General features: G+C 40.3%; 1 protein-coding gene, 1 long non-coding RNA gene and 2 other non-coding genes across 10 annotated transcripts in view; all 4 read right to left on the bottom strand.

Annotated features, from left to right (window-relative positions):
- Positions 1-14118, bottom strand: part of SYNCRIP (synaptotagmin binding cytoplasmic RNA interacting protein) — a 28068-nt gene extending 13950 nt beyond the window's left edge. For 4 of the 6 annotated variants that reach the window (XM_022552206.2, XM_022552201.3, XM_089921808.1 and 1 more), the window contains exons 1-7: positions 14012-14118; positions 12476-12635; positions 11669-11787; positions 11435-11542; positions 8524-8637; positions 8248-8424; positions 234-369 (exon numbers count right to left, since the gene is read on the bottom strand). In XM_022552206.2, the coding sequence (XP_022407914.1) occupies positions 234-369; positions 8248-8424; positions 8524-8637; positions 11435-11542; positions 11669-11787; positions 12476-12623 (802 nt within the window). In that variant the 5' untranslated portion in view covers positions 12624-12635; positions 14012-14118. The remainder of the gene's footprint in view (positions 1-233; positions 370-8247; positions 8425-8523; positions 8638-11434; positions 11543-11668; positions 11788-12475; positions 12636-14011) is intronic. The other 2 variants (XM_022552214.2, XM_089921809.1) reach the window with 2 other exon arrangements.
- A 25720-nt stretch (positions 14119-39838) lies between these two features.
- On the bottom strand, positions 39839-44062 carry LOC115802038 (uncharacterized). 2 transcript variants are annotated; one of them, XR_016395146.1, is made up of 6 exons: positions 43972-43987; positions 43378-43435; positions 43201-43275; positions 43039-43113; positions 42655-42724; positions 39839-42432 (listed from the first exon to the last, which is right to left on the bottom strand). It is a non-coding gene; the product is annotated as an uncharacterized LOC115802038 (long non-coding RNA). The 2 variants fall into 2 exon arrangements; XR_004022411.2 differs by lacking the exon at positions 43378-43435 and having other exon boundaries at positions 42109-42432; positions 43972-44062.
- On the bottom strand, positions 42531-42603 carry LOC115802081 (small nucleolar RNA SNORD50). Its single transcript, XR_004022459.1, has one exon. It is a non-coding gene; the product is annotated as a small nucleolar RNA SNORD50 (small nucleolar RNA).
- LOC115802082 (small nucleolar RNA SNORD50) lies at positions 42857-42926 on the bottom strand. The gene has a single exon (XR_004022460.1). It is a non-coding gene; the product is annotated as a small nucleolar RNA SNORD50 (small nucleolar RNA).
- Positions 44063-72089: the final 28027 nt, after the last annotated feature.

Here is a 72089-nt window from a genome sequence, read left to right on the forward strand (position 1 = left end):
GCAGACTGAGTTCAAATCCCAGCCGTATTCCTTGTTAACTACATAACATTCAGCAAGTTATTTCCCAAAACCTTCTATTTCTTTACCTGAAAAATGGAGTTACTCATCTTATATGGCTATAGTGAGAATACGAGTCAATAAATGCAGTGCTTAAAGCAGTGCTTGGCACACAAAAGCATGCAATTACCTTAAGTATTAGAAGTTGAACCTCCTTCCAAGTAAACCCAACTTACCTGTTACTTTGCTAAATTCTTCAAGAATCTGTTCCTTGGTTTTACTCTTAGGAATAGAGCCCACAAAAAGCCTGTTGTTGGCAACGGAGATGCAGACACCAATGTGTTTTCCAGAACGAATTTCATGATTATTATACTGAAAGGCAGAAAAGTGCATGTTTTAAAAATACTTAAAATATCCTACTATAGGTGCTCATTATAGAAAGATATGCAAATCCCATACACAAAAGCAAAATCTTTTAACAAATTAAAGCTTCAACACTTAGGTTTATCAAGTATTTTTATCCCTTAAAAAATTATAATCTGAGACAGGAAGATTGTACTGACAAAACACACTAACCAAGTTTATGAATTAAAGCAAAAAATTGTCAAGTCCTTGAAATTTAGCAAATTTGGTAAGAATCTAGTCTGTAAGCAGCTTAAATTCCAAATTACTGATTCCACAATACCTTATTTTCTACTTAAATTCATCCTTCCAACTAGTTATTCTCATGCAAGGGAAACAGATTCCAGTGCCAGCAAGCTTTCTGCCTATTAATCAGCTCTTAAATCTTATTTTTCCATCTCCCCTAATCACTTGTAAAAAGTTACAATAAGGGATTTTTGGCTTCAAATACTTAAATCTAAAAGGAGAACCTTGTTATTCTGAATCAGATCCAACTTTCTCCCCCATTTTATTTTCACCAAGCCTACAATGAAGTTGGAGAAAGACAAGTAGATTATGGTAAACTACTGTAAAACTACAGTAAAAAGTAAACAATCTTCAAGTAACCATATTCCATAAAACGGAATACCGCAGAGGCAAAACCCAAAAAGTTCCTATCCCTGTTATTCCCATTCTTGCGTAACAGGTATATCAGGTATAAGTGAAGAAAATACAGACAAGTCAGAAAACTGATTCCTCCCTCTCCCTTTTTCTCCATCTCCTGATATTCAAAATTAAACATGAAAAAAAAAATTAAACATGAAGTTCAAACATCCTTCCTTCAGTTCAGAACAGTTTTGTAATTTTTAACCCCACTGACTCCGTTCACACTTATCCGAGTCTCTGGTCATCATGACCTCAGGATTCTCTCTATGCTTTACACTTATGCTGGTGACATTTTTTTTTAAATCACAACTTTGCCTATTGAAAAAGAATCCCACAATGGACTCCGCATCAGCAAAACAAAGTTCGAACCCTTGGATGTCATTAAGTCTGTCCTAAAATCCCTACCACTTCTCCCTTTTCTCCACAATACTATAATCTCGGCTATTTACATCAGTTCTCAAACAGTTTTCATACTGCTCAACCTCTGACTATAACGCTTTCCCTGAAACTTCACCATCTAAACTCCTCTGCATACCTGTAGATTTGAGCTCAACCAAATATTCTGCAATCCCTAAATCCTATAAAGGCCAACAAAAACACCCTTCTATGTTAACACAGATCAGCAGTTCTCAACAGGAGTGATTTGCTGCCCTCCGACACACACACATTTTGGTCAACTAGAGGTGGGGTTTGCTGTTGGTATTTAGTGGGTAGGTAGAGGCCAGAGATGTTATTAAACATCCTACAATTCACAAAATAGTCCAGCATAATAAAAAGTTATGTAGTCTAAAACATTAATAGTGCTGAGGTTAAAAAAACCTGCCCTGGACTTCATTTTCTCATACCATTTATATTCTATTTAGACCAAACACCTCTTAAAAATAAAAATATGCGGTTACGGGCAGATATTAGACCTATGGCTGAATCCACCATTGCATGGGATTATGGACAAGTAGACTACAATACCCTATTACACAAACAAGTTAACTTTAGAACACAATAAACTGCTTTACAACATGTACATTCCCTAGATTTTTATATCTAAGGATCAAGTAGCCAGCCTTAGTGACAAATCAATGGCTTTCAATCTGGTCATTTAGTCTGTAACTCCAGAAATTGACAAAAACAATTAAAATCAGAAAAAGAATGGAAGGAAATACCAAGTTTTAAAAAGGGAGAAAGAGGAGTTATTTTGAAGATGACAATTTGGTATCATTTTCCCTTTATTGTATTTCTTTCCAAATATTCTAAGAGCAGAGACTATTTACTTAACAATGCTGCCTCAAAATAGTAATGACTGTTTCTATTATTACCTACAAAAGAAAAGTTTCTTCCTTTCTATAACCTATCCTCACTATGGTTAATCAAGGCGGGGTACGTAGAAGGTATTTAAATGACTGTAGTCTCTGAATAATATTAAGACATGAATATTTAGTAGGATTTATAAAGAAAACTAACTTTTCATCCACATTTTTTTAATTAAAAAAATTGGAACAATTATAGCTGACCCATAGAGAGTAAATTGGCTCTCCAATGAAAAGAAGTCATTAAAGGAGCAAAGGTGACCCTCTGCACATAGCATACTGTCCAAATAAAGCAAACGTGCCTAGAAATAAACATTCCTTTAAGAAATGCCCCATCTACAAATTAAGCATGCACTTTTATAAGTATATTTGAGTTGTTTAACTTTTCTCACTCTAGCATTTTTAAGACCAATCTATCACCTTAAATTCGAAAATAAACTTTGCATCCTAGCAGGTGTTAGCAGGTGAGTTAACAGTGACTTGGATGGTAGAAAAACATTACCAAAACAACTGTTCTGATCCTTAATAGAGATTCTAATTTAATGCTGATAAACCCTTACTCTCAAGGGTTAGTAATCAGGACGATATGATAGTATCAAAATAAAAAAGAAAACGTAATCTTTTCCAAACTCTAGAAAAGTAGGCACTGAAGTTAACAAATTTTAGAAATCTAGCTTTCAGATCCAGTAGCAGTGAGGTAACCAAATAAAATGAAGATGAACTTTGAACATTAACCAATGCAGTTTCAGTATTTTGGAACACCGAAATGAGTTGTACAGTCTGGAACATTCCCCTCATCTACGTTCAAAATATCAATCCTCCCTTATAGCCAATCAGTTACCAAATCCCCAGAAATTCAGCAATCTCGGACTTAGAAAACTGATCCAGAAGTGGCTGCTCAGTCCTAACCCTTACAGCAGCAAAGCCGCTACCTCCCAAGCCCGTCCATTTAAGTCTTCTTTACCTTGAGCCAAACCTACTTCCCTAAAAATTCTACAATAAATCTATTTCCTCCTCCAAATGACAGCACTTCATATACCTGCACACAATGCTTAGGACTCAATCCCCCTCTATGCTTGGCTAATCATTACTTCTCTGAAATTGGGAACTGCCTCCCAGAGTGTCATCAAACAGTGACATCCATAACACAATCCTATAGAGGCAGACTGAGGAGTCTAGAGTAAGCTGGAGACTATTCTTACACTTCTGAACACCAGGCCTCTGCAACATGTAGTCCATGATTATCTTGGCTTATTTGGCAATCACACCACACCACTAACACACTACAGCTTACTTGTGGATTAGTCATGTATAGGACTTGACTCTCAGTCCCACTCAATTCCATCCTGCTGGTGTAAACTACTGTCCCAGGCTATCAGAATCTTTTCAGATCCTTATTTTGCCATCCATGGCATTAACCACTACATATAGATTCCAGTCACCAAACGTTCCAAGCAGTCCAACTATGCCCTCATTCATATCACTGATTAAAAATAAAAATAGAACCTATACCGTTATTTACATCATGCAACCCATACAAAGGCTCAAAACTTTAATAGCACCATGCAACTCAGCCCAGCAGTCATGCCTACTGCCTTCTAGCACTGACTTTACACAAGTTTTATCTCCCTTCCCACAAAACAGTGCTTCAACTATTCATCTATTTCCTTCACTGCCCTGCTCACACCTTTTTATCACAAAGCGTTCTCTAACAACCTCAGCGGAAAGCAATCGATCCCTTCATCCCTCCTTTACCCTGTGAACCACCTGCTTCCACTTTAATTGTAGTTAGCCTCTCAAGTCCTAGAAACACCAAAGTCAAGAACTGGATCAAACTACCTTGTATGGCCATAGTAAAAGTTTTCATGTTAAACACACTAAACACTTGCTAATTGCTACTAAAATATTCTGTCGACCTGTCTTGCCAGCTGCATTCATCAAAATGGTTGTACACTGGTGTATACAACCACTGTGGTGATAAACTATCAGTGGCTATTAAAGTCATAACCCTTAATGTGCAAATAGAGGTCAGTATTCCAGTCTTTGTAACAAAGGTATTTTCAGTAGGACACTTCCACTGTATAGAAACCATAATGGGCACTGCAGAGCCAGTGGCCCTGGGCTCCAATTCCAGCAGCACACCACACAAATACATATACACACTTGCCTGGTCAGCCAGTGAGGTTATTTACCTAGTACCTACTCTATAATGGCACTGTTCTAAATGCTGGGGATACAGGAAAAAAGAGCAAATTTTCTGATGGGAAGATAGAAGCAAATAATCTTTCAAAGTTAAATAATTTTAAGTACATCTAAGCATTCCTTTTTTTATCATGTTCAGTATACTGTCATGGGGCAACTGGGTGGTAAGCCTTTCTTAGAAAGGCCTTCTAAGAAAACCTGATTGATAAGACAGCAGCTGTGCTAACTGGGAGAAGTGGGAGAAAGAACAGAAGGCAGCCTTGAGATGGAAATGCTCATAGCTTTTGTGGAGGACAAAAAAGGCAAAGTGTGGATGGAAGGGTAATAAAGAAGAATGGGAAGAGAGAGGTAAGCAAAAACCTGATCAGATAGAACCTTGTTTGGAAGCCATTATTAGAGTTTTCAGCATGGGACTGTTGCGATCTAATCTACACAGCTAAAAGGTAAGACTGTAAAGGAGCAATGGAAAGCAGTGAGACTAGCTAGAAGGATTCTTCAAATGGTACCTTAGGCTAGGATGGTAGCAGGAAGATGGTACAAATTGGTTAGATGCCAAAAATAAATTTGGCAGTAGAGACGACTTACACTCTGAATTCCTTCTAACACTCTGAATTCCTTCTAACACTACCTAAACCACTACATAATTTGAAGAATCAGGCTACCTGGCAACATAACTTATACTGCTGGCTTAAATTGTTACGTCTAATTAACGATAAGCACATGCTAAACAAACCTGGTATCAAACTAAACCAGTACGGCTCTGGGCAAGCCACCCAGACTATTTATTCTACTGCAAAAGGAAGATATTTCACTTACCTTGGAGAATGGGTTGAAGTGATCTTTAAAGGTAATAATGTAGCACCTAGCACAGCTCCTGTGCCTCAACAAGCACAAGTGGTAGCTATTATTCACCTTTTCACAAATTTAAATCTTGCTTCCTTAGCTACATTGTCATCATTTAGGGATGAATTTTCTTATTCCCCCAAATACAAGGCAGATGTTAGCTGAAAACAGGGTCATTAAGAAGTTTGCAGTTGCTTCTAACTTCATGCCTCTTCTTCAGCTGTTAACATCAACCCATTTGACAAGTAATTCAGATGCAAACTTAAAATCTAGTCTTTATTGGGGGGGGTCGTTGTTGCATAACATCAAAAAATAAGGCTGAATATATAAACTATCTCAACTCAATCGAAGGTATTTCTCAAGGCACAAAGTACAGGAAAGCAAAAAGATCGTGCTTCAATCTTGCCTCGTCTATAAATAATGTAAAAAAGGCATTTTCTCAACATCTGATTATGTGCAACTAGAACAGTTCAACTACCTTATATAAAAATTCACCTTGGATAAAGCTGTAATTCAAGTAGACTCGTGACATGATACGAGTAGAAATAGTTTTCAAAATATGCTTCCTTAAAAAATACATTTAGGAGGGGTACTCACTTCCAGGAATCAAAACAAGGTAGCAAAAAACATCCTAATCAACTTCAGTTTTTTATTTCTCTAGAATGTTTCATTTCCTCAAAAGCCTAGTCCTTTCTTCTACTGTTGCATTAAGGCAAATCTCCCAATTCTATTATCACCATAGTCCTAGCTATGGTAAAGCATCCTTTTTAAAAAAGCAATGACAATACGTCCAATTCATCCCAGTGCTAAGAATACCCTTAAAAAGACAATAAAGCACAGAGCCTCCTATTCATCAGACAGTAAAAAATAATTATGCCCCCAGATAAGGACTCAAATCACAAACCCAGAAAAAAATGTTAAAAGATTTAGGACAAGAGCTAGCTCACAGACCAATCAAAATGGCTGTTTGGCTACCTGGAAATTTCTGTGTTACAGTTGAAAAACTTAACTACATTACTAAGACTACTCTAAGCCTACAGCAATGCACCTTTGGACTACATGATCTGTTAAGCCAAGGCAATTGCCCAAACTGAGACATATTTCATGTGTACTTACTGGCACTCAAAATAGTGATGTTAGGACTGGATTATATAACATCTTCTTCTAATGATGTTTCTTTACTATAAGGATTCTGAACATCATCTAGAAATAAGTTCTAGTGACGACCTACCATAATTAGTGTATTTTGGCAACAAAAATTAAGTAGTCTACAAATGTTTGTTTAATGATTCCTTTAAAAAATATTAATACACAAATCATTACTTGTAACACTAAATAATCACATCTATTAAGCAAAGCTAAAGGTTTATGTAATACCTCGTAAATAAACTGGATCTGACATCATTAAATTCTGTACTAGCTTTTTGCAGTAAGATAGTCTCATTGCCTTCTCAATCATTATGTATTTCCACACTAAAACTTACTGCTACTTTATTACTACCTAGCAAAATGTTCTATTCTTTTATAGATTCAACTGGATGACTCCTAAAGTATCTTTCCAGAACTCCAAAGGGTCCTCAGTTTTACCTGAACTGTTTAAACTAAAAACGTGACAGTTCAAAGGTTACCATTGAATGGACCCCTAGAGCTATACATACTCTCCCTTCTGAAATAGAAAGCACTCTTTGAAAGAAAAGAAAATCAGCCATGATTTAAAAAGAAATATCTAAACTCCTGAATTCTTTATTCTTCCCAAGTAGCATACTTTTCTAATTTTAACCTTTACAATGTTCAATTACACACACCAATGGAGAGATCCAAGCAATACAAAAAGCAAAACCAAGTAAGTATATTTGTTTTCTTTTTCTCCTTAAGGTTTGCCTTAAAATGTGATATATATGGGCTTCCCTGGTGGTGCAGTGGTTGAGAGTCCGCCTGCCGATGCAGGGGACACAGGTTCGTGCCCCGGTCCGGGAAAATCCCACATGCCGCGGAGCGGCTGGGCCCGTGAGCCATGGACACTGAGCCTGCGTGTCCGGAGCCTGTGCTCCGCAAATGGAGAGGCCACAACAGTGAGGCGCGCGTACCGCAGAAAAAAAAAAGTGATATATATGATGGTGAGGGAAGGAAAATTCAGGATGAAATGACTCTAAGGAGTTCAAGTTTGCTTAGAAGTACCCATAAAACGTGTAAGTCAGATAACGCAAAACTAACAAACATCATCTGCTATAGTGAACCATTTACAAAAGTTCCTCCCCAGCTGTACTTTTTGATGTATTTCTTGGATTGAAATTAACTTCCATCTTCAACTACAAAACACAGAAACTACTTGTCACAGAATTTAATAAAACTAATTTGAAGGAGAATTATATAAGCCATAGTTTGAAACATTAAAATTCTTTAAATTGGGAAAATAACTAGGTCCTCACCCAACATCTAGTACTTTTAAATCAGACACTGCCATTCAACATAAAATCCTTTATTTCATTAACTAGAAAGTTATCATCACAATGTCTTTGTGAAACATTTTCGAAAAAGGGACAACCAGATATGGTCCTTTAAGAGCCCTATCTACTACAGTTACTTTCTTAAACCTTTTAACACTCCTTAAAAAAAAAAAAAAAAATCGCTAAGCCAAATTCAAAGCACCAGTAACTTCAACTCCACCACACTACCTTATACATCCTGAGTCAGTTCAACTATACATGCAAAAAATACTGCTACAATGTGTACATAGAAAATGGGACAGTGCCTAATCAGCACTTCAAAAACCTTTGGTTAACACTATTAAGAAAATTCCTGGCTTTAAATGAAAACAGAGAATGTGAAAACTGAAAAGAAAAAAAAAACTCACCAGTTTAACAGCCTCCTGAGCTGCTTCTTTTGTACAAAAAGTGACAAACGCATAACCTCTATTGAGACCAGTTAGTGGATCCATCATTAGACGAAGATCCCATATAGGTCCAGCTTTTTCAAACAATGGAACAAGTTCATCCTCAAACAGATCTCTTGGGATCTTCCCTACAAATATCTGTAAATTAAATATGAAGTAAAAACCATGGAGAGTTTCTTTAGGGAACCAGACACCTGTACATTTACTACAAAGGGTACAAGTTTTTAGTCTCTTTACCTCAGTGCCAACAGAAGGCTGCTGACCTGAATAAACGGAATCTGGAGGCGGTCCCCCATACTTCCTCTGTCCAGTGGTCACATCGAGTGTGTATCCTGTTCTTTCCAAGAGCGCCTTAAAAAGTTCAAATGTCATCAATACATTTCATTCATGAGACCACACCCATACATTGAGCAGTTTAAAATCAATCTTGTTCAAATCTTTCCATGTATCTTTGCAACATTCCCTACTTACAGATTTCTGTTGTTTCAGAATTCCCCTTTTAATGTATGCTTGTAATTTATAATATGCCCTAATTTATAATGAAAATTTCAGGATCCTGGTCAAATTATTTTCTGGTCTCCAATTAATTACTGAGTAGTGCTTAGTGAACAACACTAAATATTGATCCGTCAACAACTTTCAAGGCAACGTGTACCTATTCGGCCCTTCTAAGAAAGGACTGCACCTAATTAGGCTGAAAATAATTCTCTCCTGAAGAAGGAGATGGATAACTTCTCTCTCCCAAATCTAGCTTTCTTACCCAATAAATTTCCCTGTAACCCACACTTCTAGGTACCTACCGCCATTCTGGGAGTTTCACCAACCTTTATAGAAATTACACTTCTCCAATTAAGTCCAGAAACTTAGGAGTTGCAGGAAAAATGACCTCTTATTCATCTGACATTCAAGTACCATGCTTCATAGGACAGCATGGATCACTCAGAAAAAATGAGAGCCAAAATGATTTTGAAAACTTTATGAAGCTGCAACAATGTGACATAACCTCTATATATTACCTCCCTAAAAGTGAACTGTTAAAATTTATACAACTCATATTTACTCAGAGCATTAAAAATTTCTCTTCATCTTTTATTATAAGCAAAAAGACTAGAAAGAAGTTAGCCTAAGGAAAAAACAAGAATTATTCCTTTTCCACCATCTCACCCACAAAGCACAAAACTGGTTTTCTGAATAATAAAAGCAACCCAATAATTAGATGATAAATTCTGAAATAAAAAGAACCACTAGGCACAGGACAAAACTTATCAAAATGCTGTTAAGTGAGTTGGGGGTCACTTTAGTCTTTGAAAATGAAAACGCCTAGATAGATTTTAAATATTTTCTACCCAAACAACATAAAATATATTATGAAAACATACTGTAACTGATAACAACTCCTTTATTCCTAAATTGTCTTAACAAAAAAGCCCAGAAAGTGCTACATGTTTTAAGTAGTCTTTTTCTGTTATCTCCAAATATATGTGCTTAACAGTGCAACATTGGGTTAGTAACAAAAATAAACTCAAATCTATTACTATCACATAAACTAAACCATTAAATGGCTCTTCTTCCCTTTTTCCCATATGTAATCCCTGCGCTTCTTTCACTGTAATCTTTAAGTGACCCAAATAATACCTCTTATGTCACTCGCTAAAAACAAAAAGGAAAAACTTATTCCCTCTGAAAAATATCCTATAAAAAAGTCTGTCTTCAACGTAGAGAAAATGGACTTGAGGACGCGGGGAGGGGAAAGGGTAAGCTGGGACAAAGTGAGAGAGTGGCATGGACATATATACACTACCAAATGTAAAACAGAGAGCTAGTGGGAAGCAGCCACATAGCACAGGGAGATCAGCTGGGTGCTTTGCGACCACCTAGAGGGGTGGGATTAGGAGGGTGGGAGGGAGATGCAAGAGGAAGGGGATATACGTTTGCATATAGCTGATTCATTTTGTTATACAGCAGAAACTACAATAAAGATGTTAAAAGAAAAAAAGTCTGCCTTCTTGCCACAATTTAAGTCACACTAAAGCTTTAAGCCACTCCCTTCCAAAGATAGAACTGAATCTCACAAACGAAATTTTCAATTTTTCATAAAATTTTAATAACTGTCTCAGTATAGACTTAATTGCAACTGATTAATTACAATGAGTAACAACTATATTCCATTTCTTTGGAAAAACTAAACTTATAGCTCAAACACAATTCACCCACAGCTACAACTGCAAAAGGCTCAAACTTATAGATAGCCTTAACGTCTAACTCCATATTCCAAGCTTCTCTCTTCCCACAGCATTAAAACACACCTGACACCTCTATTGTTCCTAGTAACTTATTTTCTTAAACCATAACCCTTGGTTCAAGAGCAGTGGCACACTGTATTAAGAGTACCAGATTAAAACTAGTATGATCACCGTCATATTTTCTATGAACTAAAAACTCAACACAACTAAAAAACACCAAGATCAAAACCTAGTTGACTTTGAGGCCATTTACTCTTCTGACTTTGGGGGTGGCGTGAGCGCAAAGGAAACCTACCCTCAGCCTCAGTTTCCTCATTTACATTTCCACAGTAATTCATTTTATCCTTAAAACTGCTTCTAGAAATGAACAAATTGGCCTTAAAAACCTATACTAATGGAAGGAAAAGAAGGCAGTGTTAAAATACTAAACCCATTTAATTTGGGGGCTTGAGAATCCTAAGAAAAGCAGTCAGCTGCTAAATGCACACACTCCACCAGTATGGGGTGAGCAGATCCCCTCCCATTTTGGTTCCACTGTCAGTTAATCTGGACTTGCAGGTTTCTAAAAAAATACGGTGGCTGTATTTCTTTAAATCTTTTATTTAGAATACCAATAACACAGATTTAAGAAACAGTAGCTGGCTAAGAAGAAAAACTTCAGAACTGCTTTAGAAACAAATTGTTAAAGGCAGGAAAAACAATAATTACAAAAGATTAACAAATTATCTCATGGTCATTAACTCGCAACATCAAAAAACCCCACAAAAAACAGACAAAAAAACACGAAAAACAAAACACACACACCCATTTCACACCCAAGGAATATTTACCAAAGCTAGAAAATAGAAAAAAAAAAACAACTTTAAAACTGAAAGGAGTAAAAAAGAAAGTTTTTAAAGACATACCTTAATTTTTGCCTCATCTGGTCCTTTGCTAGAATCTGCTACTTTGGTCCCCTGTTTTTCTCTCTGCCTATAAGTCTTCATGACTCCACATAAAAAGGCACTTTTGTTCTGCAAACGAATTTTCCAATCATATTTAACAATAGTTATCTTAAACGTACCTAAATAAATAAAACTTGAACTATCAAACTACTCAGGTTTTTTATTGTTTTTACACTGACACTAGATTAATGTTACCTGAACATGAGAGAGATCACTGTCTTTAAACTGCTGAAGAACTGCCAATGCGCCGTCTTCATTGAATTCTTTTAAAGCTTCGATAGCTCTTTCATCTAAATCGCTATGTGCAACCAGCCCTGGAGAAGAAAAAACTTAATTAATTGTCAACTTTTAATATTTTTAGAAGGTTTTTTTTTTAAAAAAAGACCATGTTTGCCAATATAGGTGCCAACTAAGAATTCTTCCATGCCCCCTTATCATCTATATGATGAAAAACACACATACCTTAGCCATTCTGAAGGGCATTATGAACTAAATAAGGCCTCTCAACCACTTTTTTTTATCTTGCTCTGTGTCTAAATCAGACAATTCTGAACCCTATTTCTACAGCAAATATATAGGCTCACAAATTCTAAAACCAACCAACGAAGTACCGAGCATGACAAATGAACCTCTACTCAATTTCAAATACCACTAGAAAAAGCAAGAGCCACACGGAGACAAACTACAAGTCTACAGTTACCAAGTTATTTAACAAGAATCCTACTATAAAAATACCCCCAAAAAGTCACATGGCCTGCTTCCAATATTTAGCAGCTGTTGCTACCATCGTATACTTATCCATCTGGCCAGCCAGCCTTTACCTCCTAACCCTTTCTCTTCCCTCCCTCTATACACCTTAACCTCTAGTTCACAACTAGCACAACAAGGCAAAACTCCAGGTCCCACACTTATTGGAAACCACAAAAAGTTGCTATTTTAGCTCAAAGCCAGATATCCAATAGAAAAATTTCATGATATAATTTTGCAAGTGTTAGTTCTTACCTGCAACGTAAATTTCATCTAGTTTTTCAGCAACTTTCTGTGGTAAACCAGCATCAAGCAATGTCTGAAAATTTTCTGAATGGATAACTGCAGAAGTAGTATCCATGGGCTCTTCAGTACCATTTCCATTAACATGTTCTGTAGCCATGTTTCCAGAGATCTGTTCAAACGCAATAAGCAAAATTAAACTAGGATCTTCAGAAAGGGTAGAGGACAATATGAGAGCCCCAATCTTTACATTCTCTACCAATTTCTACACCAGCCAGCCTGCACCTCCCTTTAAAGAGGCCTTACTTTAAAGTCACTGTCGCCTGACAAGCCACATTCGGAGCGCGGGGCACAGAAGGACGGATCCACTACGTTTTTCCTTAGCACCACCCCTGACTCACCTGCTAACACTCCCTAGGAAAAACCACATTACAAATGGAGCCCAACCAGCACGAGGACGAGCCAGCGTGCCACATGCAGCTGTGCCCGTACGGCGAACGAGGCGTGTGTGGAGCAAGCAAAGCTGGGCTTTTCCCTCTCAAAGGTAAACCCCCGAAGTGCGCGCTTTTCCCGCCTGCCGCTTAAAGATCGGTAACAACAGCCTGCGAAGAACAAAGCGCTTACACAAGCTACCTTCCCACCACCCAATTTCTCCACCCTTCACCCGCACACCCCAAAGCCCGCCCCCGACTCCGCATCCAGAGCGGCAGCCTCACCGCTGCGGCCCCCGGGAGCCCAGCAGAAACACGTGCTCTGCGCCTTCCAATGTCCTACAACTTCCTTCCACGAAAACCCACCGAGTCCCAGGCCAAGACCACCGTCACCGGCTCCCAACAGCAACCCCAAGCCGCGGCCGGAACCCCCAGCAAGCAGCAGCAGCAGCAGCACAACCTCGCCCCTCGACACCGAGGCCGCGGCGGCGCCAGGCCACAAGCTCTCCCCGCCCCCCAGCGCCGCCGTCTCGGCCGTGACACATGGCTCTCTCTGCCCCGGGCGCCGGCGACTGCCGGCCGCCCGCCCGCCCCGCCGAGACGTGCGCCGCGGCGCGCGGTGCAAGCCCCCCACCCCTCGCCGGTCCCGGCAGCGACTGCGGCGCGGGGGCCGGCGGTGCCACCCCCGGGCCGGGGCCGACAAGCCGGCGGCGCGAGGGCGTTCCGCGAACTGCCCAACGCTCGCCGGACCCCGAGCACCACCCAACCCCGCCGCGCGGCTGCGGGACAGGACCGGCTCCTCTCCGCCCACTCCCGCGCCGCGGCGACGGCCACGACAGCACCAACTCCGCCACCGCTCGTGGTCCGCGCGGGCCACGGGGGCGCCTCCTCCCTGGAGCGCCGCAGACAAAGCCCGAATGGCAGCAGCACATGGAAGGGAGAAGGAAGTGGCGGCGCGGGCCGCGGCCTACTCCCAAGCAGCCCCAGTCAACGTGCTCCCCTCTTCCTTGGAATCCATTTTCCAGAAAAGCCGGTTTCTCCCCGCACCGCCCTCCCACAGCTCACTCCACAATGTCACGGAGCTCCCCTCCCAGACCCGGGTCCCGGCGGTCGTTACCTCCCCGTCGGGCTGCGGTGGAGGAATCCTGTCCGAGGAGATCCGGTTGCGGGCAACGCGTGCTCGCTGCTCCCTGGGTCCGGCGCGAGTGGAGCTGTTGTAAAATGGCGGCCGAAGCTCACGCCGCTGGCAGCAAACCCGATCCAGTTCCACTCGCCTCCGAGCGCGCTCCCAGTGCGCGCGCGCGCCTCCGCGTGACCCCCCCCTTCCCTTCCCTTCCCTCCCCTCCCTCGCGCGTCCGCTTCTCTCACTCACTCCTTCAGCCCCTGCCCGCCTCCAACTCCTCCTTCTCCTTCTCCTTCTCCCACCACCACCAGCCTCCGTCCGCCTCTCCTCTAGGCCTTTCTTCTTCCCCTCCCTGCTCCTTTCCCCAACCGCTCGCAGTGTTGTCCGCGGCCGCTCAGGCACGAGTGGCCGCCCTTCCCCTCCTCGCTTGCACGCTCGCACGCTCGCTCCCTCCCTCGCTCTCTCGGCCCCGTCCCCCCAGTCCCGGCCGACTCGGCTCCTCTCTTTCTCTCTCCCGCGCTGACGTGACGACGTAGCTTACGCCTCGGGACGCGCGCCCGCGGGCTCCGCCCCCACGCCCGCCACCTCCCTCGCTCCTCACCACACAGGAGGGCGCGAGACCCCGCCCTTCCGCTCCGGCGGCGGCGGAGGGGCCGAGAGTGAATGAAAGGCCCGCCCCTTCCCCTCCCGGCACTCCCCCTCCCGCGCCCCTCCGAGCGGGGCGGGCCGGCTCAGCGTGTCCCACTCGTTCTCCTTTGTCAGGAGACAGACATCTCCCCACCCCGCCCCACCCCACCCCCACCGCGGCACCACGCGCACGCCCCCCCCAACCGAGCTCCCGCTCGCCCCACACCCCGCCCCGTCCCGGACCGGCGGGGAACGGGGCGGGGGGCGCGGAACGCGAGCGCAGCTCTGCGGAGCGTACCCACCGGTCCGTGCGCGCCCGGCCCCCGCCCCGGGCGCCGCGGCCGCGTAGTCGTTCCAGGCGGTGTCCACGCCGCCGCCGCCCCGCGCTCTCCTCGCTCGGGAAGCTGCAGGCGCACGTGTCCCCCGGGGCGGGGCGAGGCAGACAATGGGGCGGCGGGGGAGGGGAGCGGCGCGGAGCCCGCGGACCTTTGGTCCACCTGGCCGGCGGGACTCGAGTGCGGGAGTCCCTCCTGGGAGACTGGGTCTCCCCGGCCGGACAGTGGGAACTCCGGGGCCCCGCGCCCGCGTGGCTTCCCTTCCACGGGAACCTTGGGTGGAGGGAGGGGCGCCCGGGGCTCGAACGAGGAAACCCCGGCTGCTTTTGAGGGGGAACCGGCTGGCTCCAGTGGAGCGAGGAGCGGCTCCCGCCTTGGGATGCTACGAAAGCCAGATTTGGAAGCAAAACCGCTGGGTGGTGAAGAGTTGTGCAATACTCCGTTTCAGTCTCTGGCCTTTTCAGCAGTTAAGGGCTTCCTCACGGCACAGTTTGAGCAACTTGCAGCAGCACAGAGCTGCGTGGTTAGAGCAACTGTGAAGAGCATATCTGTGTTTATTTTCGAAAATCTTGGCAATTAAATCTTAACTGTAGTGACACTTCTTTTGTAACCGTATACTAGGTACAAGAAAGACAAGACAAAGGCATTTGAATTTCAGACGCCGTATGGATACTAATTTTGTTCAATGCAGCTGTAATGAAAAACAGGAATAGTGTCCTTTTCATTAAAAAAACGAGAGCTCACTGGTTCCCTAAACAAAAAGTTAGATGAGTACTCCTCAAAGTGTTTAAACACTTCGTATGCCAGATTATTTTCATTAGTAACTGGATCAAGATATGAAATTTTTGAAATATTTTGACCAAAAGACTATCTAGCCAGTCGGTTTATCTGGGCACTCTACTACCTAAAATTTCTTCCTGTCATACATGGACCTGCTGTTGTATTCAGCTAATTCAGCAATAGGGATTTTAGTTCATAATTCGAAGGTTGTAGATAATGTTATAAATGAAACCAAATAACCAAAATGTTTAATACAAAAATATAATAAAAACTGGGTAATCCTATAGATGAAGGAATGAAAACAACAGATCTGAACCATCCAACACTTATTTTTTAAGACTTTCCTTTAAAAAAAAGAATGAGAAGGAGAGGAAGGGGGAGGGGGAGGGGGAAGAAGAGGAGGAAGAGGGGGAGGAAGAAGAAGAAGGAGAAGGAGAGGAATGGGGAAGAGGAAGGAGAAGAAGAGCCTGTACCTAGGCAATGTCATCTACCAGGTGACCAGACCTCCCAAATTGAAGTCTCTAGTTCTTCCTTGATCTCTAATTCCTTTGCCTAACCTACCCACCCGGCACCTTTCTGTGGGCTTTAGGCACTCCAAATCAACATTTCAAAAAACTGAGCACAACATCGTCCCCTTCATCATCCAGCTCCAGAGTTCCCATCTCAGTGAACATCACCCACTTGCATCCAGCAGCATTATCTGAAAACCAGGGAGTCATTCAGGACAGTACCTTCTCCCTCAAGGCCGTATCAATTAATCAAGTCCTGTCAATTTTGTCTGCCTAATATATCTCCACTTCTGTGTTGCACCCAGGGGATAAGCTACCATCACTTACCACCTGGACTAATGATAGAGCCTCCTGATTCATCCATCCTTGCAGCTTTTCTAATCCATTCAAAGACACGCACGTGCACGCGCGCACGCACGCACATGAGTGTGTGTGTGTGTGTGTTTGGATTTTAAATGCAGATAAGATCTGCTTAAAACCCTTCATTAGCTCCCCAATACACTTAGAACCAAATCCTTAACTAGATCAACAAAGCCTTCCATGACCTGTCCCACGTGTCTCCCCGGCCACATCTCTGCCATTCTCCCAGCCTCAGGTGGCCTTCTTTCAATTCTGGCATTTCTCAGGATGGCACACACTAAGGACCTAGACAGGAACTTAGACAGAGATGCCCTGAGCAGGCCTGAGAAAAAAGCTATCAGCTATGCTCTCCAGTTGACATCTTGTTGAGAGAAACAATGGTATAATTTTCCTCCTGACCTGCGGAACTTCTTATTCCAGGCTTGATGCCAAGAATTACTACTATTACTGAAACATAGGGAATCCCTAATAATACCGAAAACAAAAACAAAAAAACAGAAAAAAACAAGAAACTAGTAGATAGATTGATTCACTTGGTATGATAGATGCATTGGACTAGATTGAAATGTATGTGAAAGATCTGGCACAAGAAAATTCTCAAAAAATTCTCATTAAATATGTGTCCTTACTTATCTGAATCCTCTTTAGTACCAAACACAGGATTTGATGCTCAATAAATAAATATCAGTATTTACTGAATAAAACCAAAGAATGATAGGCTGAGACACAAAACAACCTTGATTCTAATCCCAGATCAGCTACTAATGGGTAGCGTGGGCTTGGGTAAATCAGTTCACTTCTCAGAGTTTCGATTTCCTCATCTATAAAAGAAGTGCTTTGAAAGAGATAATTTTTTAAGATCTCTTCTAGCTCAAACATTTTGCAATATATTTAAAAAATTTCTCAAACTCTTTCTCTGGATTCTCATGGCTTAAAAATATTCAAATGTCCTATTTGCCACTAAAGATCTTCCTCATTTGAATCCCAACTTTCCTTTACAACAAAATAGCCAGCTATTCACGTTATATGAACCCTTGCTCCAACCAAAAATAACAGCAACAATGACAAACATTGATAATATCTGATTTGGGATATCATCTCCACTGTGGTTGTGGAGAAATTGACACGTTCACTGTTAGTGAAATGAGAGATTTTTTCTTTTTATAAATAAATAATAGTCGTATTTATTAAGCCCTGCTCCCCCAAGTCTGTTCTTCCATCCTTCCACCATGAATGCCTTGTAACCTGGTACCTGCCGTCCAGCTAGAAATTCCACTTCCAGCCTCTGGGGCAGCCAGGTGTGGCCAGGTGACTTAATGCTCCCCAAGAGAGTGAGAGGATAGATTGATATGACCTTTTTTTACAAAATAATTAGACTATAATGCTTACTGAAGCATTGTTTGTAACATACATATATGTGTGTGTGTGCGTGTGTGTTTTGTTTGTAAAAATGTATATAAGCTAAACATCAAGTAATAGGGGACTGGTTAAATAAATTATAGTGTGCATCCATAGCGTGGATTATTCTGGAGCCATTGAAAAGAATGAAGTAGCTACCAATGTCCTTACATGGAAAGAGATCCAGGTTACATTCTTAATTTTTTTTTAAAAGCCACCTAGAGAGCAATGTAGATTGTGACATTTATTCATTCAGTTGAGCACCTTCTGTGTACTAAGCTCTGTGTTAGGCACTAGGTTCACAATATTGTATGTCAAGATAGACACAGATTGACCCCTGGCTCATGAAGCTTGCAGGTCTGTGTGAATGTGTATAACAAGGTATGATGGATATTAAGATTTTTGTTTCTAGAGAACAATTACAATTAGAAGGATGAAGTGGAGGGAGACCACCACTTTTTACTTCATACACTTTGGGAATGCTTAACTTGTTGCAATAAATATTTTTAAGTTAATTATTTATGGGCCTCATTACTGTTTGTCCATCCATGTAACCTTTGAATTAGTAAGAAAATGGAGACCTGTTAAGTTGCAATTAATCAAAGGCAGGCATAAAGTCATGCCTCTTTGCCTGTTTTGTTTGTCATCCAAATTCTTCCACCATTAAATGCCAAACTGTTTTTTTTAATATCATATTTTCTTCTTTTCTTTTCTATATTTTCTAAACTTTGTGCAATTACCATATATTAATGTTATAATGAGAAGGGGGGCTAGAATTCATATGGGAAAAATTCACAACACACCATTGTTCTTTTCACAGAACCATAAAAACCTAGAGTCAAAAGAGACTGTGGAAGTCATTCAATCCACTCTTTCTAATAATCAAGAAAGTTTTTGCAACATCTCTTTCTCATGGTAACTGAATGGCTGATATGTTAAAATTTAAAACTTCTGCTCTGCAAAGACACTGCACAAGAGAATGAAAAGAAAAGCTACAGACTGGGGGGAAATCTTTGCAAAACACATACCTGTTAAAGAATTAGTATCCAAAATATACAAAGAACTCTTAAAGCTCAACCATAAGAAAGCAAACAAGTCAGTTTAAAAATGAGCAAGGGACTTCCCTGGTGGTCCAATGGGTAAGACTCCGTGCTCCCAATGCAGGGGGCCCGGGTTCGATCCCTGGTCAGGGAACTAGATCCAGCATGCCGCAACTAAGATCCCACATCGCAAGTAAGATCCCGCATGCCGCAATTCTTTAGTTTCCCATGCAGCAACTAAAGATCCTGCAAAACAAAGATCCCACGTGCCGCAACTAAAGACCCAGTGCAGCCAAATAAATGTTTTTTTAAAAAATAAAAATAAATAAAAATTTAAATGAGCAAAATATCTAAACAGACACCTCATCAAAGAAGATATACAGGTGGCAAATAAACATATGAAAAAAATGCTCAGCATCATATGTCATTAGAGGATTACAAATTAAAATAGTGAGATACCGCTACACAACAGTTATTATGGCCAAAATCACAAAAACTGATGCTAAATGCTGGCAAGGATGTGGAGCAACAGGAACGGTTATTCATTGCTAGTGGGATGCAGAATGGTACAGCCACTTTGGAAGACTGCTTGGCAGTTTCTTACAAAACAAACATACACCGTATGATCCAGCAGTCATATTCCTTGGTATTTACTCAAATATGTTGAAAATTTAAGTATACACACACACACACACACACACGCACACAAACCTGCACAAGGATGTTTATAGCAACTTTATTCATCATTGCCAAAATTTGGAAGCAACCTAGATGTTTCTCAATAGGTGAATGAGTAAGCAAATTTTAGTACACATATAATGGAATATTATTCAGTGCTATCAAGAAATGGACTATCGGTTTTCCCTGGTGGTGCAGTGGTTGAGAGACTGCCTGCCGATGCAGCGGACACGGGTTCGTGCCCCGTTCCGGGAAGATCCCACATGCTGCGGAGCGGCCGGGCCCGTGAGCCGTGGTCGCTGAGCCTGCGCGTCCGGAGCCTGTGCTCCGCAACGGGAGAGGCCACAACAGTGACAGGCCCGCGTACCGCCAAAAAAAAAGAAATGCACTATCAAGCTATGAAAGACATGGGGGAATCTTAAATGCATTTTGCTAAGTGAGAGAAGTAAATCTGGAAGGGCTATACACTACATGATTTCAACTATGTGACATCCTGGAAAAGGCAAAACCATGGAGACAGTAAAAAGGTCAGTGGTTGTCAGGGGTTCAGGGGGAGGGAGGGAGGGTTAAATAGGTGTAACACAGGGAATTTTTAGGGCAGTGAAACTATTCTGTATGATACCATAACACTGGATACATATACATTCGGCAAAACCCATAGAATGTACAACATAAAGAGTAAACCCTAATGTAAACTATGGACTTAAGCTTATAACAATGAATCAGTGTTGGTTTGTCAATTGTAACAAATGTACCAACTAATGTACAATGTTAATAATAGGAGAAAGGGGTGGGAGAGGGGTATATGGAAACTGTACTTTCTGCTCATTTTTCTTAAATCTAAAAACACTCTAAAAAATAAAATCTATTAATTTTTAAGGTCCTGATATTTTATAGTAACATTTTTTAAAATTTTTATTTATTTTGGTTGCACCGGGTTTTAGTTGCAGTAGGTGGCCTCCTTAGTTAGGGCACGTGTGCTCCTTAGGTGCAGCATGCATGTGGGATCTAGCTCACTGACCGGGTATGGAACCCACGTCCCCTGCCTTGGGAGGTGGATTCTTAACCACTGGGAAGTCCACCACCAGGGAAGTCCCAAGGTCCTGACATTTTAAATACACTCGAAATGCTAGGTATCCTTTTTATTGCTTTTAGCTTTTTTTTTTTTAATTAGAAGTTCAGTCTCATTTTAGCTGTTTGCATTTTAACATTTACAATAGGGTTGATGGATTAAATTACAAGAAGCCACAGATTTTATACAAGTAATGACAAAAAGAACAAGGATTATGTAAACATAAACTGAAAGAATGTTTCTGTCAAAGTATTCCCACTCTACTCTGAATGGAGTCCCAGAATATAAGCAATCTTTGGTTGTTCAGATATTCAAGATGAATCGTGGCACAAAAAAGGAAAATTTAGTAATAATTTTTTCACTGAACATGTCATCATGTTGTGTCTCAAAGCTCTTCCCAAGGGTAACCTTACCCCAAAGCCCTGCTAAAGCATCAGCCTAGGCTGTCACATTTTTACTCTGCACACTCACCCCTGCCTTGTCACAACTAATTGGACCAGCATCAGGTACCAGACCATACCTAGAACAGAACCAAAGATAAGAGTCAGTGTCTTGAAGAGGGAGTTAGAGCTGGGGCCATGAGAGGTCATGTCAAACTAAAATTATGAGGAAGCAGAAACCATAAATAAGCAGAAGCTAAGAGGAATCCCCTCACTATATTTATCATTCCACAAATACATTTTGAGCACCAGTTATGCGCAAGGCACTGAATGAAGCACCAGATGAGTAAAGCAGAAATGTCTTTTGCCTTCATGGAGATCACAGCTAAGAGAGAAAAAAGAGAGAGAGAGAGAGAGAGAGAGAGAGAATAAATTAATTAATTAAATATTTATAAAATGTGATCAATGCAAAGAAGAAATTAACGTAGTATAGTGTTACATTGTGTTGGTCAAGGAAAGCATTTCTGAGGAAGTGATGTTTAAAGTCAGGAATGAAGGGGGGCTGGAAGAATATTCCAGGCAGAATGAATAGCGTGTGTGAAAACTCTGAGAGGAGAAAAAGCATGGCCTTTCCTGAAAAGATGCCAGTGTGACTGGAGCATATTTGGTAAGGGAGAGAGTAGCCCAAGATGAGTTTGGAGAAGTTGGTGGGAGATAGATTATGCAGGACTATGTAAATAAGTATGATAGGAAGCCATTGAAATGTTTCCAATGTTTAAAGTTAGTATTTAGAAACAGAATAGATGTTGGGGGTTGACGATGGACATGGAACCAGGTAAGGGACAGGAGTTACTTGGACAAGGGTATTGCAGAGGAAAAGGAGAGAAGTGGACATACTCAATGTGTATTTTTTAATATAAATTTATTATTTTTTTATTTATTATTTTTGGCTGCTTTGGGTCTTCATTGCTGCACACGGGCTTTCTCTAGTTGAGGCAAACGGGGGCTGCTCTTCGTTGCGGTGTGTGGGCTTCTCATTGCAGTGGCTTCTCTTGTGGCGGAGCACGGGCTCTAGGCATGCAGGCTTCAGTAGTTGTGGCTCATGGGCTTCAGTAGTTGTGGCTCGCGGGCTCTAGAGAGCAGGCTCAGTAGTTGTGGTGCATGGGCTTAGTTGCTCTGCAGCACGTGGGATCTTCCCGGAGCAGGGCTCAAACCCATGTCCCCTGCATTGGCAGGCGGATTCTTAACCACTGCACCACCAGGGAAGCCCCTCAATGTGTATTTTGAACCTAGTTTGCGAAGGACTTAGTGATAGACTGATGGTAGGGAGTTTAGGAGGCAATTGATGGATGTTGGTGCCATTTGCTGAGTTGGTGAAGACGTAGAGTAACAGTTGTCAAGAATGTATCAGTTAGGAGTCAATTAGAGAAGCAGAACCATTATGAGTATTCTGGAATAAGGGGTTTCTTATAGGAATAAGAATTTATATGCTGGGAGAAGCAATGGTCCAAAAGGAGAGTTGGAGAATGAGAGCTGAGTCACTAACCAGCCCTTCTGAAGCCTGGGTGAATAAGGAGACCTTGCAGGGGCATCTGGGAAGCCTAGCACAACCAGTTGCTGGCAGTGGGGGGGACCATGAAGGAGGACTAGTGGAGAGCTATGTGGAAGGCTGTTTTGTGGTTGGTGGCAGGCTTGGAGTCATTGTTGGTTATCAGTGTTGACAGTTGGGAAAAAGAGCTAGATATGTACCAGGGAAGAGAGAGATCGAGCTGAAACCCACCTCTGCATCTCTTTTTCACTACATTTAACCAAGTTCTTGAGTAGCTTTTTTTTTTTTAATGTTTCTTCAGTTTCTTTTAATCTGGAGCCAAACTGTCCAGTACCATAGCCACCAATCCCATGTGGCAAATTAAATTAATTGAAATTGAATAAAATCTAAAATTCAGTTCTTCAGTCACACTGGCCCCCTGTCAAGTGCTCACTAGCCACATGTAGCTACTGACCATGGTACTGGACAGCACGGATACAGAACATTTCCATCATCACAGAAAGTTATATTGGACAGCACTGATCTAGAACAACCCGTTTGCATTTTCAATTGTCTTGTAATAAATGTATTTAAAGCCATGTGAATGGATATAATCACTGAGGTAGAAGAGTAGGAAAAGAGCAAGGACAGGAAGTCCAAGGATTGATCCCCAGAAAGATCAATTTATAGAGAACGAGTAGGCGAGAAGCCTGTAAAGAAGCATGAGATGGAATGGCCAAAGAGGTAGGAGAAAAACCAAGAGAGAGCAATGTTTCAGAAAAGAAAGGAGGGTGTTTAAGGAGGAAGTGGTCAACTATGTTGAATGAATGCAGTTAAGAACTGGGGTAAGGTGGTGGCGCAGTGGTTAAGAATCCGCCTGCCAATGCAGGGGACATGGGTTTGATCCCTGGTCCGGGAAGATCCCGCATGCCGCAGAGCAACTAAGCCCGTGCACCACAACTACTGAGCCTGCGCTCTAGAGCCTGAGAGCCACAACTACTGAGGCTGCGTGCTGCAACTACTGAAGCCAGTGCGCCTAGAGCCCGTGCTCTGCAACAAGAGAAGCCACCACAATGAGAAGCCAGCGCACCGCTACGAAGAGTAGCCCCCCTGCTCGCTGCAACTAGAGAAAGCCCATGTGCAGCAATGAAGAGTAGCCCCCGCTCACCGCAACTGGAGAAAGCCTGCACACAGCAACGAAGACCCAACAGATCCAAAAGTAAATAAATAAAAATTTAAAACAACATTAAAAAAAAAGAATTTGGGGTAAGACTGGAATAGAACTTCTTAAGAAGAGCAGTTTCTGGAGTGACATGCTGGCAAGAGCCAAACTAGAGTGGTGTAAGGGGCCAAAGAGAGGAGAGGTGCAGGCAGCACAGGCAGACCGTTCTTTCGGGGCCTTTGGGAAAGGGCCCAGAGAGATGGTTGGTTGCTTAAGGGGGATGTGGATTCAGGTTAGGTTTTTTTTTTTTTGGCTTGTCTTGGTTTGTTTGCTTTGGTTTTTAAGATGGGAGATATCTGTCTATCTATATAGACAGATAGATATAGATATAGATATATATCTTTCTATCTTGTATATACACATATATACCTGTGGATGAAGTCAATAGAAAGAAAAAGGTTGAGGAGAGAGGAGTTGAAAAAAGGAGAAAGGTTTTGGAGAAGGTAAGAGCGAAGAGAATAGATGTAAACAGTAGAGATGGATGGAATAGAACAATGGAAAGCAGAAGGAAAATAAAGCAAATATCCAGAGATGGGCAAAGTTAGTCTGAGAAAGGTCACACACAGCAAGAGAGGAGGCACAACTCATCAGCCCTTTTAGCTTCCTTGGTCCTGTGTCCTCGCCAGGTCCAGATCTTGTAAGTGTTGACTGGACAATCATTCTATCATTGAGTCTCAAATTCCTCAGTCCCCTCCTATGAATGCCCACCCCATCCTATGTGTCCTTGAAGTAATACTCTCTTTATTTGGCTAAATTGAGTTCCTTGATCTAGCACAAAATGGCCAATTAGAACACACGCATTTACAATTTAACCATTTATATGAATCAATTACATTATTGGGTCTATTTTTTCATCATACCTGATAAAATGTGACATAATTGACTCGTTCTTCTCTCCTTGTATATGCATAGTGGTAAGTCAAGTGGTTAAAAGGCCAGCAAGAAAAGTGTGAGGAAATAAACATCCTAGATAACTGAATCATAGAATCTTCCAAGAAGAGAAACATATAGCTTATCAGGCTACTAACCTGTATATCCTTAGTCCTGCTTTTATTTTAAATATATTTTATTGATTTTATTATAAAAGATAATATATGATCCTGATAAAAATTCAAGCATTATATAAATATATAAAACAGAGGGTAAAATGTCCTATAACTTCATTGCCAGAGATGGTTACTGTATAAAAATACAAACAGTATATATTTCTTCTGATTTTATCACTCCAGATACTAATATTATATTCATATATTTGACAATAATGGTTTCCTATTATATATAATATTATTAATATAACTTGATTTTTTTCACTTAATATGTATATTTTGGACACCTTTACCTACCTTTCACAATCATCATTTTTGCAATATTATACTCTTACAATAATAAATATATTCATATCCTTCAACTGACAGAATTGCAACATATAAAGCATATTGAATAGTTTTTTACTACAGGAAACATCTAGAATGCTTGTTCTATATTCAGATGTTAAAAATATGTCCACATGACAAGGCTTGTTCACATTACTGATGTACTTACTCTGATTAAAGATGACGGTAAAAAAAAAAAAAAAGATGACGGTAATATTTTGACCACATGGTCATTGGTTGCACACAAGTTCAGAGATACCTTGAATTCTTTTGAAGTCTGCATTTGACAATTCAGTCACCCACAAGCTAAACATGAAATGTAATAATAGTGTAACAGCATATTTTAGCCTAATTCCAAAGCCAAAGCCAATTTGCAGTGTAATATTTACAGCAAAATTTATAGACTGCAGCCAAAGCTGCACTTAGAGGCAAATTTATATAATATTACATGTTTCCACTTTGGAAAAATATAGAATGAAAATAAATGAACTAAGCATAACATTCCTATCAGAAATAAAGAACTATGAAATAATGTAAGATACATTTAAAAAGGAAAACCAGAAAACATTAATTGAAAAATAAAAGAAGAATGTAATTGATATATATACCCCCAAACTATCTTTCCTTTTAAAGAAACAGTAATGCAAACAAATGTCAGGCAGTCTGTTTGGGGAAAGAGGGTGAAAACACACTTCAGAAAATAAAGAATGATAGTAGAAGAACAAAGATTATTTTTAATGATGAATATTTGTGTACTACTTCATAATACCTGGATATAGGTTTGGAAATATTGATAAAATTGAAAAGTTTCTGGAAAAATATGTTATCAAAATTAAGTGAAGTAGAAAATAGGGACTTAAAAACTATGAGAGAAATTGAAAAAGAATTTATAACTCCTCAAAGGGTTTTTGGCCTAAATAGTTTAAAGGGTGGATTCTTTCATGGACTATATAATTACAATGTTATATAAACTGTTACAAAAAATAGAAAAAGAAGGAAACTTTCTTGGATCATTTTATAAAAGCATCATGATATAAAATCATGATATAAAACCTGATAGAGTACGCACACGTGTGTGCGCACACAAACACACCCCACACACAAGCAGACCAATTTCCATTACAAAAAGAAATGTTAAAATCTTAAATAAAATAAGTACTTACAAGTTAAATTCTACAACTGATTAAAAAGAAAAAACAGTAGAGTTTATCCCCAAATACCTCCCCTATTACATCACATCAATAAGTCAAAGGGAGGAAGCTATATATTCATTTAGATAGATGCTAAAAGGGTGTGTGATAAAAATAATATCTACTTTTGAATTTTAATAATAGTAACCTAGAAAATGAATAAAACTTTCTTACAATAACAAAGAATACTTTTGTGAAATCCAGGCAATATCACACTGAACACTGAAATATTAGTGTTTCCATTAAAGTAATGCATACAAAAGGAAACCTGTCTTTATTGCCATTATCAAACAAGTGCTGGAAATTCTAGCAATTAAAATGAGATATGAAACAAATAAGAAGCATAACTGTGGAACAGAGAAAATAAATGTATCATTATTTACAGATGATAAAGTTGTATACTTTTATTACTAGTAAGAAAGGTCACTGAAGTAGCCAGATAAGAAAGCAATCACCAACACATTAGATTTCCTATATACCAGCAATAGCTGGTAATAAAAATATGGTGGAAAAGACTTCTGATTTGCAATAGAAATGATTTCACATATGTTTATATTTACACACATAGGCATACACAAACATATAAAACATTTAGTTACCTTTAAAAGAAATATGAAGATCATATATCAGAAAAATTACAAAATTTACCCTGAGTAATATAAAAATAAGACATATAAATGGATAGAAAGAGCATAGCTCTGGATGAGACTGACTGAATATTGTAAAAATTGTCAATATTTCCTAAATAAATCTAGGAAAATAAACATCTGGAAATGAAGTTAGCAATATATGTCAAGGACTTTAAAATGATTAAATTCTATTATCCAGTTATAGTTTTACTTCTAGGGCTTTATCCTAAGAAAATAATCATAGACCTTGAAAATATTCAAGTCCAAGGGGGTGTATAGGTAATAGTGTAATGTACTCTACATAGAAAATAGAAAAAAAAATTTAATGCAATGCAATATTATTATTATTATTATTTGCATTACATGGGCCTCTCACTGTTGTGGCCTCTCCCGTTGCGGAGCACAGGCTCTGGACATGCAAGCTCAGTGGCCATGGCTCACGGGCCCAGCCACTCAGCGGCATGTGGGATCTTCCCGGACTAGGGCACGAACCTGTGTCCCCTGCATTGGCAGGTGGGCTCTCAACCACTGCACCACCAGGGAAGCCCTTAATGCAATGTTATTTTTGAGCACTTGCTGAATGCCAGATTTTGTGCTCAACAATGGAGATACAAATGAACATTGTCCCTTCCCTCACAAGACCAAAAGTCATCTGAGCTCAGTGATAGGGGAAAGATGCTGTTAGAGCTCTTAAGAAGAATGACTCACCTGGATTTAGGGACCAGAGAAGGTTTAGCAAAGTATCACAAACTGGGTGGCTTGAAACAACAGAAATTTGTTATCTCACAGTTCTGGAGGCCAGAAGTCTAAAATCAAAGTGTTGTCATGGTCATGCTCCCTCTGAAACCTTCCATGCCTCTTCCTAGCTTCTGGTGGTACGTGGGCAATCTTTGGCTTTCCTTGACTTGCAACCATATACTCTAATATCTGCCTTCATTGCCCTATGACATTTTCTCTGTGTCTGTTTTTATATGACCATCTTCTTATAAGGACACCAGTCATATTGGATTAGGGCTTCACACTAATGAGGTCATTCCAGGATGACCTCATCTTAACTAATTATACCTGCAACAACCCTATTTCCAAGTGATGTCACATTTTGAGGTACTAGGGTTTAGGACTTCAACATGTCTTTTTTTGGGGGGAGGGAATCCTGATTTAATAACTGTTGAATGAATGAATGTGATTTGGAGAACTGGAGGAGGAATTTGCCTTAGATCAGAGGAGGGACACCATTCCATTGCAGTAAGAGGGAAGGAAAAAAAAAACAGTGGATACATATAATGGTTGGTGTAAGGAAACTGTCACCCGAAGTCTTCAAAATTCTCCATGAACAGGAGGGTGAAATCTCTGCTGAGGTGAGGGGAAAGTTGAGGCAGAGGAGGGAAGAGTTAAGAAGTGTGGAGGAGAAAGAAAGTCAGAAATGGGAAGGAAGACTGACAAGGGAAAAGAAGAGTGCTTAGTCGCATTGAGGGCCTGCTTGGGGTTGGAGACCATGAACGTATAGTGGCACAAATCTGCCCTGCTGTGTGATTTCTGCAGCAAGGCAAGTGGTTGGATTCATCCGTAGTTGGGGTATTGCCGAGTAGTAGCCAAGGAAAGAAAACAGGAATAAGGGGATAGGAAATATTGCAATGAGAAGCCCATTGATATGTAATGAGAGGTTTTTTTTTTCTTTCAATTGAAGTATAGTTGCTGTATAAGTTACAGGTGTACAATATAGTGATTCACAATTTTAAAGGTTATACTCCATTTATCGTTATTATAAAATATTGGCTATATTCCCTGTGTTGTACAATATATCCTTGTAGCTTATTTATTTTGTGCATAGTAGTTTGTACCTCTTAATCCCCTACCCCTATGTTGCCTCTTCCCACCTTCCCTCTCCCCCCGCCGGTTACTGCCAGTTTGTTCTCTGTGTCTGTGACTCTGTTTCTAGTTTGTTATATTCACTAGTTTGATGTATTTTTTAGATTCCAAATATAAGTGATAGCATAGAGTATTTGTCATTCTCTGTCTGGCTTATTTCACTTAGCATAATACCCTCCAAGTCCATCCATGTTATTGCAAATTGCAAAATTTCATTCTTTTTTATGGCTAAGTATTACACTGTAGGTGTGTGTGTGTGTGTGTGTGTGTGTGTGTGTATCCTCTTTATCCATTCATCATTATCCTCTTTTTAAAAAAATATTTATTTATTTATTTATTTGGTTGCACCAGGTCTTAGTTGCGGCATACGGGATCTTCGTTGCTGCGTGCTGGCTCTTTAGTTGCGTGGATCTTTAGATGCGGCATGTGGGATCTAGTTCCCTGACCAGGGATGGAACCCGGGCCTCCTGCATAGGGAGTGCGGAGTCTTAACCACTAGACCACCAGGGAAGACCCCATCTTTGTCCTCTTTATCCATTCATCTGTTGATGGACACTTAGGTTACTTCCATATCTTGGCTATTGTAAACAATGCTGCTATGAACATTAGGCTGCATGTATCTTTTCTAATTAGTGTTTTGGGTATTTTTCGGATATATACCCAAGAGTGGCAGTGCTGGGTCATATGGTAGTTCTATTTTTAGTTTTTTGAGAACCTCCATACTGATTTCCACAGTGGCTGCACCAATTTACATTCCCACCAAGAGTGAATGAGGAAGGTTCCCTTTTCTCCACATCCTCGCCAACTTTTGTTATTTGTGCTCTTTTTGATGATAGCCATTGTGACAGGTATGAGAATGGCTATTAACAATCCGATATGTGATGCTGAGAACTACATTTCATTGTGGTTTTGATTTGCATTTCTCTGATGATTAGCGATGTTGAGCATATTTTCATGTGGCTGTTGGCCATCTGCATGTCTTCTTTGGAAAAATGTCTATTCAGGTCTTCTGCCCATTTTCAATCAGGTTGTTTGGGTTTTTTTTGATGTTGATTTGTATGTGCTGTTAATATATTTTGGATATGAACTTCTTATCAGTCATGTCACTTGCCATTATTTTCTCCCATTCAGTAGGTTGTCCTTTAGTTTTGTCATTGGTTTCCTTTGCTCTGCAAAAGCTTTTAAGTTTAATTAGGTCCCATTTGTTTATTTTTGCTTTTATTTCCTTTGCTTTGGAAGACAGATCCAAAAACATATTGCTATGATTTATGTCAAAGAGGTTTCTGCCTATGTTTTCCTTTAGGAGTTTTATGGTTTCCTGTCTTACCTTTAGGTCTTTAATCCAGTTTGAGTTTACTTTTCTATATGATGTTAGAGAATGGTGTTTGTTTTTTGTTCTGTTTTGTTTTTGGCTGTGCTGAGCAGCTTGCAGGATCTCAGTTCCCTGACCAGGGATTGAACCTGGGCCATGGCAGTGAAAGCCCGGAATTCTAACCACTAGGCCACCAGGGAACTCATGAGAATGTTCTAATTTCATTCTTTTACATGTAGCTGTCCTATAATGAGAGGTACTCAACTATTTGTGCATGAACTACTTTGCCACTCTGGTGAAGCCTATGGACTCAGCCTCAAAATATTTTTAAATGCATAAAACAAAATATATGGGGTTACATATGAAAGCCCTTACATTAAAATATAGTTGCCAAAATATTTAAACAAACCAAATGTGTGCTACAGTAATGTAGCTATGATCTGAATGTTTGTGTCTCTCCAGAACTCAAATACTGGAATCCTAACACCGATGTGATCCAGAGGTGATTAGGTCATGAGGGTGGTGCTCCCATGAATGGGATTAATGCTTTTAGAAAAGATACCCCAGAGAACTTCCCTGGCCGTCCAGTGGTTAAGACTCCACACTCCCAATGCAGGGGGCCTGGGTTCGATCCCTAGTTGGGGAAGATCCCACATGCCGAGTGGCATGGCCAAAAAAAAAAAAAAAAAAGGGACCCCACAGAGTTCTCTTACCCCGTTTCACTATGTGAAGATACAATGAAAAGTCTGTGACACAGAAGAGCGCCTTCACCCGACCATGTTGGCACCCTGATCTTGGACTTTCAGCCTCCAGAACTGTGAGAAATAAATTTCTGTTGTTTATAAGCTACCTAAGATGTAGTATTTTGCTGTAGCACCCTGAATGAACTAAGATAATGTGCTTCTTTGCATTAAACAACAAGATCTAGCAGCAGGCTTAAAAAGGAGCATGATTTTTAGGTAGAAATAAACATAAGTGAAAATCTTAAAGTATTTCTATGTGATATGAACTGTAATATATATGAAAATAGCTGTGTTTTCTGTGGTTGACAGCACCATATATACTGCTAATAAATCTGTGGTATATTGCATTCATTTATTATTGAAGGAAATGCTAAACTTCAATTAGTGTTTAGTGAAAATAAAGACATAGATTTTCCCTGTCCACATTCATAGACCCCTCAAATTCTACCCATGGCTCCTCGGAGGCCAGTGAATCCCAGATAAGAATGCTGGGTGTGGAGGGATAGGGTAGAGGAAGTCAAACAACTGAGAAGCCAGATTGTTTGGACATTGGTGTGTAGACATTGGAGACAGATGACATAAAATAGGACAGCAAACCTGGTCCCAAAGTCTTCAAAATCAATAAGGGGTAGTAATTAGAAGGTTGGAAAATAAAAACCTTAAGTCAGGACAAAGGGTGGCAAGCCAGGTGGGATAAGCCTAAAAAAATCAGGGGGTTGTACATAAAAATGGAGGAATAATTGTCAAGAAGTGGCAGTGGGAAGCAAGGAAGGTATTGACCTTAACTTCCACATCTGAAGGAGAGAACTTAAGCAGCCTGCAAAGGAAAGCAGTGCCCTGAGGGGAGAACCAGATTTTAATTAGTGCAAGGAGGTAGAAGGAAGGCACAAAAACATGGTTAAGGACGTGTGGTAGTTTCTCACCCTGTAGACTGGACGGTGGAAAAGATTAGGAGGCTCACTTATACATATATATACATTCTTTTTCATATTCTTTTCTGTTATGGTTTATCACAGGATATTGAATATAGTTCCCTGTGCTACACAGTAGGACCTTGTTGTTTATCCATCCTTTATATACTAGTTTGCGTCTGATAATTACAGCAGTAACACGTTGTAAATCAACTAATACTTCAATAATAAATAAATAAATAAGATTAGGATAGAGGACACCTGTTGGGAGGCAGTTTGGACTAGAACGGCTGCACATCAATGTGAGAATATATGTTACCTGAGGCATTTAATTCTTGGATGGTAATATAAACCCACTATCCAGAGATAACCAGTGCAGCATTACTGTTTGGAATTTTTTTTTTTTTTTTCGGTATGCGGGCCTCTCCTGTTGTGGAGCACAGGCTCCGGACACGCAGGCTCAGCGGCCATGGCTCACGGGCTCAGCCACTCCGCGGCATGTGGGATCTTCCCAGACCGGGGCACAAACCCGTGTCCCCTGCATCGGCAGGCGGACTCTCAACCACTGCGCCACCAGGGAAGCCCTGCTTGGAATTTTTATTGCTGTATAATTTGTCATCATGATAAAATTCAAAGCAATTGAAATTTCCAGTCTTTGGGTATTAAATATACATTAAAATGAAATGTTCCTGGGAATTCCCTGGCAGTCCAGTGGTTAGGACTTGGTGCTTTCAGTGCCGGGGCCGGGAGTTCGATCCCTGGCTGGGGAATTAAGATACTGCGCCGTCAAAAAAAAAAAGGAAATGTTCTCCATGTTGCCAATGAGTAGAAGAATTTCTAATGGTATTGAAAATTGTCATTATAGAATATTAAATAAAAAATCAGGAAAACAAACCATACAGTAAAATTTTAATTTTATTAAAATTTATATCTATATAGAAAAAGATATTAAAATTTTTTTACAGTGGTTTAACTCTAAACGGTGGAATTGTGAGTTATTTTAATTTTATGCTTAATGTTTTCCTTATTTTTATCTTATAAGATACCTTTTTTATAAAAAATTATAAGATAATTTTTAATAGTTAAAAAAGACAAAATTATAGCTTTTAGGAAATTAGGTACACTTAAACGCCCCAGAACCCTATGCCTAAAATTGAAAAAAAAAACATATTTTACTTACCCTGAAAGTTTGTGTTCTGCAGATTTGTTCTTTATTCAGTTAAAAATTGATAAATAAATACCAAGTAAATGGCAAATTGAAAATTGCATAGGAGACAGTTTCTTATATTTGGATTTCATGGAATCTAAGTTTAGTAGGTTATATTTATTCTAAGTTAAGAAGAATGTTCAAAGAAATTTGAGGTACTATTACATGAATCATCTATTAACCATAAATCTAGAATAAACGTTAATGTGGATTGAGTGTATTGTACTTCCTGAGATACAGCTATTTAGTAAGATAGACAACAGTAATATGGCCAGGACTGATATCTCTAGTTGATAGAAGTGTTTAAAGTGTATATAACAAGCTCACCTCCCCAAGATGCCACTGAAGCTGAAGTGATATACCTCGTGTTATTTTATTCATGTCAATAATTAGCTTTCTAGATTTTCTTTGTTAGACTCACCCAAGGAACTCTTTTTTGCTAAATTTATTTATTTTGTTTTTATTTATTTATTTTTGGCTGCATTGGGTCTTCGTTGGTGCACGTGGGCTTTCTGTAGTTGCGACGAGCATCTTGCGGTGCGCGGACTTCTCATTGCGGTTGCTTCTCTTGTTCTGGAGCACGGGCTCTAGGCGCATCGGCTTCAGTAGTTGTAGCATGTGGGCTCAGTAGTTGTGGCTCACGGGCTCTAGGGTACAGGCTCAGTAGTTGTGGTACACGGGCTTAGTTGCTCCAAGGCATGTGGGATCTTCCCGGACCAGGGCTCGAACCCATGTTCCCTACATTGGCAGGCAGATTCTTAACCACTGTGCCACCAGGGAAGCCCCAAGGAACTCTTTTGGGGGAGCCTGATCAGACAACTTACAGATATGTGACATTATTGCACAATGGAGAGTGCCAATATCTTCGGATAAATATATCATCTTTGTTGGAAAGAATTATTATATCATCTTTGTTGAAAAAAATTCTTTGATGGAAAAAATTATTTATTGTAAATATATCATCTTTGTTGGAAAAAAAAGCATATTTCCTGTGGAAAGCAGATTTTCAAGTAGCATGCTGTTGACACGACCCCAAAACATCCAGTCAGCCACTTAGACTCTGTTCCCTCTCTCTCTTTTTTTTTTTTTATGTTAGCCAACATGGATGATCACTGCTGGTACATTAATTCAAGAGATGTTACAAATGGTGATATTCTGTCAATCTTTTTCAGTTACGAACTGGGATACATCAATAAAAAACTTTCTCACTTTCAATCTGATTATCTGTTACTGCAGTTGGTGTTGGAAAGTCCCTTATTTGCCAGTTCTGAAATTGATAAGTTGGTTCACTAGCATCTTCTAACAGCATCAAAATCAGGTTTTTCTTTTAGGGTATCATTATGAATTCACAGATTTGAACATATTTTATGTATCTCAGTCTATTGGAGTTATCATCCTTGATAATAGTCAGCATTTCCATATTTGGACAGTAGGAGATGCTCCAAGCTGGCTCCTGAGTTCTTTTCACACAACCGCAAATGTCTGATAGCTTTCTTGCTCGCCTATACTATATAGCAAGATGCAGAAGGCGCATCTTGTACATTTCTTGCCTCAGCTCTGTAATCAGTCATTTCTCCAATGAGCCCTGTTTTCTTTTAATGGTAAATAGTAGAGACTACAATCTGGGCCACAGGGGTAGGATTCACAGGTTTTGATGCACATGAATCATACTTTCAGTTTCTGTATTTCCTTTTACACGGGTTCCCATTTTACTCAGAGCAAAATTCTTTCAATGACGCATAAGACCCGACATGATCCGCGTGCCGTGTTTCTTCTCTTTCTTTAACACACATGCACCTGTCTTTGGCCTGGGAATGCCCTTTGCTCAGATATGTCCATAGCTCAATCTCTCACTCTCTGTAAGTCTTTGCTTAATCTCACCTTCTCATTGAAGCCTATCCTGTCAATTGTATTTAAAAATGACAACAGTATTTACCTCCCTCCCCAAACCCACTCCCAATGTCCTGTGTTCTATTTTCTTTTTCATGTTGCTTCTCATTCTCTCAAATACTTTATAATTTCTCACATACTTTATAATTTATCCTTCTTTTCCTCCTCCTAAAATGTAAGCTCCACAAGGGCAGGGATTTTGTTCGTTTGGTTCATGGCTGTATCTTCAGTGCTTAGGACAGTACCTGCACATGGTAACTATTCAGGGCCTATTTGTTCAATGAACAAAAGAGTGAAACCTTAGGATGTTTCTGAATCACCCCACACCTAACCTCTCAGTGTGCCTTGATCTTCAAAGGAACAGATTGAATTTAAAGCAAACAAAACTTGGGACTTCCCTGGTGGTCCAGTGGTTAAGACTCCATCCGCATTTCCCCTGCAGGGGGGGCGGGTTCGATCCATGGTTAGGGAACTAAGATGACAATTAAAAATTAAAAAAAAAAAAAAGCAAACAAAAGTCATCAAGAAACTGAACTTTATTCAGATATGTGGAAACAGGTCCATGAATTTCAAAACTATCTTGACATTTCTGGGTGTGTGTTCAGACTCTGAGCAATGTTTCTGCATTCATTTCTGAAGAAGAAATGTAATTTAAACTGCTAGTCTACATCAGTGATGAAAATAAAAAATCAGAATTGAGATGTACCCCCAAAGAATACACCTTACTGTTGCCCCAGAGAAGTTTAGTCTGCTTAAGGCCTCTGTGGCACTAATGTAATTAAATTGATCAACCATTAGTAACAGGCCCCAAATTGTACTTTTGTATAAAAATAGTCGATTAAAGTTATTTGGTTTGTACCATCTTTCCCATTCCCATAGATTAATGAATTCTGAGGAAATTTGAATTTTTGCAGGAAAAAAATTGGGGCACCACACTATCAGTGGATTGAGCACTGGACTGAGAGAGGGATAGAAGGTGTTGGTTGTCAACTTGGTCATTAACTAGCTGGGTTACCTTGGGCAACTCAAGAATCTGAATTTAGACTTAGAGTGGTCTTTGAAGTTGACTAGGACCAGCCTCCTTCCTCCAGCTCACACTGATAGGAGACTGTGATAAGGAGACAGTACATCCTGTTATTGGAAAGTTCATTTTTAGGTTGCAGTTTTCCTCTTTTTAATTCATTGATCTCCTTTGTGTCTTCCAAAGAAACACTTCAGTTAACTACTCCTCTGGGGAAGGTATTTAGTGGGGTAAGAACACCATCTCTTGATTTAGACTGCCAGATTTTCAATCTAATTCCCTCACTTCCTGTGACCTTCATTAGGTTACTTTTCTAAGTTTCAGTTTCCTCATCTGTAAAATTGGCCTAATCATAGTACCTACCAGATGGGATTATTACTATTATTCCACATGAAGTACTTTCAAACATCTGAAAATAGTTATCATGCCTTCCCTTGATTTTCACTTCTTCAGGTTAAGTATTTCCAAGTCCTTAAAATATTCTCTAGAATGACATGGTTTCTAGAACCCTTGTCTTCATCCTTAGGTTGCCCCCTAGTTTGTCACTGTTCTTAAATGTGGCACCCAAACTAAAAAGTCTATATTATAGTGTGCAAAATACAGATGATGATGCAATCATTCCTTCCAGTGATCTAGACCTTAAGCATCCTATATTTTAAGTCTCACAGTTCACTCACATATAAATTGTGTAAATACTAATAATGCCTACTCCCTGGGTTACTGTAGGAGAAACCAAGATGATGTATGTCAAAGTGCTGTGGAAAATAAAAGGAACTATAGAAGTGTCAGCCATTATTTTATACCAAGTATTTTTCATTAAACAGTGAAATCATGATAGATATGACCTATCAGTTACCAAAGATGTTAAAATTGTTTTTGCAATCTTAACGTTCATATACAACAAGGAAATTTTACACTGTGAAATATCTAGTAAGCCTAAACCATTTTTTGTTATATGAGGTGATTATAAAAGATCTAATTTCATTTATGTTAAAAAGGTTTTCCTGTGAACCATAAGACTTCAGATAACACTCACTTTATAAGATAGTTTAATTTCTATCTCTAATTTTTTTTTTTTTTGGCCACGGTGTGTAGCATGCGGGATCTTAGTTCCCCAACCAGGGATTGAACCTGTGCCCCCTGCAGTGGAAGCAAGGAGTACTACCACTGGACTGCCAGGGAATTCCCTCTAGTTTCTTTACTGAGATTTTTTAATTGAAAAATTATCTATTTCTTAAATAACTGATCTTGATGTTGAAACAGGTTGGAAAGCTCTGTGAGTGGCAGCTGTTTGTTATTATTCAATAAGAAAGTGCATTTAAAGAAAAAAAAAAAAGGAAGTGCATTGTCAATCCAGTTTCAATGTAATAAGTAAAAACCTAAAGGGAAAATGTATAAAACCAGAGACATTACATTGCATGGACTTTTTCCGTAGTTATTACTCATAAATCTTTAGCTAAATATAAAGTCCCCTAATTATAGCAGTGGCCATTTATCCTTTACTTCTGTCTTAGCCTGTTAAAGCTGCCATAACAAAATACCACAGACTGAATGGCTTAAACAATAGAAATTAATTTTCTCATAGCTCTGGAGGCTGGAAAGTCCAAGATCAAGGTGCTGGCAAGGTAGGTTTTATTCTGAGGCCTCTTGTTTGGGCTTGTAGGCAGCCACCACCACACTGTATCCTCACATGACCTCTTTCTTGTGGGTGCACATGGAGAGGGAGAGTGAGCTCTCTGGTGTTTCTTCTTACAAGGACACTCATCCTATCGGACAAGGGCCCTACCCTTATGACATCATTTAACCTTAATTACTTCCCCTGAGGCTCCATCTCCAAATATTGCCACACTGGGGTTAAGGCTTCAACATATGAATTTGGGGAGGACACAAATATTGAGTCCATCACAAGTTTTCAACTTTTCTCATTACTTTTATCTCTTTTGGAGAACTTAGGTCATACCATCATTGCCCACCCTAAATATACATACTGAATTCCATTTTAATGAGACTAATTTGTAATGGGAGTCATTACATTGTATACTAGGCACAGAGTTTAAGAAGTGAAAGGGCAAGTTTCTGCTTGAAAAGAACACACTCTAGGGCCAGAGAGAGATAAACACTAATTAGAAATACAACTGCTATGGGTCATTTTATAGTATAACTGGAGAGGATCTTATTTTACCTCATTTTCATCATCTTTCTATGGTACATCTCATCTTTGTTATTACCTGGGACGGTTTCCCAGCAGTCTAATTTTTTTCCCTAATCAACCTGGATCTCAAGGTCAATTTTAACACTACTTTCATCTACACCCTTGATTGGCCCATCATGACTCTGCTCCTCCTGTCCAGTTTATCCCTAATTTTGGATTAATCCACTGATCTGCTTTCTGCTCCCACATGGATGAGCTCCATAGAATAGTGAAGAATTATGTTAACTACTACACTTGGTAGTTTTCAGCTTCATCAGGCACTTTAGCACCGCAAGGCAAACCTCTAACTTGTCTGTAGTCAACTCCACTTCTCCAAGTCCAGTGTCTGATGAAAACCTTTATCACACTTCGTAAATTCCTCATCTCCTTCTCTCTGGAAGGCCACTTTGCAAAGTTGTCCTTGGATATTAACTCCTTCAATTTTATGCTGACCTCCAGCCTCATTACCCCAAGAAATTATTTCCTTAGCTCTCACCCTTGTTTTCTGAAACTCCTTGATTTTCTATCTAGTTTGTTTCAGATGCGGCAGTTGAACTTGACAACAGATTTGTTTCCCAGTTTTTGTTGATACAAAATCATCTTTAGGATTTGAAATAAACCTGAAATGTCTTACTCCTGGAATGTCCCAGGACTCAACTCTTGGACCACTTCTCCATTGGTATTCACTCCCTTGGTGATCTCACCTTATGGCTTTAAATATACCATCCACATGATGACTCTCCAGCTCAGATCTCTCCCCATATCTCAAACTTACCATGTTCAAAATCAAGCCTCTGCAAAAAGGCGCTTTGGGGAGAGATGGATTTAACCACTATCTTGATTGCAGTAATGGTTTCATGGGTGCATACTTATACTCATCAAACTGTACACTTTAAAAATGAACCATTTATTGTTCTGTAACTGTATTCAGTAGTTAGGAGGCAAGGGCACATCCAGTTTCCTGACCTCGGTAATGTACTGTATTTATAAATATTTTCTTCAAATGATGAATTCTATGAGAATTCTGAAATGCTTTTTGCATTGTTAATACTCCTTTGAAAGGAACTATAATCAACTGAGTAAGCATAACTAAGGTAAAGTTCCCAAGTACGTTGGATCATACTGTACTCCATGTGGGATTCTGTGAGATTAAATCTATTTCCTGTTATAACTCAGCTGCATGGCATGCCAGGACCTCAGAGATGGACTGACTAGTGGTCAGGGGGAAGAGGTCAAGACTTATGAGAATGAGACTGAGTGGTTCTCATATTAGAAAGGTACCCTTCCTGCCCCACCTCAAAATGGTCCATAAAATTTTCAAAGCTTCATGGCACACTTATATTTTGACCTCATTTCTGTACATACCCCAAAATGTAGAATCAGTGAGGTGGAACAATGCCGGAGGCAGTGGCAATATTCAGTGAGGTAATTATAAATACCATGCTTTAAATACTATCTGGATCTGGAACCAAGCTTTTGGGAAGAAATATGGGAAGGAGGGTCCCACCCCCAGGGAGCAGGAATTGACAAAAGATAAGCAGACTATCCTAGTAGGCTGGGATTCAAAGGCTCTAAATTTAATGGGTGAACTGGTTTAAAAATCATGAAACAGCCAAAAGCTTTCACACAGGCTGGGCAAACAGCAAGGGTTATGAAGTGTATAATCAGTTCAGAGGGCACCTGACTGGGAAGCACAGTGCAATGGATATTGGATTTCTAGCAATAGAACTAATTTAGAAAACACCAAAAGGTAGGATTGAGCCTACTGTATTTTAAGATAACCTGGAGGCATGGTGTTATGCAGGGAAAATTATTGGCTCAAGTCACACACATGTAGAATCTGCTTTCAATCTGAAACCAGCCCTAACCAAGCAGATCCTGGTCTATTTCAGTCCTATTCGTTTATGTCTTTAGGCTTTTGATTTTTAATCTACGCTGCCTCTTTTTGCAGATATGCTCTGGAAGGTAAATCCCTTACCCAGATAACAGCTTAAGGTCCCTGGTCTTAGCTAGTAGTTAGTTGCCTATTGTCCAGCTAGGTCAGCATTCACAAATCAGAAGGCCGTAGAGGATAACAAGACCTCTGTTGTGCGAAAGAAAAGTGCTACTAATCAATCGGTAATTTAAAAGGAAGCTGCTATGTTGAGCTAAGTTCCACTAAAATTGTACCTTTCTGGACCCAACTCTCATCTCTTGTCAAGTGTGTACCCTGCAAAATCAGTAGGGCTCAATAAGTGACTATGTCTCTTCCTACTGAAAACATGTCAAGTTTCAGGGAATTTGAATGATACTTTTTTAGTTCTCTGTTGCTCAAAAAGCTTGCGGTACTGTAGCATTTCAGTCTTATCCTCCACCTTATTTGTCCCACATCTATCCATCCAACTGATGCCTAAATTCTCAATTTACCGCCCTCAGCATACCATCTTTGGTTGGTGTCTCCTACACCTAAATGTATCACTTGTTCAATCTTCTCAGTTCTTTGCATCCCTGTATCTTGCCTTCTTTCTTGGTATCTCGTACAACTATTGATGTGACAGAGGACATAGGAAATGTTTTACCCTTGACCTCCCCGGCAGGACCTAGTATAGTGCAATGAAGTATATGTACATTATTTGGATTCTATCAACTAAGGAAATATTATAAGACTGACTGGGAGGGAAAGGAGCAAAACCAGAAGGGACTGAGGGAAAAGAGGTCAGAGGGCTCTAAAGCCAAGTTTTATTCATTTCATGCCTTGTTTTGAAGTGACTGATGTTTGCCAACTTTGACAAAAGGGCAGTTTTCTCTGCAAGTTTTGTGTAGATCCCAATTGGTCTTTAATCATTCATTGTTCGTTTAACATTTACTGACAACCAAGTGCCAGGTAGTTAAGGTATCTAGGTACTTAAGATGTCAGTGTGTGAAACAGATCTTATCGAGCATGTTGTAAAAGTTCCAACCAAATAAAGCAGGGTAAGGGAGATCAGTGATCAACGGTGCAGATTGCAGTGCCAAAGTTTCCTCATTTCCAAATACACTGAGTGCAATAAAGAACAATGTAACAATGCTGTACACGGACTGCTAGAAACATTTTCAGAGCCCCATTTTTTGTACACTGTCTTAACACTTGGGCCAAATTCACTATGTGCCTGACCACTTACAGGCTTATCAGTCTCATGAACCTGACTGAGCTGCATGGACCCAACTGAATTCTCACCAAGGCAGGTGAACATTTTAAGAAACAGAGTTCATTATAAGGTGACAAGAATATTGGCACTCTGACTTTGACATTTAAATATGGGCTTGGGAACAATTTATTCATGCAGCTACTTAGGGAAAATGATTATGCACGGAGCCCAACCACCTTGGTTAGATCAGATGCTATTACTGTTTACACTAATCCATTCTGTACAATGTTTGACCAGTTTTAACCCAGATTTTATCAGTGACCTTCCCTCATGGCTCCTGACTGTTATGCTGTGCTCTCTTCCTTAATTTTCAGCATTACTCCTCCCCATTTTTAGCATAAATAACCCTTCACATTACTATTATACTAGGACTAAATATTCCACAATTCAGCCAGTATACTGGATCGTTTTGATGCCTGGCTTTCCCTCCCCTCACCCCATAGGTCCTGTCTCTCTCCTCTGCCCTCACCTCCAGTAATTCTGTAATACTTAGTACCCTGCACAAAGCCAAGGTTTTCCATATCCCCTTGTGATCCTTGTGAGCGCCAAACCCAGTCATCTCTCCCTTCTAAGGATTTTCCTACAATAGTATAAACTCTCACTTGGCTGTATTTACAATTATGCATTTTAAATTCAGACAGGTGACCAAAGGCTAAACATTCACTCAGAATTATTTAATTACAAGGCTGAACAACTGAAAAAGAGTTTTCCATTAAAAACAGTTTCAGAGCTAGAAAGTATCAATAATATACTGGCTAACAGGTTATGACTCTAGGGCAGTGACAAGATTAAACAGAAATGGCTTGAATCTTATGGATGCATTAATCTAGATTTGATGTTGGCTCAGTAATCTATTTACAAATGCAGTTTCAAAATTAAATAATGTCTTGAGTTTTGTTTTCTTTCCGTGTCCATAAAATGAAGAGCTTTTCCTGATCACCAGTTTTTCATACAACAGACAAGTAAATCTCGTGGCACTAGCCCTAGAAAAGGAAGAACATTTGAGATTTACAAGACTATCAACATCTCAAGAACTTATTTAAAGGAATTTTCAAATATACTGTCGTCCTTATAATGGTCTATCTCAGAAGCCAGATCCGTATATAAGTTTTTTTCAACAGAAATTCAGGTTCGGGATAGGATCATCATAGATAAGACCAAGGACACAAGATTGACTGATTGTTAAGCAAAATATCTCTACTCACAGACATGTTTACACCTTAGGAACTTCATGGCAAACTGGCCTCTTTCAATAGGCAGACAGCGACCCCGTCACTGTTGGCAGAGAAGAAAAACACTTGTGTGAAGCAACAGTTTTTCCCCTATAAGAGGCATAAGCTAACAGAAAACTCAGTTATAAAATCCAGGCAACAAAAATTTGTTATCTCATATCTGCATATTGGTCTTATCTCAGAAGCCGAATCCGTACATACTTTTCTTCAGGTAATCCGTTTAGGGATAGCTTTCCTCATTGATCAGACCAAACTCCATTAAGCTCGATCACACTGACACTTACCATAAACCAGAGCAACGTTAAAAGGCAAGTACTACGGAATGCTATAGTAGATGCTGTAAGCCACATAACTTACTTTCAAATGAAGCTGTTTATCATCAATCGGTGATGGTCATAGCTTCATTAGTATTCATCGACCTGCAGGATGCTCCTTCGAGGACAAAAAAATTTCTCATTTACTCTACATGTGGACTAAACACATGCAGACTCAAAGTATTAATACGGGTCCAATACACACCTGGTAAGATTGTCAAGTTTTAACCAAGTCATTTTCCAGCAAACCTCCCATACGTTTTGGAACTTTCCTTTGCATCTAAAAAAAAGAAGTTTAATTTCAAATGACGCTCCATCATCGTTTCTGTAAATCAACAGGTTTACTCCTTCGGTTTAAAAATAGGCCCTCAACAACCCTTACCTCTGCCTCTCCACATAACAGTTCCGTTACACCGAAAGCCATTGTTCTTGCGGGGCATCTATTTAAAATTAAGTATTCTCACAGAATGTCATAGTTCAAGGTTTTCAGCACTAAACTCCTCCCCTTCAATAATCCTATTTGCACACAGCGCCACCTCGGCACAATACAACTCAGTCTCACGCCGAGTCCGGGGCTGCCCGTTTTGAAATAACTGTTGATCTGGCCATGGGAGAAAGACACCCTATCACAGGACTCTCGCTCTTAACGTTAAGGGTAACCCCCCGCCCCCAAATCCCAGGAATGTTGTCTTCTGCCGGCCGCCTCCCAGGTTCAGTCAGGGGCTGCCCGGCCGTAACAACCAGGCCGCGCGCAGCGCCGCGGCCACCAGCTGCCGCCTCCGCACGCCTACGCTCGAAGCCGGGCGCCACCACGACTCGGGACACGTGGCGGCCCGGCGGCGCGTTCCCCACGTCCAAGTTTTCATCACCGCACTCTAAGCTCCAATTTCCGAAATCGTTTCACCTTTCTGCAGCCCCCAACCTAAGCTGCGCCGCCCGGGTTCGCTCGGACAACCAGCCCGCAACGCATGCTTACCTAGAACCACACAGTAGATCCCAAGTCCTGACGTAAAAGACCGAGCGGTGTCGCCAGCAGTTCCCTATATACTCTCTCCCGAGCCGGAAAGAGGCCGCCCCTCCCTCTCGCATCTATTGGACGCTGTAGAGTAAGGGGGCGTGACAGGCTCCTGACGGGAGGAGCGAGAGCGCGCCAGGCGGCTCTTTTCTTTCGGGGGCTCGTTCCGGGGCGTGGTGCGCGCGCCGTCCCTCCGCGGCGCGCACGCCCAGCCCCGGGCGCGCGCCCGCTGGCTCGCCGCGGTCCGTCGCTTCCGAGTCTGGCTCTACGTGGCGCGGGAGTGGCGCCAGAATTTAAACGAACAGCCGCCTTTGCAGGCGAGGCTACCACCTACACTGAGCCAAGTCTGCTCGCGACGGCTGGGGCGGCTCGGGGCCGGCAGTGGACTTGAGTGTAGCAGTGGACTTGAGTGTAGGGCGGCCTCACCGGGTGACCTGCTGGAGAAGTCGGGCTGGCTGGTTGGCTGGCGCCTGCGGGAGTTGACGCCGGGCGACCGCTGCACGCCCGGAAAGAGAAATTGGCGGGCAGAAATGCTCGGGTGAAAAAAGTCTGTGAAAGCACCGTGTTTCTCCTCCGGTCCACAGCGAGAACGCCGGGCGTCTCAGGAGAGCCGGCCCGCCGCGCGGCACGCGGCCCAGCTGCGCTCAGCGGGACCCGCCCCACCCACACGCCGCCGGGCGCAGGGCGCTGCTGTTAACGCTGATACGCCCAGAGAATTCACCCCGAGACGGGAGACCCGAGAGGTAAATCCTCCGCTTGGTAGAGGAGAACACTGAGGCCTGAAGTAGCTAAATAATTTTCCTAAATTCACACAACCAAAAAAAAAAAAAAAAAGGCTTTGCTATTTACATTTTTTTGTACTAAATTCATTATAATGCATGCAGGAGAAAGATTAATTTGAGAAATTTCCCAGAATGCTTTATCCAAACGACACTTCAATTCAGTAGCTATGATTGCATTAATTAGTAAGTACGGGTAAATATACGTACGTATATGCACACACGGGAGCACGTGACATTAGAACATTTCGGCATTTGAAATTTGAGGTCTTCATAGCACTTAACAACTAGTTATTATGTACGTGTGCGTTTGTTTATTGTCCTCCGCCGGTGCACCGCACTTTATTTTTCCGCCTTAGAACAGTGCCTGGCATAACGCAGGTGGTCAGTAACTACTGGTTGAATAAACGAATGAATGAATATATGCGGTGGCTTTTTAGAAAATTAAAATGAAGACCGAACTCCAGATTAAAAGATAATGGTGAAAAGCAAATTTTTATAACAGGAATCTAAGCGATGAAGTGTTTACTTGGCTGGGCGTTATGTATATTTGAAAATAACCATTTTGTAATGTACAATGTAAATTTGCATATTCCTCATATTAAAAAAACTAAAACAGTACAAAAGGATATAAAAAGCAAAGTAAAAGTTCCTTTTCATATCTCTGGGAATCTTCTCCCTGCTATTAACAGTAACCAATATTAATAGTTTTTGAAACTTTCTATGCACATATATGTACGTATTTTTTCACATGCAAATAGGATCTGTGTCCTTTTCTGCAACCTGCTTTGCCCCCGGTAAGTATCATAGACATCTTTCTGTATCAGTACATATAGATGACCTTCTTGTTTATAGCCTGCATAGTATTCAGTTGGATGTGTCATAATTTCATAACTTTCCAGCTTTTCACTATTTCAAATAGTGCCGAAGTGAATTACAAGTATATCATAGTGAGCTTGTGAGAAGATCGGCAAGATCGATTTCTAGAAGTGAGGCAACGGTTATGTGCACTTAGATTTGTGATAGATATTACTTAATTGTTCCCAGCTTCCTTCCACTCCCATAAAATGGTTGTGTTGTGATTATATTTTGAAGTGTGTTTTGCTAATTGAGAAACATGTGTGACTGTTATGGGATGGCCATTGTCACACAATTGAAACCGAAAACTGTTACTCCCTTTGTTCTCTTTGAATCACTGTTTGCTGTGCTGAAGACCCTTAAAATCATCTGGTCAAAAGCAGTATAAAACTCTGACTTATCAATTGAATTACTTGGAGAGATAAAAAGTATCAGATTTCTGGTTCCTAACCTGGAGCTACTAAAGCAGAATATCCAAAAGTGGGACCCAGGAACCATTTTAAACAAGCATCTGGGACAGTGCTAAAAGGAATATAACATAAATCACAAATGTGAGTCATATATGTAATTTTGAATATGCTAGTAGCCACTTTTAATTTAAAATAGTAAATAGCATCAGATGAAATTAATTCCAGTACATTTTATTTAACCCAACAGAGCCAAAATATTTTCATTTCAATATATGATCAGCATAAATTATGTACTCAGTCCTTAAAATCCACTGTATATTTTACACTCACAGCACATCTCAATTTGACTGCCCACATTTCAAGTGCTTCATTGCCACATGGCTAGTGGCTGTTGTATTGGATAGCCCAGGTCTAGGGTGGTTCATATACATATATAAGTTTGAGAACCGCTGTATTAGGGTAAGTGCAGTAGTGCACATCTGATATATATTCCAGTCTTAAAAAAAAAAAAGACTCCCATATTCCTTTTAACTCATAAACGGATAACTCTAACAAATGCAATGCAAAATGAAATGAATTTAGAGCCTGATTAGTGACAACACTGCCCTCCAGTGAATGTGGCTGATGACTGTAAAGTCAGTACATAATTCATTCAAGACTTTTATCTCTTCAAGGAACAGAAAAACATACTGAGGGATGAAGCCAACAGTTATTGCTCCCACACCTAAAGCAGACAAGCGAAATGCTACCAAATATTTTTAAGTGAGTTAAGAAAGACCATATAAAGGTCAGAACTGAAATTAAAAGTATCCTTGAAGAATTTAGCATACTGAAAACAACTCCTCATATTCTGTTGCAAACTTTCAGATAAGATCATCATTTTAATCATTTTTTTGGAAGAAATGTTCACTGAGCCCCTGGTGCATGCATTGTGCTTCAGGGAAGGTTAATGTGAATACACAAAAGTACTTGCCCTTCCCGAAAGAGTTTATACTTTAGTAAGAAGTAACCACCCAATTTTAGACAACTCTGCTTTATTTTTTGTTTTGTTTTGTTTTAATTTTTGCTGGAATATAGTTAATTTACAATGTTGTGTTAGTTTCAGGTGTACAGCAAAGTGACTCAGTTATACATATACATATATGCATATACATATACATATATACTCTTTTTTAGATTCTATTTTCATATAGGTCATTACAGAGTATTGAGAAGAGTTCCCTGTGCTATACAGTAGGTCCTTATTAATTATCTATTTCATATATAGTAGTGTAGACACCTCTGCTTTAAAAATTAGACATTCATTAAAGACTTTTAGGTAAGATTATAGTGTGAACCAAATAGTGTTTTAGGAAGAGTTTGGAGAGAAAACGCAGTGTTTAGAAATTTAGTGCAATCATTTAGATGAGATATTGTGAGGGACACCACTATAATTTTTGCCACGCAGATGGAAGGCAGGGAAGAGAACAACGCATGGTGAGAACTTATGTGCTACTGGGTTCTTGTATGCATTGGATCATGTAATCTTCAAAACAATCCCGGTGTATACTTTAAAGATGAGGAAAATGAGGCATAGAGATCTCGGTCAACTAACTTCCCAAGTCCTTCTGACCCCAGATTCATAATCCTGTCCCCAAAACATGCTGTGGCTGTGTTAAAGGAGGAGATGGTAGAATGTGATGATCTGTGGGGGAAGTGGAGTGGAGCCTAGGCAGACAAGAGAATGGCAGCTCCACTGACAGGAAGAGGCAAGTCAGAAATGACTGATTTGGGAGCAGGAAAAAGAAGATTCAGTTTTGGTTTTGTTAGATTTTGAGGGGAACATTTGGTTACATTTGTCCAGTGGACCATCAGAAATGTAGAACTGAAGCCCAAGAGAAGAGTCGGGGCTAGAGAAGGACCATTTGGCAAACTAATGAAGATGATGAGTGAAGTCATGTGCACAAATGAGTGTGGGGAGAAAAGAAAAAAGGGCCAGCAGCAGTTGCCTAAAATCAGTACCATAGTGTGTGCAGATATCCTGTAGTAGATAGCATTTGAGCACATAGTCAATACACATAAAGAGCTGGTTAGATAATGAATGTATGAGAAAAAAGTTCACAATTACAGCTTTTGGTTAAATCATGGGAAACATATGTATGCTAAGTTAGGTAATGTAAACATAATTAACTTATTCCAAAGTGGGAAAAAAGTCAGCTTTCAGAAATAAGAATTATCTGATAAGGGATAATATCCAAAAAATATAAAGAACTCACACAACTCAGTAGCAAAAACCCCAAAAAATCCAATTGAAAAATGGACAAAGGATTTGAATAGGCAGATTTTTCCAAAGAAGACATACAGATGGCCAACACGTATTGAGTTGACCAAAAAGTTTGTTCAGTTTTTTCCGTAAGATGGCTCTAGCAGCACTTAGTTATCTTTAACTTCATTCGAAACAATTTTGTTAGATTGTGTTGTGACAACTGTCATATCAGCGTGCATTTAAAAAAGCTTATCAAAATTAGTGAATTTTTGTGTAGCCATTTTAATATTGAAGATGGAAGAAAAGCTACATTTTTGGCATATTATGCTCTATTGTTTCAAGAAATGTAGAAATGCAACTGAAATGGAAAGAAAGATTTGTGCAGTGTATGGAGAAGGTGCTGTAACTAATCAAATGTGTCAAAAGTGATTTGTGAAGTTTTGTGCTGGAGATTTGCTGGACGATGCTCCATGGTCTGGTAGACCAGTTGAAGTTGATAGCAATCAAATCGAGACATTAATTGAGAACAATCAACGTTACACCACTCGGGAGATAGCTGACATACTCAAAATATCCAAATCAAGTGTTGAAAATCATTTGCACCAGCTTGGTTATGTTAATCACTTTGATGTTTGGGTTCCACGTAAGTTAAGCAAAAAAAACCTTCTTGACCATATTTCCGCCTGTGATTCTCTACTACACGTAACGAAAACATCCCGTTTTTAAAACAAATTGTGATGGGTGATGAAAAGTAGATACTGTACAACAATATGGAACGGAAGAGGTTGTGGAGCAAGCGAAATGAACCACCACCAACCACACCAAAGACTGGTCTTCATCCAAAGAAGGTGATGTTGTGTATATGGTGGGATTGGAAGGGAGTCCTCTATTATGAGCTCCTTCCGGAAAACCAAACGATTAATTCCAACAAGTAGTGTTCCCAATTAGACCAACTGAAAGCAGCACTTGACGAAAAGCGTCCAGAATTAGTTAGCAGAAAATGCATAATCTTCCATCAGGATAACACAAGACTGCATGTTTCTTTGATGACCAGGCAAAAACTGTTACAGTTTGGGAAGTTCTGATTCATCTGCCATATTCACCAGACATTGCACCTTCGGATTTCCATTTATTTCAGTCTTTACAAAATTCTCTTAATGGAAAAAATTTCAATTACCTGGAAGACTGTAAGAGGCACCTGGAACAGTTCTTTGCTTGAAAAGATAAAAAGTTTTGGGAAGATGGAATTATGAAGTTGCCTGAAAAATGGCAGAAGGTAGTGGAACAAAAGGGTGAATACGTTGTTCAATAAAGTTCTTGGTGAAAATGAAAAATGTGTCTTTTATTGTAACTTAAAAACTGAAGGGACTTTTTGGCCAACCCAATACATGAAAAGATGCTCAACATCACTAATCATCAGGGAAATGCAAATCAAAACCACAGTGAGATATCACCTCACACCTGTTAGAATGGCTGTTCTCAAAAAGGCAAGAGCTAAAAAATGCTAGTGTAAGATGTGGAGAAAAGGGAACCTTTGTGCTCTGTTGGTGGGAAGGTACAGCCACTATGGAAAACATTGTGGAGGTTCCTCAAAAAATTAAAAATAGAACTACCATATGATCCAACAATTCCACTTCTGGATGTTTATCTGAAGAAGATGAAAACAGTAACTCAAAAGATATATGCATCCCCATGTTCATATCAACGTTATTTACAATAACTAAGATATGGAAGCAGCCTAAGTGTCCATCAGTGGATGAATAGATAAAGAAAATGTGGTATGTATATACACGATGGAATATTATTCAGCCATCAAAAAGAATGAAATCTTACAATTTGTGACAGCCTGAATGGACCTTGAGGGCATTATGCTAAGTGAAATAAGTCAGACAGAAAAAGACTAATACTGTATGATCTCACTTATATGTGGAATCTAAAAAGAAAAAAAGAAGAAAAAAATCCAAGGTCAAAAAGACACGGAGACCAGATTGGTGGTTGCCAGAGGTGGGGGATAGAGGGTGGACGAAAAGGGTGAAGGGGGTCAAAAGATACAAATTTCCAGTTATAAATAAGTAATGGGGATGTCACATACAGCAGGGTGACCATAGTTAATAATACCGTACTGCATATTTGAAAGTTACTAAGAGAGTAAATTTGAAAAGTCTCATCACAAGGAAAACAATTGTGTAACTATGTATGGTGACACATGTTAGCTAGAGTCACTGTGGTGATCATTTTGCAATATGTACAAATATCGAATTTTTATGTTGTACAGCTGAAATTATACAATGTTGTATGTCAATTATACCTCAATAAAAAAATTTAAAAATACGAGAATTAAAGAATCTTATCTCTTAATGTTCATTTTTCCAGTGTCTAAAACTGAACTGGTCAGTAAACTCTAGGTTTCGTTGCAGGACAGACAACTGCAAATTGAAGAAAATCTTGTGAATACTTCATGAAATAGTAGAGTTTAACTTAAGCACGTGAAGTAGTAAAGTTAAAGAGCTACATCAGGGGGAAAAAAATCACATGTATCTGGAAAAGTCAAGGTGGCAGTTTGACACATGAGCCTGAAGTTCAGAGGAGAGGTTAGGGCTTGAACGTCATTGGCATGAGTAAGGTATTTAAAGCATGATACTGAGTGAGAGCATCAGGGAAGGAGTATAAATAAAGAGGAGAAAGCCCAGGACAGAGCCTTGGAGCACTGCAAACTTTCGAGTTCCAGCAGAGAAGGAAGTGCCAATAAATGAAATGCCTTGGGGGGAAAGGTGGAGAGTGTGATATCTCAGAAAGAAAGTGGGGAGTTTCAGGGAGAGTTAGGTCAATTAGCATGAATGTTGAAAGGTCAGGTAAGATAACAGAAATGACTGTGGGGTTTGGCCACATGAGGATCACCAGTGAACACAGTCACAAGTGGAATAGGGATGACGGAAGCACAGTTGAAGAGAACTGAGGAGTAAGTAAGGTGAGAAGGCAAAAATGGGTCTGTAGCTGGAGAGGGTTGTAAGAGTGAGGGACTGCTTTTTAAATGAGAGATACTAGGGCATCTTTATATGTTCACGGGATTGATTTAGTAGAGGGTGGAGATTTATGATGCTGGAAAAAGAGGCAAAAAGTTATAGGAGCAAAATCCTTGAGAAGGCAAGAGGAGATCCTTTGCAGAATACAAATGGAGGTCTTTGTATTCTTTGATTGTTAGAACAAGAGATAAGGCAGGTGTAGGGAAAGGCAGTCACGCATAGCCTGTTGACCCTTGCATAACTGCATAAGAGCATGCCTTGGGCCTGTTCAGAACGTTTTCTTACGTGGAAATAAGAAGTCCTCACAGCCTGTGCTGGGCATGATTTGTACTTTCTTTGGTCTGCTTTAAGCATGTGCATCGTATGACACCCAGCCAGCCCTTCTGCTATAACCTATTCCTGGTGGGGAGAGAAGGGGGTCCTTCACCAGCACAGGAGGGGTACATGTAGACCATCTTCCTGCATCGGCTGTGGGGAAAGATGCACTGGCCATGAGGGAGCCATACTCACTACTGAGGCTGATCCTGCTCTGTCTGTTCTCTGCGTGAGTGAAGTGTTGTTCCATCCAGTGCCTGTGTGAATTGTGTCTTTCTTGGCAACTCTGATACCTGCAAACTCTGCAGTGAGAACACAGCTTGGTACTGCTGCTTCTGGTGGTAGGCAACAGGTGTCACTTGCTTGACAGTTTGGTGCAGTGAGCAAGGTCACCAACAAAGTATACCATGACACAGGGTTCATCAGCACAGCCATCCCAGGGTGGTGCTAGCTCCCTGGGGGGATGACCTCCCTCTAGCTGACTGGGGATAAATGAGATGTCGACAGTCTCCTTGTCAACAAGGATAAACTGGTGTTATGGACAAGGGCAGAATGCAAGAGGTGGGCCCTAAAAATTTTTGGAGAATTAGCCTAGCTTCTGGCCACCTTCACACTCCTACACCAGCCCCTAACTTCCACATGCAAGGGGTTGCAGATGACACCCAAGGGGAGTCAAAGGCCCCTGTGTAGGAAGCTCCTCCTGATTTGGGTTGTTTAAAAACCCCAAGTAAAGCTTGTTTTCACTCAACACAAAACCACTCATGGTGTTGCTGAAAATGTAACTGATGAAATGAGGTCCTTCTCTCAGAATGAAATATGAAAACTGAAAGACAGATATGGGCAGAGGCCAGGGGGGGTCTCATGTGACTTGGATGGTGCATGCGGTTGATTAGGGGGCCTTGCAGACTTAAATGTCTCAGACTGAGTGATGCAGTCCAGGGAAGCTAATCACTGACCCCTGGCTGCAGTGTGTTTTTGCCCACATGGAACAGGGCAATCAATGGGGCAGTGAAAAGGATAAGCCCATGTTGCTCTTGATCTGGATTGCAAAGAGTATGAGCACGGTATTCCCAACGGTAGGGATTTCCCTAAGACTAGGAGCCCCTGGAAAACCACTCATAAAGCCATAACTGCATTTCAGGTAAAAGCCATAGATGCTGCCTATATGACCCTGACCCTGGGGATGTAGATGATGCAGTGGAGTCCTTCATGTGACAGGTGGCTCTCCAGTGGAAGACCCCATTAACCCTACAGTTGTCCCCTAAAATGACTATGGGACAAGAAATAGAAAAGCTCCACTGAAATGTCCTGTTTGGGATCAAAACAATAGAATGATTTCAGTGGTTTCCAACAATTTGGGCTAAACAGATAGAAAACCAACAATGGGGAGCCATGCCCAGAGGCCAAAAGGGGAACTCAAGGGAAGACAGAGGAGGAATGAAGGAGAGAACAGGGTTGACCCACAGCAGTATGGCTTCAGTTGTTAAACCTGGATAGACAAAACAAAAATTGATGAGATCCCTACAGAAGACTTCTACCAATGCTACTGGACAGAGAGAGGTCCCTCTAAATTAGAGGTTAAGGCTCTAATCCCATATTCCCATTGTGATAGCTCGGCTGGTACAAAATGACTCAGACACTCTCCGCGCACTCCAAAACAGACAAGACTCCCTGAACTCACTAGCTAAGCTGGTGGTGGTAATGACAACCAAATAACACATGGCATTTGTGTTATTGCCAACACTTGTGTATATATCAGTAATTAAGGAAAGGTAAAAACTGAGCTGGAGAGGATCCATGCTCAGGCAGGATGATTATCGGCTGTATACCTGCAGTCCCCCTAGACTCTTCTCAGAAAACTCTTCAGTTAGCTTACTCCAGGCCCTTGGGGCTCTTGATTAGGGACCATCCTTGAAGGAGGTCTGATCACCCTCCTGGGTCTGGTTCTCCTTGTGACCCTGATGAACTGCTGTCCCAAAATACCATGGAGCCTCTGCGAGTAAACTGCATCCATGTGAATTGTTCAGGGGCCCCACTGGACCTAGTTCCATCTCCAGATTTGGGAGCGGAGGGTGTTCCTACCATATTTGATGTGTTTTATCTGCTATTTCAGTGGTTGAGCAAGGGTTGGGGGCTGGACTATTGGGAAAGACAGTTATGTATAGTCTGTTGACCCTTGCATGGCTGCATATCATGGGACACGTGGAATCGTTTGGGAATATCTTTCCCTGTTCTGGGTTTGATATGTAATTCTTTGTTCTGCTTAAAGTGTGTGCATGATATTGCACCTGGCTAACCCCAGCTATATCTGAACCTGGTGGGGAGAGGAGGAGGTCTTTTACCTGCAGCACAGGAGAGGTGTGTATAGACCATCTCCCTGCATTGGCTGTGGGATAAGATGTGCTGGCCATGGGGGACCGATACTCATTACTGAGGCTGATCTTTGCTCCGTCTCTTCTCTCTGTGAGTGAAGTGTTGTTCCATCCAGTGGCCGTGTGAACTGTGTCTTTCTCGATGACCCTGACACCTGCAAACCATGCAGGTTGACATCCTGGGACTGCTGCCCCTGGTGGTGAGCAACAGATGTCACTTGCTTGACAGCAGGAAGTACAGGTATGGATAATGGAAGTCATTGTTTGTATTTTCTCAAATAACTACGAGGCAAGGTCATCAACTGAGAATGGAAAATTGGGAAGTATAAGAGGTTTAAAGAGAAAGGATGTGTGAAATTATCAGTATGCAGAGTAGAAAAGCAGACAGACCAGGGAAGTGAAATAAGATTGGTTCGCAGTGTGGAGTGCACATGAAATTTATGGCCGTACATTTATTGCGAGTAAAGCTGTGAACTTTCTATTTCTAGAAATATTCAGACATTTGGATGCCAGCATGGAGTAGGGGGGATTAATTGGGATAACTAGGGCTAAAGCTTTGTCAGGCAAGATAATGAAGGAAGAAAGGACTGACTGAGAGAGTTAAGGGTGTTTGCAAGGAAATGATTTGAACAATTAATAACGAAATATAAACTGGGTAAGAGGATCATCTGTAGTGAGAAAGTGATGGTGTCCATGGACTGGAGGTTTCATTATAGCTGAAGAAGAGCTGCAGTGGGAAAACTAGAAAAGATAGGAAATGGGAGGATTAGAAAGTAGCATTCTGGAATTTGAGCTTTTGGAGGTACTGTAATTGTTGGTACAGACAGGGTCAACAGTGTTACTGTGGGGGTGGGTGGTTGAGGTGGAAGGATGAAATGATCACTGTGGGGAAGGAGATTGGCGAGCTGAGAGTCTAAGGTGTCAGGTGGGTCATCACCGTGGATGTTGACACTGTAATTGATGAGTAGTGGAAATAAAGACTACAAAACATGCTAGAGTCATCAGTGAATGAGGGGATGTGACCCAAGTGTTTGAAAGATGACAGTAACAAGGAGAAAGAGCTAGTGTAAAAATACACTGCCCTACTTCAAAGATTATGGGGCTTCTTTAAGTTATTTATTATTTTTGGCTGCGTTGGGTCTTCATTGCTGCGTGCGGGCTTTTCTCTAGTTGTGGTGAGTGGGGGCTACTCTTCCTTGTGGTGCGCGGGCTTCTTATTGCAGTGGCTTCTCTTGTTGTGGAGCATGGGCTCCAGGCGCATGCTTTTCAGTAGTTGCGGCGCACGGGCTTAGTTGCTCCGCGGCATGTGGGATCCTCCCGGACCAGGGCTCGAACCTGTGTCCCCTGCATCGGCAGGCGGACTCTCAACCAGTGCGCCACCAGGGAAGCCCGATTATGGGGCTTTTGTAGGAGGAAAGAGGAATAAGATTTGGGAGCTACGATAAAGAGCAAGGGGAGCACCCCTCCACCGCCGAGTTCCATGCGTGGTTCAGTTTGGGACAAAGTTTGAGATGTTTGGACACATCCAATACAAGATTCCAAGTATGCAATTGAATATTCAAGCCTAGAATTTGGGAGAAAGGTGAAGGATGGAGATATGCATTTAAGATTTGTACTAGAAGTTTATCAGCTTTTGGCTACCTGACATCCACAATGATCCCCCTTCTTCCAAGTTCTTTTACTTTTTTGTGGATCTTTCATTTACTCTCAGCTCATATTATTAATATTTGGATGCAGTTACACCCCTCTCAGCTCTAGAGTAGGGCCTGACTGGCTTAACCACCTAGCCTCAGTGACTGGCCTGCAGGTGGAAATGACCCAGTTGAAGTCAATGAGAGTAGACTTGACTCTTGTCCAACTGTTGGGAAAAAGAAGCTTTCTCTTTCCTTTTGCATATTGAGCATAGAGGATGTGAAATCTGGGAGTGCTGCAAACACCTTTTGACCACAAGGGGAGAACCTATCTGAGAATTAAGTCAGTACACAGAGGGAAAGAGAGTAGAGCTGAGCTCAGAGGCAGAGAGAATTGGGTTGTAAGGATATCATTTGAACATAATTGATTCCTGTGGCCCTGGAGTTTAGCCATTCCTCAGTAGAAATCAAGTTGTGTTCAGTTATCTATTGCTGCGTCATAAACCACCCAACCTTAGGGCCTTAAAACAAAAACAATTCTCATTTTTCAAGATTCTGTAGGTTGACTGGACAGTGTTTTGACTGGGCTTATTCATGCTGAGGCATTCAGTTAACCAACCTGCTGGGGGTGGGCTCAGCTGGCACAACTAGGATAGCTGGGTGTCTCTTTCCACATGGTGTTTCATCCCAGGCTTCTTCATGGCCTGGAAGTAACAGGGCAGTATTCCAAAAGGTTACCTTTTAAGCTTTTGCTTATATCACGTATGCTGACACTCCATTGTTCATATGAAGTCATATGGCCAAGCCTAGAGTTAGTATGGAGGGGGTACCCAAGAGTGTGGGTACTGAGAGGTGTGAATAGTACTGAGAGGTGTGATTCATCAAGGCTATTACTATAATGATTTACAACCACCTGTTTCTACTAATTTTTAGACCACTTGAAGCTCATCCATGGACTGAAGTGATATATCAACCTCAGTTTATCTCATTAAAAAAATCTACTGTGTTAAATATCCTCTATTTCCCACTCTAGATCCACTTTTTAACCTTCTCCATCGTGCTTTGTGCTCTGGGAGGCTGCCCTAAATGGACTGCATCAAGGAATTTCCTTGTCCTCTGGCTTCCCATTGGTTTGGCCCAATAGGGAACCTCAGCAGGAGGTCACAGGGAGGAGGGGGTTGCTGTTGGCCTCCACTGAAGGGAAAGCTTCTGTTACGGTGGCCCTCTCCACTCTTCTCTTTCTTCCCTTGCCCCTTCAGACACAAGAGTAGTAAAGCTCAACGAGGCTCAGGATATTATTTTATCCTTTTGGTTTTCCTACATGTTGTCCACCTTGTAAATAGTCTATTTATTGAAGTTTTCTCTAATTATCCATATGTTTCCTGTTGGGACTGTCAATAATATTTACCTCTACAATCCTGTTTTAATGAACTGGGATTAAATGCATTTAAAAGTACACACGGGGCTTCCTGGTGGCGCAGTGGTTGAGAGTCCGCATGCCGATGCAGGGGACACGGGTTCGTGCCCCGGTCCGGGAAGATCCCACATGCCGCGGAGCGGCTAGGCCCGTGAGCCATGGCCGCTGAGCCTGCGCGTCCGGAGCCTGTGCTCCGCAGTGGGAGAGGCCGCAACAGTGAGAGGCCCGCGTACTGAAAAACAAAAAAAAAGTACACATGTAGGGACTTCCCTTGTGGTGCAGTGGTTAAGAATCCGCCTGCCAGTTCAGGGACACGGGTTCGATCCCTGGTCTGGGAAGATTCCCACATGCCATGGAGCAACGAAGCTCATGCACAACTACTGAGCCTGTGCTCTAGAACCCACGAGCCACAACTACTGAGGCCGCGTGCCACAACTACTGAAGCCCGCGCGCCTAGAGCCCGTGCTCTGCAACAAGAGAAGCCACCGCCAATGAGAAACCCGTGCACTGCAACGAAGAGGAGCCACCAACTCACCACAACTAGGAAAAAGCCCGCATGCAGCAACGAAGACCCAACACAGCCAAAAATAAAAATTAATTAATTTTAAAAAAAGTACACATGTACTCATATATGTGATAAAGAATATGCTTATTTTGTCAACTTTGCCAAAGTGAATTAAGCTTTTGATTTCTGTATACCAGCCTGACCTTAACTACCCCTTTTACTTCAGCTTCTCACAAGCAAATTATAGGCAGTATTAAATAAGATGTTTGGATCATTCTTAAGCATTGTTTAGAATGGCTGCAAGCAAATGATTGCCTAGAAACTGGCTGGGAATGCATATAATAATTGAATTCCATACCTTGTCAGTAAATTTTATACACTTGCTGTTGGTTAGTTATCATTTTATAATGTCTTGAGGGACATAATCCTAGAATCCTAAATCCTCAGAGTAAGGTTTGCAACCATTTCACCGTTTAGCTTTACAATACACAACCATGTGTTATTTTTAAACTCTGGTTTTAGAGAATTTCATAATTCTCTAAAAGACAAACAGCTAGATGACAAACAGCTATTGTAGATTTCTTAAAGGTATTTTAAGAGGATGAAATTGTGGCCAAAGTTCTGCATGTTATTAAATTCCCAACACACTGCAAAGTGTTGCCAGTTATTTTTATCATACAACAAATGTGATGACTGACTATATTTTTTAAGTACTTCAGCTATTAAGTATCAAATGTCATGAGTGGTTCAGTAATTTCTTAAAAACAAAATTAAAGTGGAGTTGGAAATGGGCTACAGTGTGTGGCTTCCTAGATGTACATTTTTACTTTGCTCTTGTCACACTGTACTTTCCTGTGATATTCTGGTTGGTCTATTTCAGGTGTATGGAGGAACCTGAAATGCATGTACTGTCCTTCAGTGCCAGTGCATTGCAAGGCCATGGATCAGGAGACTTTAGCTCAGAAATGTTATTTAATAGCCGATCATAGACAGAATTTTCCCAACTCGTATTGTGTAGGTAATTAGACCTTGTCAACTTTGTGAAATGATTATACAATGAGGGTTTTGAAATGGAAGGAGTTTACTTCTGAGAGTTACTTATGTATAAGAATAGAAAATAAAAGATAACCTTTTAAGAAAGACACACTGGAAATCAACTTTTTTAAAAAATTAATTAATTAATTAGTTTTTGGCTGCGTTGGGTCTTCGTTGCTGCCCTCAGTCTGTCTTTAGTTGTGGACAGTGGTGGCTTATCTCGTTGCAGAGCATGGGCTCTAGGCACGTGGACTTCAGTAGTTGCAGCACGTGGGCTTCAGTAGTTGTGGCTCCCCGGCTCTAGAGCACAGGCTCAGTAGCTGTGGTGCTTGGGCTTAGTTACTCCGAGGCATGTGGGATCTTCCCGGACCAGGGATGCAACCCGTGTCCCCTGCATCGCCAGGTGGATTCCTAACCACTGTGCCACCAGGGAAGTTCCGGAAATCAACTTATTTGGAAAGGGTTTCATTACATTCAAAATTCATTAACCATGACAGACATTATGGACAGACCTTATGTACACACTGCATGCTCTGAACATAGACATCAAACAGCTATAATTTATACTTTCATGGCCATTAGAAAGCCCTCATGAGTTAAAATAGACTAAAGGCATAACAACCAAATAAAGTGAGGGAACCTTGATAAATTCTGGTTGAAAAATATCAGTTAAAAGACATTTTTTGGACAACCGAGAAATTTGAATTTGGACTGGATATTATGTAGTATTGGGGTATTGTAATTTTCTTAAATGTGTGAATGCTATTGTTTATAGACGAGAATCTCCTAATTCTTAGAATATACATATCGAAATATTTAGAGGCAAAGCTTCATGATGTCTATACCTTACTTTCATATGGTTTGGACAAATATTCACACACATACATTTCATGTATTTGCTTAGTTTCTATGGATAATGCATGGCAAATGGTTCAGTACGTATGTGAGATACATACATCTGTGTATGTGTGTGCACACACTGACATATATGTATGTATTTTTACCATATTCTCTCTCCCCCCAACATGCACATATGATAATATTATTAACAATTATTGACTCTAGTTGGTGCATATAAGGTTATTCATTATCCTTTCAGTTTTTCTATGTGTTTAAAAGAAGGGAGTGGGGAGGAAACCCTGGAAGGTGGGGAATCCTTGTGGTAGGTTACGGTAAAGACAGTTATTTTCCTCCCAATATCTATTTTCTCCTCCTTCCTCCATCTTCTTCCTTAGTAATAGAGCTCTGAATTTATTTGGGGTGGCAAGATGCCTTCTACCTTCCTTTGAATCTGAGTGTGGCTACGTGATTAAGTTCTAGCCCATGAGATTTAAGTGGAGATTTTTAGGCAGGATTTTGGGGAAGACATCTTAAAATGGAGAGTGCTCACCTTTTCATCCTTCAGTCTTTCTTGCCCTTCTCTCTGCTGCTTGGAATGTGGACACAGTGACTAGACCTCCAGAAAACATCTAGGGCCATGAGATAACCTTGAAGGTGCAAGTCATACACCAGGATCATGCAGCAGAAAGATAGAAATGTGGAACTCAGTCTATTTAGGCTGCTACAACAAAATACCAGAAATTGGGTGGCTTGTAAACAACAAAACTCTTATTTCTTACTGTTCTGGAGGCTGGGAAGTCCAAGCACAGTGTGTTGACAGATTCAGTGTCTGGAGAGAGCCCACATCCTGGTTCATAGACAGCATGTTTCCACCATGTCCTCACATGGCAGAAGGAGCAAGGGAGCTCTTTAGGACCTCTTTTATCAGGGCACTAACCCATTTGTGTTGGCTCTGCCCTCCTGACCTAATCACCTTCCAAAGCCCCTATCTCCTAATACTACCATATTGTGCATTAGGTTTCAACATACAAATTTTGGAGAGATAAAACTTTCAGATAGCAACCGTGTACCAACTCTGAACTGTTTAACTCTGGATTTCTATGTGTGAGAGAAATAGGCTCTATTTTATTTAAGATGCTCTTAATTAGAGGTTTCCCATATGCAACTAAGGGTAATCCTAACAGACGCAAAGGGAAACAATACTAACAAGATAAAGATCTTCAACAGATACTTATCATTCTGATGAGAATTAGGAAATGTGCTTGAGCAAATCTAAAATCTGGGAATCAGGGAAGCCATGTGGACACATTTCTTAGAGTATTTTATACGTTAAGAGCCAGTCTACTGATCCTTATTCAGTTAGAAAGAAGAAATGGGATAATGTCAGTGCAGATTCCACCGTATTTTTCTGTGTGTGTGTGTGTGTGTGTGTGTGTGTGTGTGTGTGTGTGTTTATTTATTTATTTATTTATGGCTGAGTTGGGTCTTTGTTGCTGTGCACGGGATTTCTCTAGTTGCGGTGAGCGGGGGCTACTCTTCGTTGCGGTGCACAGGCTTCTCATTGTGGTGGCTTCTCTTGTTGTGGAGCACGGACTCTAGGCGCGCAGGCTTCAGTAGTTGTAGTGCTCGGGCTCAATAGTTGTGGCTCACAGCTCTAGAGCGCAGGCTCAGTAGTTGTGGCACACAGGCTTAGTTGCTCCGCGGCATGTGGGATCTTCCCAGACCAGGGCTTGAACCCGTGTCCCCTGCATTGGCAGGTGGATTCTTAACAACTACGCCACCCGGGAAGTCCCTCCACCGTATTTTTAAATAGATTTTTTGCCAGGTTTCAAGGCTCAAACTTGTTGAATTTAGTTGAGTCTGGCTCGTTATGCCCAGCAGAGAATCTTTCTAGGGCCTTGTTAGTATCCATTGGGGGCCACCTTGGTGAAGCACAGTGGGTTAGTTTCATTTCCTCTGACTCTTAGATTCTCAGTGCTGAGAAGAAGAAAGGGTCAAGTTAGCTTTCGGTAAAAGAGTAAGGTGGGAGGGGCTTCTCTGGTGGCGCAGTGGTTGAGAGTCCGCCTGCCGATGCAGGGGACATATCTGTGATCCCTTGACTGCTCTACTGCCTTCTCTCTTCAGTTTTAGAAAAGACAGAATGACCTCGCACAAAGTAACTGCTTATGATACACTCTTTTAAAACCAGCTTTAGATTTTTCCGCTATTTGAAAAAGTTTTTAATTTTACATCCTTTAAATTTTTGCGCTAGAACCTTAAGTATAGATATATCTTTTGCTTAGAAATATTTGCAATCACGTCTTTTCCTCTGTTTTACATGTCTTTAATATCCCCAAAGTAGATTCTCAAGTATTCACAGCTGAACTTATCTTACATGGATAAATGGATGTTGGCCTGGCATTCAGCAGGTATATGATATGATGGTTCATTGTATGCGTCAACTTGGGTGGAACATGGTGCCCAGATATTTGGTCATATATTATTCTGGGTGTTTCTGTGACAGTGTGTTTTGGATGAGATTAACATTTAAGTTGATGAACTTTGTGTAAAGCTTGAACTACAACTCCTCTGGGTCTCCAGCCTGCTGCCCTACTTTGCAGATTTTGGACTTGCCAGCCTCTGTAATTCCTGCCAATGTTTCAAAATAAATCTTTCTTTCTCTATATAGATATCTAATTATATAGATAGATCTATATAGATCTAGATTTAGATCTAGGCCTAGATCTATATGCTATTGGTTCTGTTTCTATGGAGAACCCTAATACATATGACTTATTTTGTTTCTTTTTTTTTTTTTGGCCATGCCACATGGTAAATTGAAGTATAGTTAATTTACAATGTTGTGTTAGTTTCAGGTGTACAGCACAGTGATTCAGTTATATGTATATATATTCTTTTTCAGATTCTTTTCTATTATAGGTTATTACAAGATATTGAGTATAGTTCCCTGTGCTATATAGTAGGTCCTTGTTGTTTATCTATTTTATATATAGTAGTGTGTATATGTTAATCCCAAACTCCTAATTTATCTCCTCACCCTTCCCTACCTTCTACCACTATCCCCTTTGGTAACCATAAGTTGTTTTCCATGTCTGTGAGTCTATTTCTGTTTTGTAAATAAGTTCATATGATATTTGTCTTTCTCTGTCTGACTTACTTCACTTAGTATGATAATCTCTAGGTCCATCCATGGTGCTGCAAATGGTATTATTTCATTCTTTTTTATGGCTGAGTAGCATTCCATTGTATAAATATACCATGTTTTCTTTTCTTTTTAAAAAATATTTATTTATATATTTGGTTGTGCCGGGTCTTAGTTGCTGCAGGCGGGCTTCTTAGTTGTGGCTTGTGGACTACTTAGTTGCAGCTTGACGGATCCTTAGTTGTGGCATGCGAACTCTTAGTTGTGGCATGCAAGTGGGATCTAGTTCCCTGACCAGGGATCAAACCCGGGCCTCCTGCATTGGGAGCACAGAGTCTTAACCTCTGCGCCACCAGGGAAGTCCCTACCATGTTTTCTTTATCCATTCATTTCTTGATGGACACTTAAGTTGCTTCCATGTCTTGGCTATTGTAAATAATGCTGCAGTGAACATTGTGGTGCATGTATCTTTTCGATTTTGAGTTTTCTCTGTATATATACCCAGGTGTGGGATTGCAGGGTTATGTGGTAACCCTACCTTTAGTTTTTTAAGGAACTTCCATACTGTTCTCCATAGTGTCTGCACCGATTTACATTCCCACCAACAGTTTAGGAGGATTCCTTTTACTTATTTTAAGTCTTTATGTGTCCAACATATTATAGACAGAAAACTGTAGAAAACCAATATGTACATTAATGAATTATTAAAAGTTGAACATCCTCATAACTCCCACTTAGGTCAAGATATAGAATTTTGCCAGCTACCCTAGATGCCTTATATGTGCCTCATCTTAATCACAAACCTGTTTCTAGCCCTCTAGATGTAACAACCATCATTAATTTTATGGAACCAGTTCTTTGTCTTTTTAATAAAATTTTTATCACCCATGTGTGCATCCCTAAACATCATTGTTTAGTTCTTTCTTTTAAGTCTCTTTTAGACTATCTGTATCTTTTCCCACATATTTTATTTGTTGAAGAAATTGAGTCATTTGACCTCTATAGTTTCTTAGAGCATTGATTTTGTGGATTATATCCTCATAGTATATTTTAACCTGTTCCTTGATCTTCCGTATTTTCAGTACATTGAATCTAGATTCAATAGGTACATAACGTCTGGTTGTCTCTTTCAGGAAGCAGACTGTGAGACAATGCCTAAATCCATTAATGCTTTAGGGATTATAAAATTGTGATCTCTAAATCTCCTTTTCACAAGAGGAATAATCCTAATTCTCAAGAATATTGGGGATGACATAATTATAATATCACATAATTACTTGTTTATTTTATTCCACATTATACATGCAATATTCTTAGAAAAACAACACCAACACTACCACCATTCATGTAGTTGCTGAAAAAAATTAATTTTGTGTATGCTCTCCTCATGCCCCTATGTTTAAAAAAATAGATGTATGGCACAACATCTATATGTAACAACATTATAAATGCATATAACCATTATGTACTACATAGTCTCTTGTATTCCTCATCTAATCTTAGTTCTATATGTAAATAAATATTTGATGTTAACCGATAGTTCTTATGTCAATATTTCTGTAGTCATCATGTTATCTGAAGCTCATTCCCTAGTAGATTTGACAGGAAAGGCTCACGTGAACAATATTCTGTGAGTTTTTGTATGTTGAAAACAGTTTACTTGCAGCATTTAATTTTGAAAATCAGTTTGGCTGTATATAAATCTTGGTCATATTTTCTTTCCTGGAGTACTTTAAATAAGTTACTCTATTTTCCTTTGGCATAAAGCATTACTGTGGAAAAGTCTAATGACAATTTGAATTTCTTGCCCATTTAAGTGATTTTGTCCTTTGTCTCAATGACAGAAAATTCTTTTTTCTCTCTTTTCTTCAAAATCCAGTAATTTTATTCACATATTTCTTTTCTTCCCCCAGCATTATTAAGGTATAATTGACATATAACATTGTGTAAGTTTAAGGTATACAAGGTGTTGATTTGATACATGTATTTGATTTTATGTATCACAAAATAATTACCACCATACCCTTTAGCTAATGCCTCCATTATGTCACATAATTACCATTTATTTTTTTGTGATGAGAACATTTAGGATCTACTCTCTTAGCAACTTTCAAGTATGTGATACAGTATTATTAACTATAATCACCATGCTTCACATTAGAATCCCAGAACTTATTCACGTTTTAACTGGAAATTTGTCCTGTTTGATTAACATCTTTCCTTTCCCCCAACCCCAGCCCCTGGTAACCAGCATTTTATTCTCTGTTTCTATTAGTTTGGCTTTTTTAGATTCCACGTATAAGCAATAGCATAATGTATGTGTCTTTCTTTGACTTATTTCACTTAACATAATGCCCTCAAGGTCCATCCATGTTGTCACAAATGACAGAATTTCCTTCTTTATAGTAGCTGAATGATATTCCACTGCATATATATACCAAATCTTCTTTATCCATTTGTCTGTTGATGGATACGTAGATTGTTTCCATATCTTGGCTATGTAATTATTATGGATAATGCTGCAATGAACATGGGAGTGCACATATCTCTTTGAGGTCATGTTTTCATTTCCTTTGGATATATACCCAGAAGTATGTAAGTATTCCTGGTTCTTATGGTAGCTCTGTTTTTAATTTTTTGAGGAATCTCTGTACTGTTTTCCATAGTGGCTACACCAACTTACATTCCTGCCAGTAGAGCACAAGGGTTCCCTTTTCTCCGCATTCTCACCAACACTTACCATAACTTGTCTTTTTGACCATAGCCATTCTAGAAAATGTGAAGTAAGATCTCTTTGTGGTTTTGATTTGCATTTTCCTGATGGTTAGTGATGTTGAGCACCTTTTCATGTACCTGTTGGTCATTTGTATGTCTTCTTTGGAAAAATGTCTATTTAGTTCCTCTGCCCATTTGTAAAATGGATTGTTGGGTTTTTTTTGCTATTGAGTTGTTTGAGTTTTTTGTATATTTTGGATATTAACCCCTTATCAGATATATGATTTGCAGATTTTTCTCCCATTCGATAGGTTGCCTTTTTATTTTGTTGATGGTTTTCTGTGCTGTGCAGAAGCTTTTTGGTTTGATGTAGTCCCACTTGTTTGTTTTTGCTTTTGTTGTCTTTGCTTTTGGTGTCAAATCCAAAAAGTCATTGTCAAGACCAATGTCAAGGAGATTACCCCCTATGTTTTCTTTTAGGTGTTTGCTGTTTACATTCAAGTCTCTAATCCATTTTCAGTTGATTTCTGTGTACGGTATAAGAGAGGGGTCCAGTTTCATTCTTTTGCATGTGACTGTCCAGTTTTCCCAAGATCATTATTGAAGAAACTCTCTTTTCCTCATTGCATATTCTTGGCTCTCTCTTTTTACGTTTAAAAATATTAAATTTATTATAACTGGAATAAATTTGGTCCTCAGGTGTTTGGCCACCTTATAGTTTCATTTAAGGAAGGGATTTTTAACTGAAAAATGCATTATAACTTGGTCAAATTACTTACACATTAAAAAAAAGAAATCTTCCAGAAAGGGAAACAAGAAAACCAGCCTTTCAGTTTCACATAATTAAAGAACAAGAGAAAACACATAAGCTGTATCATAGTTACATTTACCAAACCAACCAAAGCTGGGGTGGGGTGGGGTGTTTCTCTTCTGATTATGTGTCACAATTAGCTGACCTTATATGTGTGTGTTCATTTCTGCACTCTCCATTATGTTCCATTGATCTATGTGTTTTATGCCAATACCATAGTGTTTGATTACTATAGCTTGGTAATATAGTTTGAAATCAGGAAGTGTGATGCCTCCAGCTTTGGCTATTCAGGGTCTTCTGGTTTCATACAAATTTTAGGATTTTTTTTCTATTTCTGTGAAAAATCCCAGTGGAATTTTTATATGGATTGAAATGAATCTGTAGATTTCTTTGGGTAGTATGGTCATTTTAACAATATTAATTCTTCCAATCCATGAGCATGGAATATCTTTCCATTTCTTTGTTTCTTTCATCAATGTCTTATAGTTTTCAGTGTACAGATCTTTTATCTCTTTGGTTAAATTTATTCATAAATATTTTGTTCTTTTTTATGCAATTGTGCGTGAGAGTGTTTTCTTAATTTCTCTTTTTGATAGTTCATTGTTAGTGTATAGAAATGCAATTGACTTTAGAATATTGATTTTATACCCTGTAACTTTACTGAATTGTTGTATTAATCTGAACAGATTTTTGGTGGAGTATATATAATGTCATGTCATCTGCAACAGATACAATTTTACTTCTTCCTTTCTGATTTGGATGCCTTTTATTTCTTTTTCTGGACTAATTGCTCTGGCTAGGACTTCTAGTACTAAATAGCAGTGGTGAGGGTGGACATTCTCCTGTTTCTGATCCTAGAGGAGAAGCTTTCAGCTTTTCACTGTTGCGTGTGATGTTAGCTGTGTCACATATGACCTTTCTTAGGTTGACATGTGTTCTCTCTATACCCAGTTTGTTGACAGAATTTTTTATCATGAACAGATGCTGAGTTTTGTCAAATGCTTTTTCTGCATCTATTGAGATAACCATCTTATTTTTATCCTTCATTTTGTTAACATGGCGTATCACATTGATTGATTTGTGAAATTTGAAACATCCCTGCATCCCTGGAGTAAATCCCACTTGTTCATGGTATATGATCTTTTCAATATAGCCCTGAATTTGGTTTTCTAATATTTTGTTGAAATATTTTGCCCTCAAGCTTATCAGGGATATTGGCCTGATATTTCTTATAGTGTCCTTGTTTGGCTTTGGTATCAGGGTTATGCTGGCCTCATAAAATGGGTTTGGAGGTGTTCTCTCTTATTCTACTTTTTGGAAGAATTTGAGAAGGATTGGTATTAATTCTTCTTTTAATGTTGTAGAATTCACCAGTGAAGACTTTGTTAGGTCATACTTGAGAGGTCCTTTTGCTGGTTAGTTTTGAGAGATCATATTGTCAAGACTGCTCCATCCCTTTCAGACCTTAATATGGACCCCTGATGTTAGAGTGTGCAAAACCCTTCCTAGTTTCAGCTGCTATTCTTAAATTGACCCTTTGAACTTTTCAGTGAACACCTGTTGGCTTTTTTTGGATTCTCAGGTCAATCGGCTGTCTTTTGCTTCTCTTTACTTTCCTCTGTTACTGATACCATGCAGCTCTTGTAGCTGTTGGTTTTTATGCCCACATACTCACATTTTGGGGTTTGTAAAGCTACCTTTAACCTAGTTTTGTTGTAGATGTTGTCTGTGCGCTGTTTATATTACTACTCTAATTGCTGTATTTGTTTTTATGGTGAAATTTGGGGAGATCCAAAAGCTATGTTGCTTCTGCTGCAATATTCCTAGAATCCTCTATGATTTGTATTAAAAAAATTAAAAGCCATGCCTACGGCTTCTACTGCCTACAATCACTGTATTGGTTTGTTAGGGCTGCCAGGCTTCTTGACTTATAGTTGGCTGTCTTTCCCCCTGTGTCTTCACATCATCTTCTCCTTGTTCATGTCTTTGCCTAAATTTCTTTTTCTTACAAGAACACCAGTCATATTGTATTCAGGCCCACTCTAATGACCTTACTTTAACTTAATTACCTCTTTGAAGACCCTATTTCCAAATATGGTCACATTCTGAGGTACTGGGGATTAGGACCGCAACAGATGAATTAGGTGGTGTGGGGCGGTGATGGGGTAGGGGCGGGCAGAGAACACATGATTGAACTCATGTCAACCACTTATGTTCTGATGGCTCCAAAATCTTCTTTATTTTTTTAATAAACTTAAAAAATTTTTATTATATTTATTTATTTATTTTTGGCTGCGTTGGGTCTTTGTTGCTGCACGCAGGCTTTCTCTAGTTGCAGCGAGCAGGGGCTACTCTTTGTTGCGGTGCAAGGGCTTCTCATTGCGGTGGCTTCTCTTGTTGTGGAGCATGGGCTCCAGGCACGCGGGCTTCAGTAGTTGCAGCACGTGGTCTCAGTAGTTGTGGCTTACAGGCTTCAGAGCGCAGGCTCAGTAGTTGTGGTGCACGGGCTTAGTTGCTCCATGGCATGTGGGATCTTCCCAGACCAGGGATCGAACCCATGTCCCCTGCATGGGCAGGCAGATTCTTAACCACTGTGCTGCCAGGGAAGTCCCAAAATCTTCTATTTGTATCTCTTGACCAATACCTCTCTGACAGGTCATTTTCCCACCATTTATATGCTCTTGTTACTTAGCACACTTCACTGGATGATAAATTACCTAGTAGCCAATAAATATGTGGCTCCACAACACTTGAAACATAACATGTCCCCAGTTGTATGCATTTTCTTTTCTTTAAACTTGTTACTCTCTTTGCATTCATTAACTTGGTAAGTGGCACCAATATAGTCACTTAGTTTCCCAGGTCAGAAATCAGGGGCTATTATAAGCTCTCTTCTCTTACGTGTCATCTCTATAGAGTCATGAAATTCTTTTGTTTCTGTTTCCTTAACTTTTTCTTATCTACCCCTTTTTTTCTCCACCTGTGATTGCTACTGTCTTAATTCAGGGACCCTCTCTATCGACCAGGATTACCTCCCTCCCTTAAATTAACACTGAATTTATTTATTTAGGAATTGGTTATACACTCACATGATGCCAGACTCAAAAGCTCTAGTGAAATGTCTGTTCCCACTCATCTCATCCACCCAGTACACCTCTCTGGAAGCAACTAAATGCTATCAGTTTCTAGTGTTTCCTCCCTGAGATATTTTATGTATATGTTGTTTTTTTCATGTACTGCATGCATATTAAATGCATAAAATACTTTTGTTTATCTTTTTTACTTAAGAGGTGAAATATACTGCATGTTGTTCTGCAAATTAATTTTTTGTAGTTTAATAACTTTTGGAAATCATTCTATATCAATACATAACATTTTTTAAATAGCTTTATTTCATTTCATGTGTGACTACTGAACATTTAGGTGCTATGAATAACCTTGTATATAACCTTCTATACGTGTGCAAGTGGACCCATAGGATAAATTCCTCCAAGTGGAATTGCTGAGTCAAAAAGTATATAGATTTTTAGTGCTGACAGATGTCGAATTGCCCTTCAATTTTTTTTCTATAGTCCTTTCTACTCATCTCTCTGCTTTGAATTCACCCTCTGTGATGCTGCCAGAGGCAATCTCTAAAATGAAACTCTAATCATGATTCTCTGCTTCTTAAAACTCATCAGTGACTCCCAATTACTTATCAGAAAAATTCAAACTCCTTGGTATGAAGTATATAACCCTGCCTTGTGGGTATTTGCTCATTTGGCCGGGCTCACTTCTCCACATTTCCCCAGGTATACTTTATACTGTGGTTAAACTAGTTCATGTATCTCATACAATCTGTGCTTCATGCCTCTGTACAATACATGCTACTGCTTCTGCTTGGAATACCTGCTCATCCTTCAAGATTCAGTTTAGTGGTCTCCTACTCAAATGGAGCAGAACATGCCTTGGTTCCTGCTACCACAGTGCCAGGTACATATCTCTAAGATTGCCCTTTGTCGTTGGATAGCAATTACCTGTTCATATTTGTTCATATCTGTCTCTCCTAGCCTGTCAATTAAATAGCTATAGAATTGATGCCACACAAAGAAAATATAAAAGGAATGCAGAATGCAGTCAGGCACTAAGAAGATGTGTTGAGTCCAATCAACCAGGAGGATTTATCAAGAACTGGCAAATTAATCTTAATCCCACTTTTTTATCAGACATACCTCAGGGGATCAACAGATTCCAGAAAGGATTTGAGGTGGCTACATAAACACACAGAGAAGATAAAAATAAAATAAATACTATATCAGAGGAAAAGAAAGAAAAATTAGGATGCAGTACTCAAAGCAAGTCAGGGGAGATGTTAGTTAATACACAAGGTATTTGTTTGCAATGGTTGTCATAACAAAGTACCACAGACTAGGTGGTTTAAACAACAGAAATTTATTTTCTCACAATTTTGGAGGCTAGAAATCTGAGATCAAGTGCTGGCAGGCTTGGTTTCTTCTGAGGCCTCTCCTTGCTTGTAGCTGGTTGTCTTCACATGTTCTTCCCCCTCTGTGTGTCTGTGTCTTAATCTCCTCTTCTTATAAGGACCAAGGCCAAGCATATTGGATTAGGGCCCACCCTGTTAGCCTCATTTTAATTTATCTCTTGAAGGATCCTATCTCGGGCTTCCCTGGTGGCGCAGTGGTTGAGAGTCCGCCTGCCGATGCAGGTGACGCGGGTTCGTGCCCTGGTCCGGTAGGATCCCGCGTGCCGCGGAGCGGCTGGGCCCGTGGGACGGACCGCAAAAAAAAAAAAAAGATCCTATCTCAAGTACATTAACATTTGGAGGTACTAGGGGTTAAGCCTTCACTGTACAATTTTTTGGGAGACACAATTCAGCTCATAACACACAATAATCTATAGCATAAGATTCTGTCCAACTTCAGGAAGAGAGTCATATATTTCATTTAAAATTTCCTAAAAGCAAAAATAAATAAAAAGCTGGGGGGGATAAGGTCACTTATAACCTTCACCATATCACCATTCATCTGAGCTAAGACCTAAATAATGACACTCTATCAGCCACAAGAAGATATAGGAGCGTATAATTCCAGACAGAAGGCCCAAAGACCCAGAGATGGGAAAGAACTTGACTGGAGTGTAATGAAGGAGAGATGGGCCAGGTCAGGTAAGTCCATTTAGAATTTGGTAAGGGGCTTAGATTGTTTTTTTTTTGCGGCACGTGGGCCTCTTACTGTTGTGGCCTCTCCCGCCGCGGAGCACAGGCTCTGGACGCGCAGGCCCAGTGGCCATGGCTCATGGGCCCAGCCGCCCCGCGGCACGCGGGATCCTCCTGGACTGGGGCACGAACCTGCATCCCCTGCATTGGCAGGCGGACTCCCAACCACTGCACCACCAGGGAAGCCCCAGGGGGCTTAGATTTTATTCTAGTTGCCATGGGAAGGCTCTGGAGGGTTTTAAGCTGGGGGCAACATGATGTGATTGATGTTTTAAAAATAATTTTGGGGTACTGTACAAAGAATGGGTATATGTTTAAGTGGGCAAGAGTGGAAGCAGTGACAGCAGCAATAGTGAAGGGCTGCTTTGCAAAGAAATACAGAGCTTCCTCCAGAGCACAAATCAATGCATCCCTTCTTTTATCAAGAAAGTCTTGCTATGAAAAAAATTGTTAGTTGAACTCAATATTATGCTTAGCGAAATAGTTGTATTTCATTTTAGTGCAAGGTTCTTATGTTGTTGTGGGCTAGAAACAAGCAGTTCTTGTCTGTGGGTCTTACTTTGAGTAACACCTCCGAGGCTATTGCAGAGGTCCAGGTTAGAGGTGACAGTGGCTGGGACTGGAGTAATAATGGCAGAAACAGTAAGAAGTGGGCATTTTAGGGCTCTGTCATGATGGCAGAAACAATGGGACTTGTTCACAAATTCACTAGGGTAGAAGAAAGAGAAATTAAGAGTAGGTCTCAGATTTGGAACTTGAGTAAGAG

The sequence above is a fragment of the Delphinapterus leucas genome, chromosome 12 (genome assembly GCF_059928025.1).
Source record: "Delphinapterus leucas isolate spDelLeu-1000000601 "Yukka" chromosome 12, BTC_Dleu_Yukka2, whole genome shotgun sequence".
Classification (NCBI taxonomy): Eukaryota; Metazoa; Chordata; class Mammalia; order Artiodactyla; family Monodontidae; genus Delphinapterus; species Delphinapterus leucas.